The 72089-nt window shown below is 36.4% G+C and overlaps 2 protein-coding genes and 1 long non-coding RNA gene across 3 annotated transcripts; all 3 read right to left on the bottom strand.

Moving 5' to 3' along the window:
* Positions 1-31112: 31112 nt before the first annotated feature.
* LOC140963596 (uncharacterized) lies at positions 31113-32775 on the bottom strand. The gene is made up of 3 exons (XM_073422976.1): positions 32639-32775; positions 32391-32543; positions 31113-31571 (listed from the first exon to the last, which is right to left on the bottom strand). Exons 2-3 carry the CDS (start codon positions 32527-32529, stop codon positions 31363-31365), a joined length of 348 nt encoding a protein of 115 aa, XP_073279077.1. The 5' UTR covers positions 32530-32543; positions 32639-32775; the 3' UTR covers positions 31113-31362.
* A 26426-nt stretch (positions 32776-59201) lies between these two features.
* On the bottom strand, positions 59202-65309 carry LOC140962467 (uncharacterized). Its single transcript, XR_012172549.1, has 3 exons — positions 65223-65309; positions 63471-64154; positions 59202-59338 (listed from the first exon to the last, which is right to left on the bottom strand). It is a non-coding gene; the product is annotated as an uncharacterized lncRNA (long non-coding RNA).
* LOC140962466 (uncharacterized) lies at positions 61163-63455 on the bottom strand. Its single transcript, XM_073421388.1, has 2 exons — positions 61405-63455; positions 61163-61282 (listed from the first exon to the last, which is right to left on the bottom strand). Exon 1 carries the CDS (start codon positions 63424-63426, stop codon positions 62044-62046), a length of 1383 nt encoding a protein of 460 aa, XP_073277489.1. The 5' UTR covers positions 63427-63455; the 3' UTR covers positions 61163-61282; positions 61405-62043.
* Positions 65310-72089: the final 6780 nt, after the last annotated feature.

The following is a 72089-nucleotide window of genomic DNA, read 5'->3' as shown; positions in this document are numbered from 1 at the left end:
CTGGACACCAGGTTGCAATAAAATTCGAGGATTGGTTTCCTTGCGCAGGGCAAGACAGAGTTAACTGTCGCACTTAACCTTCGAGTTTAAAGGAATTTAATCAAGTTGTACTTCCCATAAGCTTCAAAGTCAATATTTCGTTCTTCAATGAACTCTCGATGAGCATAAAGGGACCATTGGGAGTTTTCTTTGCAGCTTTTTCTTTTCTTTAACTGTTGAGAAATTCTGCCAAGGATTCCTCATCTTCTGAAGAAAAACTAGACTCGCCTGGGCCTTCCTGTGGTTTAGTTACAGTCGGTGGTGTTGTGGAGGAGGAGGGACGAGTAGAATTCTTAGATGCAGTAGAGGGACCTGGTCTTGCGACCAGTTCGAAATCTTCATCATCCCTAGACGAGAAGTCAGGATCAAAAATAAAAGAAGCCGATCGGGGTTTCTTTGCTGGTTCAAATTCTGGGTCAAACCCCCTTTGCCTTTTGGAGCGACTCATCACAGGTTGAGGTTGTGGGGGAAATGCCCTCAAATAAGCCTCTCGGTCCGGTGGGTTGTCGATAATGTACGACGCATCACCAGGAGCTACTTTCTCTAGTGGAACGGGCTCTGGATCAGCAACCACAAACTGTAAGGGATTTTCGATAGGGTTCTCTGCTGGTGGTGTTGCAGATGGTGTTTTTGCAGAGGGAGGAACACCACGACTCACAGCCATCTCACTAAGGATATCCAAAGGAGCAAACTGATTCTCAGCCATTTGTATCTGTAGAAGAACGATTGCAATCAATTCAAAGATTTAGTGTGAAGGATTTGCACAGAGAGTTCGATTGTGAAAGAGATTTGAAGAGTTGGATGTGGAATGATAAAGTAATCTTAGAGTAAATGCTTTCAACTTAAATAGATAATGTACGGTAAAAAAAATAATTGTCGTATTCCGGTAACAAACACTCCCAACGCCAACTGTAACATTTCTGAAAATCACCTGAACCTGCAATCGCAATTATGCCCCTAAGGCAAACGGTCACATTGATTCAATCCTGTGTTTACAGCATTTCACGAGGTTTATCGAAATAAAACCCACACTGATTGTAACACATTGACACAAGCAATTAGTTAAATTCAAAAATTTGAGTGATTAGGGTTTTCATCAACTGTTATAGGTCAAATGCTGATATGTCACTGTCCATGATTAATTCACAAGACAAAAATCAATATGCATGTCCAAAATATGCCTCATATATGATTAATTATTGAAATGTCAGGCAGTATATAAATTGTGTTGTGTCTGATCTCGGTGTTGGCAACACCTCCTGGCAACACTACTGAGTTTTAGTCAAACTTAAAAAAAAAACAATTTCTTTTGATTCAGAATTGGTAGCTCGCACACTAGAAGAACGGTTTTCGTTGGGCTCCCCTAGGTAGCTTTTTCCAATACAGTTTTTACTTAGAAGTGGTAGCTCCCACACTAGAAGAACGGTCTTCAATGGACTCCTCTAGGTAGATTTTTCCATTTTCTTCTATATTTTTTTTATTTATCTATTTACCTCTTTTCTGTTTTTTTCCTCATGCTCACATTTTCCAAGTCACTTTTTCACATTGGATAAAATCACGATTTCTGCGAACATCCTCAACTACTCGATGGCTTGGATTGAACATAATTTTCTCCTCAATTTTTTGATTGGAAGTATGAACACTCAGAGGTACCTTTTAGAAATTGCCTTCACTGTTCAGATTTTACACAGATAAATAAGATGGTTATGTTTGTGCAGTATGCCTAGCATCCTAAAAATAGACATGCAAAAATGGTGTTGTCACCGGTGTTGGCAACCAGTGACAACATGTGTGTGTCATTATTGTACGCACATGCTGAGAGACTTCCGAAGATTGGAAAATATCTCAAAATCCAACAGTTTTGTGAATATATGTGGGAACCCGGACGCTAATCCATGTCTTAATCATTATGAACGTCAAATAACAACTAAGAAAAATAACAATTAAGAAAAGTGGGACTAAAAATTTTTCTTAAACTGCAATGCGGAAACGTAATGTACATATAAATCTAAAAGTAAAAGTCCTGTACTAAATACATTTACTAGGTTCAACGACATATCAGTGCTGAATCCTAATCTACTTCTGAGCCCGGATCTCCACGCTAACTAGTCCTGACTCGTTCTCTTCTTGATCCCGATCCTGTCCCACCTGTTGTCATGCACACATATAAACAAGACAACAGCCGAATAAATCTGGTGAGAATTACATTCCCAGTATAAACCATGTATACATGCAATCATACAGACAATATAAAAGCATATAACAGGCATTCATAACATGTATCAAAATCAGAAACATGAATCCAATATTCATCGCATGTATCAAAATCCGAAACATGAATCAATATCAATAATAAATCATATTCTACAGATGTACCATAATCAGGAACATAATTCAATATCAAGCAATGAATCACTCTCCGTGAATCTCAGACTCAGACTCGACTCAGTCCTAATCTAGGGATCCCGATCTGAATAAGAACATACACCCACCTACACTCCCGATCGGGGTGGTGTTACGTTCTTATTCACAGACTTTGGCCCTTTCCATATCGAACATCAGTAATAGAAGCAACTCAAATTCTATCCACTTCGATAAGACCAAACGTCCGATATCCTGACCTATCCGTCAAAGACTATGGCACTTCCGCCATACACTATCCTGTGACAAAGTGCAATGGGCCAATGACGATTCCTCGCTATCCGGCCCTTCTGTCACAAGACCAATCATTTAATACCTGCTTTCTATAAATCAATAGAACAAGCATATCAATTCATTCATTAATTGCAAATATCAATGCAATAAAATAAAGCATGTGATTTAGGAAAACTCGAGTCAAACATCACTCGAGTTGTGCAATCCCAACTCAACATTAATTTATACCTTTATCTTCTCCGTTTGACGAAGTCGAAGTCTCGAATTCAACTCTGTCCATACCCAATCTGGCAATGACAATCGAATAGGTACAATATCAATACATAACTCTGCTATCGAATCTCAATCAAATCAACTCCGAAAATCATAACAATTACATACACAATCTGTTCTTCGATATGACTTCAATTATACGATGTCTACTATGTCAAGAACACTATATATCAATCACATCTGATTCTGGCAATGTCATAATTTCAAATCATGTCTAAATGTAACACAACTTACGTCCAGTTGTAGCCTGCGTTTGTAGGAACACAGTACTGAAGTCGGATTCAAAATCGGACGGGCGAATTTCTCGCAAATCACAAATCTAATCAAAAGAAAAGGTGTAAGGATATCTTCAAAGCTTCTCGGTGCTTCTTTTCTGAAGGAACAATCGATTTGTACATATATATCTATATATATACATCCGGTTGCATGCAATTGAAACGTGGTACAATTTCACCAAACTTAGGTGGCGCTCGAGCGGTTATGAGTCACCGCTCGGGCGCGGACCACTCTGCCCGAAAATCAAGTTGTTCAACACTGACGTGGACCACTCTGCCCGAAAATCAAGTTGTTCAACACTGGCGCTCGGGCGGCCATAATTTACCGCTCGGGCGCGGAACCTTCTGCCCGAGTGTTCAACTTGTTCTACTCTAGCGCTCGGGCGGTAACCTTCAGCCGCTCGGGCGCCAGACGTTCTGTCTGAAATCTTCTTTTGTGATGCATTGGCGCTCGGGCGGTCATCTTATACCGCTCGGGCGCCATATGTTCTGTCCAACATCTTGGTTTGTATTGCACCGACGCCCGACTTCTCCACTTGAGCTTCTACAGTCTCAATATTGCTAATTAATCCACTTTTGATTACAGTAATTAAATCTCGGGCATTACAATATATCAGCCAATTGATCCTCAGTTCTAAAAAATTCCAGTTGAATTATACATTTTTCAATCGAATCTCGAATAAAGTGATGTCTTGTTCGAGAGTGTTGAACAGGATTCTTAGAAATGTCTATAGCACTGGAGTTGTCACAATATACCATCATTATGTCACTGTGAAAACCATAATGCTCAATCATTTGGTTCATCCAGACAAGTTGTGATCAACAACTAGCAGCCTCTACATATTCAAACTCAGCTGTGGACAGGGATACACAATTTTGTTTTTTACTGTACCAAGACACAAGGTTGTTCCCTAAGTAAAAACACCCACCTGATGTGCTCTTCCTAACATCTTGGTCTCCAGCCCAGTCAGCATATGAAAATCCTACCAAGTTTGTGTTTGTTTCTTGTGTGTACCACAATCCTAACTCTAGTGTACCTGCAATGTATCTAAGTATACGTTTCACAGCTTTTAGGTGTTAGATTTTTGGATTTGCTTGGTACCTAGCACACAAAAATACACTGAACATAATATCGGGACGTGTAGCAGCTAAGTACAAAAGACCGCTGATGATGCTGCGATACATGGTGTTGTCAACACCGTCGGCAACATCATCTTTAGACAATTTTTCACTTGACCCCATGGGAGATTTCATATGCTTAGAACTATTATTTGAAAACTTTTTAATCAGATTTTTTGCATATTTGGATTGACACAGAAATATACCATCATGCAATTGTTTAACTGGCAATCCAAGGAAGAAATTCAACTCTCCTACCATACTCATTTCAAATTGTGGTGACATACATTCAACAAAGTTATAAACAAGCTTCTGTGATGAAACACCAAAGATAATGTCATCCACATAGATTTGACAAATCAGAGTATCATGCTTCAATGTTTGAATAAAAAGGGTTCTATCAACCTCACCTCGTTTAAAGCCCAAGTTGATCAAGTAATCAGCCAATCTACCATACCACGCTCATGGAGCTTGTTTCAATCCATATAGAGCCTTCTTCAGCTTGTTGACGTGGTCCATGTGATGAGAATCTTCAAATCCTTTAGGTTGGCTAACTTATGCTTCCTCATTCAAAATTCCATTCAAAAAGACACTTTTTACCTCCATTTGATACAATTTGATACGCATATGGCGTGCAACAGCAAGCAACAGTCGGACTGACTCAATTCAAGCTACAGGAGTGAAGGCTTCATCAAAATCCACCCTCTCAACCTGCGTGTACCCTTGAGCTACCAACCGAGCCTTGTTTCGAACAATGTTACTACCAGATTCATCTGTTTTATTTTTGAAAATCTATTTTGTTCCAATAACATTAGTATTCGATGGTTTAGGAAACAAATCTCATACATCATTGCGCACAGTAATGTTCTTGGGTTCAATTCGAGGCACGAAACAAAAGTGACTAACCTGTGAAAATGTGGAACTCATACAGACCAATCCAATAATTTTGCAGTATTCTAGTTTTTCTTTCTTCCTTGTCTGAACGTCATCATGTACCTCACCAATGATCTGTGATGATTGATGAATTTTTCTGAATCTTGCTGGGTATGTCCTTCCCTTAATTATTAACTCCATCATCATTGTTTTCATCTTCTAGTGTTTCTGTTGGTGTTTTGCATGGTGTTGCCTCGCTGGTCTCAACACCAGACCCAACACCGCTTCTGGTTAGTGACTCACTTACATCTAGCATTCCTTCAATATTATCCTCCTTGGTTTTTCCTGTTAGATCAGCAAAATCATTAAACACAACATTAATTTATTCAGTAGTTGTCCTAGTTATCAAGTTTTCCGAGAAATAAGCACTTATCACTTTTGCAATCAAATTTAACAAGATGATCTCGATCATTTAAAACAAAGCAAATGCAGCCGAAGATATGAAAGTATTTTAGATTAGGTTTCTTCCCTATGATGATTCATAGGAGGTCATAAGTGATACACTCCTTAAAAATACACGATTGGAAATGTGACATGCTGTATTTAAGACTTCGGCCTAAAAACGTTTTGACACATTCTTTGAATTCAGCATAACCCGAGCCACAAACATAAGCATCACCAGAACTTAAATTTGGCATACCTCTCACAACATCAAAATTACACAGATTCTTCAAGGTCTTGAAGCTCACACGTCCCATTTTTTTATGTCAGAGATCTAGATCACTTACTTTGGCACTGTGGCAGTTATCACTTTCTCCTAGTTGGTAGAAATTTTCAGCAGATCGACCACTTGACATTAAACAAACATTGGCATCATTATAAACTTCACAATTTTTTTTGTTGAATCTAACATGTAAGTCATCATCATGGAGTTGACTTATGCTTATTAGGTTTGTGTTAAGTCCTTCAACATGTAAAACATTGTGGAGTTTAGGAAGCCCATCAACATTCAGGGTTCTTTTGCCTACAATTCTTCCTTTGGCACCACCACTATAGGTTACACGCCCACTTTTTACTTCAACATAATCCGTTAGTTGTTCTTTAAATCCGGTCATGTGGCTTGAGCACCCACTTTCAAAGTACCATGCATCTGCAATGTTAGTTTTCAAATAAGTATAAATGACATTGCATCGAATAACAGTTTTGGGTACCAATTTTTTCCTTGTGGAAGATTTCTTGACTGCGGTGCTGTGCTTGGTGTTGTGCAACACCTTTTGCAACACCCAATTTCATTGCCAATTCAGGTAGTCATCTTTGAGTTTGTAGCAGAAGGGTCTGATGGGTCTAGACTTATGGCAGTAGTGGCAGATAAAATGTCGCTTTATTTGCTTTGGTTTTGAGGTTGACACTGGTTTTTTGAATTGAGACATCTTCACTGGAGAGTGAACTTTTGAAGGTGAGGAAGAAGAGATGATTTGTTTCGGCTTTTGTTCAGAGGCCGGCTTTCATATTGACAGAGTCTCCATAAGAGTGTTCACTATTAAGGGGACAGTACAGTCTTCACTTCCCTTTACAAACACAGTAGATTTTGATTTCAACATATCCAAGGTCAATTCTGCCGTCCTTTCCCATAGTTAGCATTGAGTTAAGTTTTGATGAACTTGAGTTGAATTTAGCAAGAGTCTTTGAAGCCTTCTCAAGATCAACCTTGACTTTGCATAATTCGAGGTACTTCCTACTCAACAAGACTTCAAGATGAGACAAACTTCTCTTTAATTCAATGTTTTATTTTGAAAGTATAGATTTTGTCTCATTTCTTTTGAGCCAATTATCATAAAGTTATTCGTACATCATCTGGACAATCTCTATAGTAAGCTCTTCTTGTTCAGATCCCTAGAGATCGTCAAGTTCGGGGTTTCCAAGAGATTTTGCAATTATAAATAGTGTTTTTGAAGTGGTGTTGCGGGCTGGTGTTGCAACACCTGTGGCAACACCAAGTGGATTGAATTGCAGTTGCATGCACTCTTCAAAATAGCAGACAGAGAGGTAAACTTATCTCATTTACTGGATTCAATTTCTTCATCAGAATCTTTATCACTCAAGGAAATTGCCATGCTTTTATTTTTACAAATTCGATTAGCACACTCATTTGCATAATGCCCATATCCGGAACACTCCCTGCATTGTACGAAATCCAATCTTTTAGTTTCTGATCAAGCCATCACTTCATTTCTTTGCTAAAAATTCCCTTGAGTAGGGGTTGACACTTTATTCCTCTCAAAAGGGACAAAAGAGGCTTTCGGTGTTGACACGCTTTTCTTCTTGTCTCTCATTCTCTCCAAGTAATCACTGAACTTCTTGGTGATCAATGAGATTGGCTCCTCACCGAGATCAGATTCATTTGCTTCTTGAATGAGATTATTGACAGAGTAATCAGTAGCTTGTAATGCAACAGATTTTCCTTTATCTCGCTTCTAAATATCCAAGTTCATCTCAAAAGTTCTGAGAGAGCTCATCAATTCTTCCAGATTTAGAGTACACATGTCCTTTGATTCGTCAATGGCACAAATCTTAATGTTAAAGTGCTCAGGAAGAGATTTTAGTACCTTACTAACAAGTCTTACATTAGACATGGGATCACCGAGGCTAAAAGATTCATTGGCAATATCTCGGAGTCTCCGATCATATTCAACAATCGTCTCATTGTCCTCCATCCTCAGACTCACAAATTTTGAGGTTAGCATTCTTAGTTTGGTTCTGCGAACAGTTTCAGATCATTCGTGCAGTGCTTTTGGAGAATGTCCAATTCTTCTTTAGCAGATATGCAGTTTTTGATGAGGCCGAACATGTTGACATCAACCGAAGTAAAGATGACATTTAGTGCCTTAGAGTTGAAGTTCAAGGTTTGAACTTCATCATTTGTCCAAGAATTCTCAGGCTTGACTCGGTTGTCACCATCAGCATCAACAATTGTAGGAGGTGACCATTCATCTAGAACCTGTTGCCAAGCTCTTTCCTCGATGGATTTTATGAACATCCTCATCTTGACATTCCAAAACGCATAATTCGATCCATCCAAAACCGGTTGTCAAAGGCAGCACTAGAATTCAATGGATCCATCAAGATATTAGTATAATTCATGTAAAAGCAACAGAAGACCAGAATCAATCACTTATTGTATCAAGCGTTGGCTCTGATACCACTTGAAGGAACAGTTGCTTATAAACGTACATGAAATAAGTAAAATGTTTGTATCAGAATTTAGTGTTGTGCTCGGGTGTTATCAACACCGGCACACAACATGCAGCGGAAATTAATTATTACCACAAAAATATAGCTTTAATAAATAAACACCAGATTTAAATTTTACACAAGTACTAATACTTGTGTGATGGCTCATGGCAAAAAGTTCACTAGAAAATTATGTAAATCGTTTACACAAAACAATACTATTGAAAATACCAAAACTAAATTCCTTGATACTCCAAGGAATTAAAATATGCATCAACAACACAAATCAAATCTAGAAGCATAAAAAAAAACACGTATTTCTTAAGACCCAAAAAACCACTCTTCGATCAACTCTCTGCGTCAGTGTTGTTCAATAGGAATAAAATATTCCTTCCATGGTTAAACTACGCTTGTAATGTCCAAAAACTAGTACACGTAAACCCGATGCATATTTAAAATTATATTTAAAAGATTTTTAAATTTAAGCATTTAAGGATTAAATTTAATTTATTAGGTTAAATAAAGACATTAAGTATTTTAATTAGCAAAATTCGAAAATAAGAGATTTAAATACGTCAACTCGAAATACAATATTTTAATAATTATTTTTTATGACTTAATTAATTATATTAGTTAGTATTTAATTATGGGTAGAATTTAGGATTCGTAGAACTCTTAATTTGGTAAATTTTAAAAGTTGGAGCAATTAATTAGTAATTTAAAAACTTGATTAATTAACCTAATTACCTACCTATTATTTTATTTAAATAAGAGGTAGAGTCCTACCCAAACTCCATTCAAAACCCACGCTACACACAAACACACACACTTGGCCGAGAAATTCATGAATGCTAGGGCTTCTGTTTTTCAATTTTCTCCTAGCAGCAACATAGGGCGATCATCACACAATGTTTCTTGAAAACTTTAGTCTCTTTTCAAATCATAAAACGCAACAAACCGTCTCTGTTCGGTCTCCATTCTACCTCGTGTTCATTTTTCGATATTTCGTGCGTTTTAACGCAAAGACATGTCTACATCTTTCTACTATGCATCGATCATGTTATATGTTGTATTTTGATACAAATTATGCATGAAAACATATTGGTTTAATTACATGTATGTTAAAACGTTATTAAATGTCGTTTTGATATAATATGCATGAACTTCTTCGTTTTCTCGAGTTTTTAATCACCGTGTAATGCCCGAAAATCAGTCCAAGTAGACCGCATGCATGAAAATTATTAAATTGCTAAAATATTTTAATTAAATGATTTTGGATGCATGAATGATATATTTTGAGTGACTAAATGATTAATTGTGTAATTTTGCTCGACTGCGTAATTTAAATATTTTCAAGCGAATATCGATGGTTGGCTGGGAACGGAGGACCGTAGACGATTAATGTAGAGCCCAAAATCAGTACACGTAAAACCCATGAATTTATTTAATTGTTAAATTATTTAATCAAGTTTAAAATGATTTATAGCGATGCATAATCTATTTAATTGCATAATTTTAAATTATTTATGTTCATGTGATGTACGTTAAAATATTTTCTTGAGTTTCATGTTTCAGGCGATTATTCGATGCGGGATCGAGGAAAAGAGACCGGAGACGATTTTGGTGATTTTTAAAATGTGGTATTTTATTTTAAGTTAGGATTGGGGCATTTTAAATGATTTATTAAGTTTCTAGCATTTTTAAAGCATAATTTAATTATTAGGTGGATTTATGATTTTTAAATTTTTAAAGGTTTGCCACTTGTACATTTTTATTTTTAATTAAGAGATTTTATTAAAGTTAAAAGTGGATTAACATTTTCATTAATATTTTTAATTATTAATTAAACACTTTTCCCCCTAATTACCCTCTAATTACACGCACACACCCACATTTACACACACATATACACGATACATACCAACTCATGTTGCATTTGGCTTGTTTTATTTTTTTTTTGAGAGCAAAACCTATGGTTCTATAAGCAAGAGCAGCCACCTCCTCCCTCTCCAATTTTCCAGCAAATTTTCGTTGGGTTTCTTCAAGAAAATCGAGCAACAAATCTTTTCGGATCAATCTTCGCATCGTCCCCGCTTCGGTGTCGTCGTTTCGATAACGTTAATTATCAAAAGGCATGTATAATCTTTCCTTTATGCATCGATCTCGTCATAGTATTTGTTTTTATGTTTATTATGCGTAAAAATATATGTATGTTGTAAAAAGTTTGAGCAAAAAATTTGTTGGATCGTTTTTGAAACGATTTTAGAACTTTTGGATACCTTCGATTTGACAGTAAATTCGAAATATTTGGATAATAAATGAGTGAGTTATGACTGTTTTCGTGGGACTGCTCAAACTGAGTTTTATGAAAATGCGTTCTTGTGTGTTCTTGAAGTTTTATTGTTGCAGACTTCGTTGGGGATCGACGGGTGATCATTGCTGCGTTTAAGTACATCAAGAATGATGTTGGGATGATTGTTGGTGTTACGTTTCGTGTCGTTAGGCACTTGGTTGAATTAGAAGTCGTAGGAATTTATTTGGTGTCAAATGTCATGTTCACGGATTGGGTTGCGTCGTTTGTGATGCGTAGTTGTTTTGGGTTGTTTGTTGGAGTTTTATTAAGTGCCATAGCATCCTAGGATGGGTTCTATGTCGTGGTTTAGTGTGATGTTTAAACGAGGTCAAGTCCCGAGTGATTTAGAATGTCATAAGCTATTTATTTACTTCGGTGGTGAGCACGAGTACCTACGTCTAAGATATGAAAGATATGTGTTTGAACACATGTTAGTATGTGCAGCAGTGGCCCCAAGCGAGATCCAACAAATCCCTCAACGCCAAGTAAGTATGTTCGACGTGCAAAAAGAAAATACTTTTAAGTTTTTGAGGTATGTTAAATGTCTTGTGACCAAATTATAAATGGGTTTGGAAGTCGGTGAACGTGGCCGAGGACCAGTCCACCCCGGTAAAGCATGACCGAGTTTAGATCAGGATTGTAAAGCGGTAAAGCATGACCAGGGACCAATCTACCCGTTAAAGCATGAACGAGGATCTCATGTATGTGGTAGTGGACTTTCCCTGCCAGCCCAGTACTGTGGTTTAGTTTGATCAGGCACTTTTATGTATGGGTCACTTGTTTTGAAACATATCTCCACGCAAAATGATGTTATGTATGCTCAAGTATGTAAGATGTAAGTATGTTTAATAAAAGTTTTATGATGATGGCACGTCTACGTTTATGCTACTATGTTCAAGTTTCAAGTATGTTTATGTTATTATGTTCAAGTTTCAAGTATGTACGCTCTACTTTAAAGATGCATGTGGTTTTATTACGTATTACTTGTTATTTTGAGTTTATACATGTTGAGTCTTTAGACTCACTAGACTTGATCGATGCAGGTGAGGACGAATATGAGGAGACGAGGGGTGGGGATTAGTGAGCCGGCTTAAACTGTGCGGGAGGCTAAACCCGAGGACCGCCAATGTTTGAAGATTTTATGCATGACGATTTTAATAATCTGATTTTCATGAAGAGATTTATGATGTTTAAACGATTATTACTTTTGGCAAACTTGGTTGTGGTTGTTTTTATTGCAAATGTTTTTAGACGAGCCAGTTATTTTAATGCAAATTTGAATGTTTATTTTGTATTTAAGAAAATTTTTATTTTTCTGTAAATTTTAAAATAGTTAAAAGTATGGTACGTTACAATTGTTATCAGAGTGGTGTTCTTGTAAAGGGTTATGCCTACTGCCAGTTGCGAGAAGCTCACGAAGCCACACCTCAAGTCTGTAAGTTTTAAAGTTTTAAATTCATTCATGTAATATGTATCCAGTCATGATTTGAACATGTGCATGTTTGAGTCAAATTACGTACATCTTATGATATTAGTATTATGTTCATGCATGTTAGGTTTACGTGTTGGGTAAATGTTGTGATAATATGCCTCCCAGACGTAGGGTTGTGCGAAGAGCAGACGATGAGGATAGAAAGCCTCAGTATGGGGAGAGGGTCACTCCTCCTCGTCCACCCCCAGATATGTAGGCTCAGATGCTTGCAGGGATGACTCAGTTCTTCGCGCAATTTGCGGGAAACCAAGCTGCAGTGGACACAGGGGCAAGGCCCAGGCCAGAAGCAGTTTATGAGAGGTTCAAGAGGATGGCCGAAAGGAGTTCTCTGGGACTACTGACCCGATGATAGCGAAAGGATTAATTAAGTCCATTGAGGTGATCTTTGCGTTTATGGAGCTGCAGGATGCAGACAGGGTCAGGTGTGCCACGTTTCTTTTGTCAAGGGACGCCAGACTGTGGTGGGAGAACGCATCAGTGTCAGTGAACTTGCGAACACTGACTTGGGATGGGTTCAAGGAGGTTTTCTACTCCAAGTACTTCACTGAGGAAGTACGCTCCCACCTGACCAGGGAGTTCATGACGTTGTGTCAGGGAGACAGCAGTGTAGCTGAGTTCGTGAGAAAGTTCGAGAGGGTGTGTCACTTTGTACCCCTGATTGCGAATGATGCCTGGGAGAAGCTGAGGCATTTGATTGATGGGTTGCGGCCGATCTTGCGCCGTGACGTGAGGGTTGCTGGTCCTACTACTTATGCAATTGTTGTGTCGAGAGCTTTGACGGCAGAGCAGGACCAGAGGGACATTGAGGTCGATAGGCAGGGCAAGAGGCCCTATTAGACACCTTGTCTTGAGGAATCATTGTAAGTCATTAAGAAACTTAGGATTAAGGGATATGAGTACTGGAATTAGGTTATAGACTACTTGGGTTGTGTAAGTTTTAATTTCAAGTTTATGAAAGAGGTGTTCATATGGGGATATTGGGTGAAATAAAAACAAAAGGGAATTAGTTGTATTCAACATAGGTTACCAATGGACGAATATTAAGATTTTTTTATCGAGTAAGAAATTTAAAATCTTTATATGAGGATTCTAGAATTCTATCAGTTATAAGTGAAGTTGATTTATTAGGGTTAGTCCATCATTAACAGTGCGAAACTTATTAAGTTTTATACGTTAGAATGAATTAAGTTTTGAGGATACGTCAAAGTGTGACATTCTTTCCAATGAGGAAGGTCCAAGTATCCTTGGCCTCAACTATAATGTAATTGGGAAGGAAATAGTTTAAGCATGTGTTTGATGCTAGGAAGGTTTTATTATTTAAGCAGAATATCGATATTGTATATTTTGGGGTTTTATGGATTAGTGTTAATCGAAATTTAAGATTAGCAACAATTTTATATTTGGGATGTACTTTTAAATAGCTAATTTACGTAAGTTTGGTGTCATAAGGTAAAGTTTCAATTCAAATATCGTAAGTCAATATTATTATGGGGTTAAGATAAGGTTTAACTTTTGCGTGTAGTATCAAGGATTGAAGTTGATCAGTAACTTTTGGTGCTAAGATTTCTTAGGTTGAACTGCCTAAATGCTAATGTAATAGATCGATGAACATTGCGGGTATAGTATAAAGAAAGTAAGATACCATAAGTTTGAACCACCTTTTCTAATATTGGGAATTGTGAGAAAGTTAGAATTCTAATATTGGGAATTGTGAGAAAGTTAGAATTTGATGTCATAGTAAAGTAAAACTAAGACAGCCTTCAGAACCAGGTATGGGCACTACGAGTTCTTAGTAATGCGGTTTGGATTGACGAATGCTCCAGCAATTTTATGGACTTGATGAATCGAGTATTCCAGCCCTACTTAGATCAGTTCGTCATAGTGTTCATTGACGACATTCTCATCTACTCGAAGAGCCATGAGGAGCACAGTCAGCATTTGGGTACAGTTTTGCAGGTCTTGCATAGTCGCAAGTTGTTTGCAAAATTTAGTAAGTGTGAATTTTGGTTGGAGAAAATAGCATTTTTTGGTTATATAATATCTAGCAGTGGTATCGAGGTGGATCCAGCTTAGGTAGTAGCAGTTAATAAATGGATTGAACCGAAGAATGCTTCAGAGATCCGCTGTTTCCTAGGCCTAGCAGGCTACTACAGGAAATTATTCAGGGATTTTATTCAATAGCAGTACCACTCACTTCATTGACTAAGAAGAATGGTAAATTATTATGGAGTGGAGAATGCCAAAAGAGCTTTGATACTCTGAAGCAAGCTCTTATTTCAGCGCTAGTGTTAGCCATGCCAGCAGGACAAGGCGATTTTGTACTATACACCGATGCTTCTAAGCTTGGTTTAGGCCCAGTTTTGATGCAACATGGTCGAGTTATAGCTTATGCCTCCAGACAGTTGAAGGTGCATGAGAAGAACTACCCGACGCATGATCTCGAGTTAGCAGCCGTTGTCTTTGCGTTAAAGACATGGAGACATAATTTGTACGACGAGAACTGCCAGATATTTACCGATCACAAGAGTCTCAAATATTTTTTCATGCAGAAAGAACTGAATTTGAGACAAAGACGGTGGTTGGAGTTGGTAAAAGACTACGATTGCGAGATTAGCTACCATCGAGGAAAAGCTAATGTTTTGGCAGATGCCTTGAGCCGAAAAGTTGCAGTCGTAGCACAATTGTCAGTGTAGAGATCTCTTCAGTCAGAGATTCAGAGATTTGGGTTAGAGTTTTTCCTAAGGGCAGAGCTCCTAAGCTGTCTAATCTGACAGTCCAGTCTTCGTTGTTAGATCGAATCAGTGCAGGTCAGTCTTCAGATGAGCAGTTACAGAAATGGAGACTAAAGGATGAGGCCAAGGGCAGTGTACTCTACACAGTGTCTGATGGTATTGTGAGATACGGAGGTAGAATGTGGGTGCCTAGTGTTGATTCGATTAGAGATGATATTCTGACAGAGGCATATGCATCTCCGTATTCCATTCATCCAGGAGGTACAACGATGTACAAGGATTTGTTGACTTTGTGTTGGTGGTCTAGGATGAAGCGAGATATCCGTCGATTTGTGTCTGAATGTCTCACCTGTTAGCAGGTGAAGGCAGAGCATCAGAGGCCAACAGGGATGCTTAAACCACTCCCTATCCCTGAGTGGAAGTGGGAGAATATCACCATGGACTTCGTTGTTGGTTTTCCGAGTTCAGTCAGAGGATCCAATTCTATTTGGGTTAAAGTGGATCGACTTACTAAATCGGCACACTTCATACAAGGGAAGACGAATTTCTCCATGACGCAGTATGCGGAGCTCTATATCAGGGAGATAGTTCGATTGAACGGGATCTCAGTTTCGATTCTATCCGATAGGGACCCGAGGTTTACATCGTCCTTTTGGAAGAGTTTACATGCAGCCATGAGGACGAAGTTGCTATTCAGTACCGCTTTTCACCCTCAGACAGATGGCTAGTCTGAGCGAGTAATTTAGATTTTGGATGATTTACTGATAGATTGTGTGATCAATTTCCACGGGACTTGGGAATCGAAGCTACCTCTAGTAGAATTTACCTACAACAACAGCTTTCAATCGTCTATAGGTATGTCTCCTTACGAGGCACTGTATAGAAGGAAGTGCAGATCGCCGATTCATTGGGATGAAGTCGGTGACCGATCAGAACTTGGTCCAGAGATTGTTCAGCAGACTGCAGATGTGGTGGTCAAGATCCGAGACAGGATGAAGACCGCCCAGAGTCGTCAAAAGAGTTATGCTGAGAAGAGGAGGAGAGATCTAGCGTTTGCCGTAGGTGATTACGTTTTCGTAAAGATAGCACCTTTGAAGGGTGTTATGAGATTTAGGAAGAGAAACAAGGTTAGTCCGAGATTCATTGGACCGTTCGAGATTCTTGACAGGGTTGGGACACTAGCTTATCGTGTAGCCCTACCGCCGAATCTGGCTTGTGTAGACAATGTGTTCCACGTCTTGATGCTGAGGAAGTACCTAGAGAATCCTTCTCATGTGTTGAGTTATGAGCCGTTGCAACTTGCTCCAGATCTGTCGTATGAGAAAAGACGTGTCCAAATCCTAGACAGACAAGAGCGGAGACTTCGGAACAAAGTAACCAAATTGTTCAAAGTCCAGTGGCTGAATCAATTAGTGGAGGAAGCTACTTGGGGGACCGAGGCAGTTATGAGAAACCGTTAACCAGAATTGTTTGGTAAGACATAATTTTGAGGACATAATTTATTTAAGTGGGGGACGATTAATGTAGATCCTTAAATCAGTACACGTTAAACCCATACATTTATTTAATTGTTAAATTATTTGATCAAGTTTAAAATGATTTATAGCGATGCATGATCTATTTAATTGCATCATTTTAAATTATTTATGTTCATGTGATGCACGTTAAAATTTTTTCTTGAGTTTCATGTTTCAGGCGATTATTCGATGCAGGATCGAGGAAAAGAGACCGGCAACGATTTTGGTGATTTTTAAAATGTGGTATTTTATTTTAAGTTAGGATTGGGGCATTTTAAATGATTTATTAAGTTTCTAGCTTTTTTAAAGCCTAATTTAATTATTAGGTGGATTTATTAGGGATGACAATTTCCTCCGAATCCGTTGGAGGATCCGATACCTGACCCGAATAGAAGAGGGTATGGAGGGATTTTTAGACCCGATTAAATAGATGGGTAATCGGGTATGGGTATTTTCGGGTTCGAGTATGGAGGAAGGTTTGATATAATCCGACCCACACCCGACCCGAATACTTGTTTTGTAAGGCTTGAGATTTATTCGTATTCATTGACATGATACTCGAAGATATGAGAATGCATGAATTGATGCAAATATTGACGACAGCAGAAACAATTTTGCGATTTGAATTGGATTGCAAACGATGGTGGTGAAACAGCCAAGACAGTGCACCTGCAGTCCAGGAGAGAGTGCACCCGCGCTGGTATTGCCTCTGAAATGGTGAAAAATTACAGAAGCCACACCGCACCTGTGCTGAGCAATGCACCGCACCCGCGGTAGATGGACAGTAGGTTGTGAAATTTGGGCCGAAGCATGAGCACACCCGCGGTCCCTAAGCCACCGCACCCGCGGTCGTGCGTGTTACACAAAGAAATGGCCATGTGTTACTCAACATGCAAGATAGATATATATGTGTAACCTTCATTTTGCTGGCATTTCAGACTACCGAGAAAACCACTTAGCATCTTCAAGTTTCTTCAAGGCTTTGAAGTAAGATTTCTCAAGATCTAGTTATCCAAATTCTAATTCAAGTAGAGATTATTGATCCTTGCATCATTGGCTACAAGAAGATGTAAGTTTCTTTTCATTTCAGCATGGTTTAAAGTTAAGTGTTGGGAAAAATCGGATATGGTGGTTATTATGTATTCTTGATATGTTGAGCATAGTATAATTGCAATCGGATCGATTTTCGGATACTGCATGAGATGGGTTCGATGTTCCAGCATGTAGTATGGGGAAATTATACAGATTTCAGAGTATATATTTGCGTTTTGATGGGATTATGAGTTGATTGTGATTGATTATGTTGAGTTGATGTTATCGGTATTGAGAACTACGCAGTTATGCTGTCGCATTATACCGAGAATGATTATTGACTTGTTCAAGACTTGATGTGAGTTATATATTGATAAACTACTGCTATATATTGTCATTTCAGATTTGATTGACAGATTTGATCTTCGACTTCAATATCTTGATCAATTCCTACCACACGAAAGGTATAATTCATGTTGATTCGGGAAGATATAACTCGAATTAGATCTGATTTGAGTTTCCCAAAATTACATACTAGATTGTTACCTTTTTATATGTTGATGCTTTGTTTATAGATTTATATTCAAGCATTTAAGATAAGAGAGTCATTGGCAGACTTGCCAAGCTAGACGTTCGGTTATATCGACGCATAGGCGCAGATTTCCTCCGATTGTAGACACTCGATACAGACAGGACCGAGGTCTAGGAATAAGACGTACCGCCACCACGATTGGGGGAGTAGGTGGGAGACTTGTTACGTCTTATTCACACCGGGATCCCTAGACGTAGATATGAGTCTAGTCAAAGAATAAGAGTCAAAGAGTTTTATCTGTTTTCACTAATGTGTTATACACATTGATTTATGTTTTATTATGTTGTGTTTAATCGCATGACATGCATGTATATATGTTTTATACTGGTATTTGTTCTCACCGGAGTATCCGGCTGTTGTTGTGTCTGTATGTGTGCATAACAACAGGTGGGACAGGATTAGGGTCACGCAGAGGATGAGAGATCGAGATAGCGTGGAGATTACGGGCGTAGAAGATTACTAGTGGTTTCTTACTAGACATGTACTGAATTCATAAACACTAGTATGTTAATTGTAGACGAACACGTGAATGTTATTTAGAGTTGAATAAGATGACAGTATATTATATAATGTTTTGGGCTTGTATATATACATTTGAATAAATGGTAAAAGCAAAATTTTGACCCACATTTTCTAGCAAAGATCCAATTAATCCCAAAGATAATCGAGTTAGAGCCCGGGTCCCCACACGTTTAAATTAATATATTTAAATATATATATGTATATATATAGTAATTATATATATTTATATTAAAGATTCATCAGTCAATCCATCGATTTTCGGAGTTTTCAATACATATAATCATTCAATTCTATATGATAATTGGGTATTTGGGTAGGGTATGGGTATCCGATAATCTGATGGATATGGGGATGGGAATGAAATTCAATACCCGATGGTATGGGGATGGGTATTGTGATGAATTTAATAAATGAGTATGGGGATGGAGGTATGAAATCTGACCCATACCCTACCCATTGCCATCCCTCGGATTTATGATTTTTAAATTTTTAAAGGTTTGCCACTTGTACATTTTTATTTTTAATTAAGAGATTTTATTAAAGTTAAAAGTGGGTTAACATTTTCATTAACATTTTTAATTATTAATTAAAAACTTTTCCCTCTAATTACCCTCTAATTACATGCACACACCCACATTTACACACACATATACAGGATACACACCAACTCATATTCCATTTGGCTTGTTTTCTTTTTTTTGAGAGCAAAACCTATGGTTCTATAAGCAAGAGCAGCCACCCCCTCCCTCTCCAATTTTCCAGAAAATTTTCGCTGGGTTTCTTCAAGACAATCGAGCCACAAATCGTTCCGGATCAACCTTCGCATCTTCCCCGCTACGGTGTTGTCGTTTCGGTAACGTTAAATATCAAAAGGCACGTATATTCTTTCGTTTATGTATAGATCTCGTCATAGTATTTGTTTTTATGTTTAATATGCGTAAAAATATATGTATGTTGTAAAAATTTTGAGCAAAAAATTTGTTAGATCGGTTTTGAAACGATTTTAGATCCGAAAAGTCGAAATTTGCTGTCATTTTAAATACTGCGACTTTTCGGTTGATTTTATGGAAAAACTTTCAAAATATAAAACCTATAACTTTTGAATACCTTAGATTTGACAGTAAATTCGAAATATTTCGATAAGAAATGAGTGAGTTATGATTGTTTTCGTGGGACTGTTCAAACTGCATTTTTCTGAAAATGCGTTCTTGATGTGTTCTTGAAGTTTTATTGTTGCAGGCTTCGTTGGGGATTGACGGGTGACCGTTGTTGCATTTAAGTACATCGAGAATGATGTTGGGATGATTTTTGGTGTTTCGTTTCATTAGGCACTGAATTGAATTAGAAGTCGTAGGAATTGATTTGGTGTCAAATGTCGTGTTCACGAATTGGGTTGCGTCGTTTTGATGCATAGTTGTTTTGGGGTGTTTGTTGGAGTTTTAATAAGTGCTATAGCATCCTAGGATGGGTCTCGGGGCATTGGTTCATGGTCCGCACGATCGAGTTAGGAAGAATAAGCCTTAGGTAGATTGATTTCTCGTTAGTTCGCGTTTCCAGCACCTACACGGACCCGTATCCGGACCCTGGCACGGGATCCGTGCACTTTTTCCTTCCAAATGTGAATTTCCAGCACCTACACGGACCCCGACATAGACCCTTACACGGGGTCCGTGTCCCATTCATAAAAAAATTTTATTTTTTTAATTTTTTTATATGAATATAAAATATAGGATGTGTTTTATGGTTATGAATATAAAGTATAAGATTTGTTTTGTGGTTATGAATATAAAATATAGGATTTGTTTTGAGGTTCTATGTTATGGCTTAGTACGATGATTAAACGAGGTCAAGTCCCGAGTGATTTAGAATGTCATAAGCTATTTATTTACTTCGGTGGTGAGCACGAGTACCTACGTCTATGATATGAAAGATAAGCATTTGAACTCATGTTAGTATGTGCAGCAGTGGCCCCAAGCGAGATCCAACGAATTCCTCAACGCTAAGTAAGTATGTTCGACGTGCAAAAAGAAAATACTTTTAAGTTTTTGAGTTATGCTAAATGTCTTGTGATCAAATTATCAATGTGTTTGGAAGTCGGTGAACGTGGTCGAGGATCTCATGTATGTGTTTTGGAAGTCGGTGAACGTGGAAGGCGGTAAAGCATGACCACGGAACGAGAATCTCATGTATGTGGTAGTGGACTTTCTCTGCCAGCCCAGTACTGTGGTTTAGTCTGATCAGGCACGTTTATGTATGGGTAACTTGCTTTGAAACATATCTCTACGCAAAATGATGTTATGTATGCTCAAGTATGTAAGATGCAAGTATGTTTAAGAAAAGTTTTATGATGATGGCACGTCTACGTTTATGCTACTATGTTCAAGTTTCAAGTATGTTTATGTTATTATGTTCAAGTTTCAAGTATGTACGCTCTACTTTAAAGATGCATGTGGTTTTATTACGTATTACTTGTTATTTCGAGTTTATAATGTTGAGTCTTTAGTCTCACTAGACTTGATCGATACAGGTGAGGAAGAATATGAGGAGACGAGGGGTGGGGACTAGTGATCCGGCTTGGACTGTGCGGGAGGCTAAACCCGAGGACCGCCAATGTTTTAAGATTTTATGCATGACGATTTTAATACGCTAATTTTCATGAAGAGATTTATGATGTTTAAACGATTATTACTTTTGGCAAACTTGGTTGTGGTTCTTTTTATTGCAAATGTTTTTAAACGAGCTAGTTATTTTAATGCAAATTTAAAAGTTTATTTTGTATTTAGGAAAATTTTTATTTTTCCGCAAATTTTAAAATAGTTAAAAGTACGGTACTTTACAATTAAGGTGTTAAAGATTTAAAAGCTAAATTTTTATTTTAAGTTAAAAAAATATTTATTTTAAATAATTTAGTAATTAAGGCATTTTAAGGTCAAATTTAAATTAATTAGTGGAAGCAAGAAAATTATGTATTTTATAAGAGATTTTTTTGGAAATAGATATTTTTAAATCTTTTAAATTTGATGCCTAATAATTTTATTAATCGTAATGGACCTAATTTATTAATTAAAAACTAAGATTAATTAAGCTCAATAATTAAATACTTAGAAAGCCTTTATTTTTTTAAATAATTAAACCCTAAACCTAAAAACACTCACACCTCGAAACACACACACAATCACATAAGAATTAAAGGAATAGGGCCGATTCCTCTATGCAAGCCAAGGAAGCTTTGAATTTTTTTCTACTTCGTTCTTCGATTTTCTTCCTCGTTTTTGCTTCTAATAACGATCATCCGACTCCCTTGCATCACAAGGTGGGTGTTCAGTGGGGTTTTGAAGAGAGAAAATGGTATAAATCGTCCTCCATTTTAAACGCAAATGCACGTTCTAGACCTTTCTTTTTGCATCATTCAAAAAATATTTTGATGTTTATGATATTTTGAATGAAAACATGATGACCAAATTTTATTAACGTTTTTAAGGATTTATTTTAAAGTTTCAAAGTTTTTAATGCACGTTTTAGTCACGTTATGATTCCTAGGGACTCGCTGCAATTAATGGGAAGGGGTATGACGTTTAGAAGTTCTAAAGGGAGTTCTATGTAGGATAGAAAAGTGCATGAATGAGAGGGGAAATCACCGAGCCTCGTTTAAGATTATTGCATGTGTTGAGTTCGGTTTAGGAACTTGCGAGGGAAGGCTGCGTGGAGGCTATCCAGCCGTGATCAAGGCCATGTGTTGGGTCGATTCATGGTCCTATAGAGTCCTAGCATGGCTGGAAACAAGGGTAGAACAATAAGGAAGGGTTGAGGGCTCAGTTTTTGGTCTAGGGTTCACGGTTTGGAAAAAAAGGAAAGACGGCACATGGGCGCTGTGCACGAGAGCTGGTGCTTGATGGGTCCAGTAGGGTCCTAGGAGGGTGTCTATGGGGCTGGAGTTGGTTTGGCTAGTTGCTGGTCGAAGGTGGCTCGGGTAAAGTTGGGTCGCGACGCAAAGCGGGATTGAGGTAGACCCAGCGAAAGTTGCAGCAGTCAGAGATTGGGTTGTGCCGCAGAATGCATCAGAGATCCGTAGTTTCCTTGGGCTAGCAGGATATTTATCGAAAGTTTATTCAGGGATTCTCTTCCATCGCAGCTCCACTCACATCATTGACAAAGAAGAACGTTAAATTTGTGTGGAGCGATGAGTGTCAGAAGAGCTTCGATACTTTGAAGCAAGCTCTTATCTCAGCACCAGTATTGGCCATGCCGTCAGGGTTAGGCGAGTTTGTATTGTATACTGATGCTTCGAAGCTCGGTCTAGGCGAAGTATTGATGCAGCATAGGAAGGTGATAGCGTATGCTTCTCGACAGTTGAAAACCCATGAGAAGAACTACCCTACCCACGATCTAGAGTTGGCAGCCGTAGTTTTTGCCTTAAATATTTGGAGGCATTATTTGTACGGGGAGAAGTGCCAGATCTTTACGGACCATAAGAGCCTCAAGTACTTATTTACGCAGAAAGAACTGAATATGCGTCAGAGGCATTGGTTGGAGCTAGTGAAGGACTACGACTGTGACATTAGCTACCACCCTGGTAAAGCTAATGTAGTTGCGGATGCATTGAGCAGGAAAGTCGCAATGATGGCTCATTTGAAGATTCAGAGACCTCTTCAGTTTGAGATGCAGAGGTTTGATCTAGGTACATATCCTCGAGGTAGAGGTCCCCGTCTATCTACTTTGACGATTCAGTCTTCTCTTCTAGATCGTATTCGCAGTGGGCCGTCATCAGATGAGCAGTTGGCAATGTGGAAGCAGAAAGATGAGGCCAAGGGCAGTATCTTGTATACAGTTAGCGACGCTGTTGTGAGATATCGAGACAAAATGAGGGTTCCTAGCAGTGGTTCTATTCGAGCAGATATTTTATCACAGGCCCACATGTCGCCTTACTCTATTCACCCTAGGAGTACGAAGATGTACAAAGATCTGCAGTTGTTGTATTGGTGGCCCGGCATAAAGAAGGATATCAGACGTTTTGTATCCGAGTTCCTGACATGTCAGCTTGTAAAAGCGGAGCATCAGAGACCAGCAGATATGCTCAAGCCTCTTCCTATTCCTGAGTGGAAGTGGGAGAATGTTACCATGGACTTCGTGACAGGTTTGCCGAAGTCAGCCAGAGGATCAAATTCTATCTGGGTGATTGTTGATCGTCTTACCAAATCGGCGCACTTCTTGCCTATTAAGACGAATTTCACCATGATTCAGTATGCAGAGTTGTATATCCGGGAGGTAGTCCGACTTCACGGTATTCCCGTTTCGATCGTGTCTGACCGAGATCCTAGATTCACTTACTCATTTTGGAAGAGTTTGCATTCGACTATGGGTACGAAGTTGTTGTTTAGCACAGCTTTCCACCCTCAGACAGATGGGCAGTCAGAGAGAGTTATCCAAATTTTAGAGGTCTTCTCCGTGCATGTGTCATTGATTTCTTAGGGAGTTGGGAGTCGAATTTGCCATTGGTAGAGTTCACCTATAACAACAGTTTTCAGTCGTCTATAGGTATGGCTCCGTATGAAGCACTGTATGGTCGCAAGTGCAGGTCGCCTATTCACTGGGATGAAGTAGGGGAGAGATCAGAATTGGGTCCGGAGATCATTCAGCAGACCGCCGATGTAGTAGTCAAGATCTGTGATAGGATGAGGACTGCTCAGAGTCGACAGAAGAGTTATGCAGATCAGCGGAGGAGAGATCTAGAGTTTGCCGTCGGCGACCATGTTTTCTTGAAGGTAGCACCTATGAAGGTTGTCATGCGGTTCGGCAAGAAAGGAAAGCTTAGTCCGAGATTCATCGGACCATTTGAGATCCTCGACAGGGTTGGGACGCTAGCTTATCGTGTTGCTCTTCCGTCGAATCTGTCCGGAGTACACAATGTGTTCCACGTCTCTATGCTGAGGAAGTATATGGCAAATCCTTCGCATATCTTGAACTTCGAACCGTTGTAGTTTACTCCGAACCTGTCTTATGAAGAAAGACCCGTGCAGATCTTAGACAGACAGGAGAAAAAGCTTCGGAACAAACTGGTGAAGCTAGTGAAAGTCAAATGGCTTAACCATTCGGAGGAGGAAGCTACGTGGGAGTCTGAGCCAGAGATGAGGAGTCGTTACCCCGAGTTATTCGGTAAGTTTTAATTTCGAGGACGAAATTTCTTTTAAGGGGGGGAGAGTTGTGGAACCCGTTAAATCAGACTACGTATAAGCCATGCATAATTTCTAGTATTTTAAATTAAAAATGATTTCTTTATTATTTTAGGCATTTTAAAGTTGTTTGGTCAAGATTATTCATTTTTAATCGCATAAGTTTAATTTTAACTTTTCAATTAAATTAGCGAGGCCGGACCGGAGTTGGAGTTTTAAGATAAAATTTAATGATAAGAAAACATTCCTAGAATTTATTTAAGATAAATAATAATTTATTTTAATGTAAAAGAAAGTTTAAGAATTTAATTAATTAATTAGAGATAAGTAGTAAATAAATTCTTTTATCTCCAATAAACTAATTAAAAGCCTAAGATAAAATATGTGACCAATTGAGATAAGTTAATCCAAGCTTATTTTATTTAAGAAATTATAACTTATCATGTTAGTAATTTAATTTAAAAGAATTAGCCATGCATGCAAGATAATTACCATCCTAAACTAATTTATTTAATTCACTAAAATACCTAATGGGTAGATAAAAACTTTAAAGATTTAAAATTCATAATTTAAGCAATATTTCACCTCATTTATTTAAAATAATTCGGTCACCCCACTTTAAAAGATTTAAATTTTTAACAACTCATTTCCTTTGATTCTTTTCCTTATCCATTCTTGGTAGATAATATCTTCATTTTTAATCACCAATAATTATTAAATTAAGCAATATCCCACCTCATTTTAATATTAGATTTCGGCCACCTCCTTGATAGGATTTAAAATATTTGGCAACTCTCAATCTTTAATTCATTTCCTTATTTTTCTTGCGAGATAATTCCGTCACACTTAATCTTCAAAAATTATTAATTAAGCACTTTTCTACCTTATTTTGAAAGGAGAAAATCCACCCCTTCAATCAAATCAAATCACTCCTCATTCCTTATCTATCAAACACTAGTATAGAAAGATTGGTTGGCCATTTCAAATCCCATTTATCTTGCAATCATTCCCTTCATTTCCTACCCTTCTCTCCCTCACCATTTCCACCAAAATTCAGTAGCAAAACCTGTCAAAAAAACGTGAGAAGCAAGAGGGAAAAAAAGAGAGAAAACAATAAAGCAAAGCAACTCCGTCTCCTCCGCGCCGTATCATTGTATTAATTCGTTTTCTTTTCAAACGATTTCCAGGCATGTTTATACCATTCTTTTACTCTTCAATCAAGTCATATTATTATTTTAAAACATTTCATGTGCATAATTTAAAAGGCAAAAACCAAAATTATGCAAGCCATTTTCGAAAATGTAGTGCAGAATTTTTCGGCTTCACCCTATGCCCTCACGGTTTGGTTGTTTTTGTTGATTTGCAGGCTGGTTCGACTCCTAGGCTCCCAAGGCTGCTTTTAGACATGAACTAGGATGTGATAGGGAGGTGCTGGTCCATTGGTTTGAGTCCCTTCGACACAAGCAAGACGAAATGGACAGCAACTCCCATAGTGCAGTTTTTGGTTTCGATTTCTTGTTTTTCTTGCCTAAGGTGTGAGTTATGATTTTTGCTTCCATAGGGGCTGTAGCCATGGTTAGAATCCCTCCTTGGTATTTCTAGGACGTGACCAAGATGCCCTTTCATGGCTTGGTTCATGGTCCCATCGGATTTTAAAAGAAACAACACAAGTGTCCCTTCGGTTTTAAAATTCTGGTTTTGTTGAGTGTGTTGAGTTTCGGTTTTTGGGTGTTAGGTGGGTTGTGGTTGTGGTTGGCTTCTAGCCCTTAGCCATGACTCATACAACACCTTAGAATGTCTAGCATGGACCATGATTAACCTCATAACCATTAGATCCTTCATTTGACAGCAAAACAAGTAACACCCCCACGCGTGCCATGTGTGTTCTCGGGTGAAGCTTGGGATTGTCTTGGGTGTTTGCTTGGATTGTAACTGGCCTAGGGCCCTTAGCCATGGTTCAAGCCACACCTTAGGATGTTGGTAAGAGGCTCTGGTTGGTGGTTCAAGCCCCAATGGCCAATAGTCTCGAAAACGAAGCAAGGAAGCGCAACAGCTACTGCTGTAATTTTCTGGACAGCAACTGTGCCTTCGGTTCAGAGGTGTGTTTTGAGTTCTTGGGTTGCTTTTAGCCTATGGCCTTGGACTGGACAGAACCTTACTGAGTTAGGAAGGTCATGTTTTTGGCCGTTTGTGATTTGGTTAAATTTAGAGGTCGTACGAGAATTTACGGTGCAATGTGCCAAAGTGACTCTCGAAAGAGCGTTTCTTGATTTTGGCCTCCATTCACTATTTTCGTGTATTACAGCCCTATGGTCATGTTTTCCAGTATTTTAAGAGTATTTTAATTATGGCTAAATGATGGTTTGATGTTGGTTCGGGTTGATACGAAGCCATGATTGAATACTAAGTTCGTTGGGCGTAATTGTCCCGGTTTTGGGTTCAATTACGAGGTTGTGGTCAAGTTAAGTTTATTTGCATGTTCTCATGTTAGGATTAGGATGCAACGAGCTTGGGAATGATCCAACCCATTCGGTAAATTAAAACAGGATATTTAATTATATTACGTGTATAAAATATAAAAGTTTATTTTTGAGATATATGCGATATTGCTTGTGGCCGCTTCACGTTCATGGGATTGCAGCTTATGGGATTATTACTTCACCCGGTGACCTACGACCGGTTCATGTTCATGTATGGATACGGATATCCAGTCCAAGGGCTGTGATGATATCTACCGCCCAATATATTGTGGTTTATTCTGATCAGATGATTCATGTTATGTTATGTTATGTTACGTTACGTATGGGCCACTCGCGTAGATCATATTCTCAACAGAAAATTATGATATGCTATTTTATGACAGAGCTCTATCGAGAAAACATTTTACGTACGATTTTCAGTTATGCACGTATTTATAATTAATCATGACACGATTTCCATGTTTACGTTACGAAACGATATTTTTAAGTTGCATGCGATTTTATTATATATTTACTTGTTATTTCACAATATATGCATGGTGAGTCTTTAGACTCACTAGACTTAATTGTTGTAGGTACTGACGAGGTCGGGACCGATGGTGGGGACCAGTGAGCTAGCTTGGGTCGGCAGTAGTAGGAACCCGAAGACCTCATTTTCAACACTTACTATTTTTATTCCAAACTCAGTTTTTATTTTGTCAAATTATTTTAAGTTGTTATTCTGAAAACATTATTTACTTCCACTGCTAATTTAAACATTGGATCTTTTTATCAGTATATTTTATGAATGAGGCATTTTATTTATTTAAAGAGAAAATTTTTAAATTTTTCCGCAAAATTTTCAAGTACGAAATACGGGCTTCTACAGGGCAGGCCCTGAAGATGAGCCTCTTTAGCCGGAGAAAGAAAGCTCTTCACCTGTCGGACCCCAGCTGAAGCAACCCCGTCCAGGAAAAGGTTTCCCCAAGTTGCTGGAGGGCTGGGTTGGAAAGATTCGGCCAGAAGGTGTGCCAATGAAGAAGGAATAGTATAGGCTGCCTGGGAATGGCTTTGATCCTTCTCCTCCGCATCACTAAGCAACACCAACTCGGGAGAAGATGTAGCCTTTCATTTCCTCCGGATGAGGGGAATGTGATCTGTGGAATCCCCGGGAAAGTCAAGTTTTTCAGCTTTTCCACTTCAACCGCCTTCACCCCGGCATCAGCAGTTTTTGGCCATCGGAGGAATTGTCTTCAGTAGCAGCCCGGTCTTCCAGGACCGTTACCCGGGCAGTTTTCTTTTTCTCAGCAGCTGCCTTACGGGTAGCCTTCTTTTTTTCCTCAGCTGCCCATCTTCTTGCGAAGACTTTCTGCATTTTCAAATTACCTACACAAAAGGAAAGATGGGTAAAAAAATTGAACGATAATGTGGAGAAAGTTACCAGGTTGAGCACCCGAGCCAGCCACTTCATCAATCACCCTGTCCATAGGGTCCTCGGCCATGGTACTGAACCCTTAAGCAACTAAATTTTCCTCAGTAAGCAGAAAAGAAGAAGAAAACTTTATAGCCATGAGGAAGCTCGGGCTGGATAGAAAGGCTGGGTAGGAAGTCGGTCACACATTTAGGATGGGAAGGAAGGGTGATATAAAATAACTTACCTTTCCGCCCCTTCAAGGAGGAAGGGATGTCATCAAGGAACCAACTCTTTAGCCGAGCACACAGGGAGAAGGCATTATCACAAAAGCGGTAGGTGAAGAAGTAATATAGAACAAGGGGGTTAATGAGAAGATTGTGCATTTTAAAGAGGATATAAGATGAGGCCATGATTCGGAAGGAATTCGGGTGAAATTAGTTTATGGGAACCTCGAGAAAATGAGCAACGTCAACATAAAAAGAGGGAATGGGAAATCTAACGCCACTACACACTTGGTCTTTGAAGAAAGTAAATAGGCAGTCCGGGGGCTGATCAGCCCAATCAGAGGGACCGGAGAGTCGGATTTTGAGGGAGGAAGGAATAGGTCCTAAGGCTCTAAGATCTTTCTCGGCCCCAAGGCGAAGAGTGCTTCCCATGGTGGAAAACTAGGGGGCACTCGAGACATCAGAGTGAGGTGAGTTAGAAGCTTGAGATTTTCCTTTCTCCTTCTTGGAAGCCTGGGAAGGGCCAGAGGGCGGAAGTTTGGTTTTTTGCTTTTTCATTTTTTTGGAAAGGCGGGAAAGACTAGGTTTTTCCACATAAGGGGAAGGCGAATCGGAGTGTGTCGCTGCATTCCATTCGACCCAGAAGTAGATGAGGTGGAGTTGGACATTTTTTTTTGAAAGAAAAATAAGGGAAAAAAGGACTTATAGGTTATGGGAACTGGCCGTAAGAGATAGCGATCACCGGAGGGGAAGCACAGCATGTCGGAAACACGAGAAAAGAGGTAGAAAATGTGTGAGAGTGTAAAGTGGAAAAGAAGGAGAGTCTGATGTTTTATATAGGTGGATGAAGTTTGATCTAAACCATGGATCTAGAGACAAAGGGACGGCCACGATACTTCATGGAAATTGTGCGAGGAATACAGACAAGCAGACGCGAAATCCGAAGCGACATCCGACTTTTCAACTCCTAGGGCTTACCTCACACTCACGTCAGCCATATGTCCCATAAGTTTCCCGCCCAGACGCACTTCTTACTACTTGGGACAACGAGAAGGACTCTAACCCGACTATTTGAGGGAGTGTGTTGTTATACCCCGAGAAATATCCCATACTTTCCCCCGTCATCACCGGTTTGGAACTCTAGAAAACGAGAGACCAAGAGGGCTTGCTGTGTGTCAAGCAGGTCCCGAGTTTATTTAAGATCCCAGGAGATTGGAGCCTAGGCGGCCAGAAGACTGGAGTAGCGTGGGCAAAGCCCATCTGTAAGCCCGGAAGGGTAGATGCCCGGGCAATCCGATACAAGTGTCATGACTTAGATTGTAGGCATGGGACACCATGACTTGGTCATCATTAGGAGATCTTTTGGCATGTGAAAGAGTGATGTGACTCGTTTAGACTAGGCATGGGTTGTCAGATTCAACAATAACAGTAAGCAGGGTATGGGCAATTATCCATCATGAGTAATAGATAGGCACTGAAAACCAAGTCCTCCCTGATTTCCTCCTATTAATACCAGGTTTGCTTAGCATTTAAGGATTCATTCACTTATATATTTCCTACAACATTTACCACAAGATTCTCTCAAAAAAAGCACTTCATTGACGTTCTTTTTTCCTTAAGATTGCAGGTCCAGGTGCCCGGGCAATCATCTCCAGCTCATCGATCCGACCCAATGCAATCTCCCACCAAGTTCTTACCCGATTGGCCATGTCATCATCAAACAAGTTCATGTGTTCGATTTTTGATCAGTTGCTTGTACTCGAGATCATATCTTGGAACCATTGGGTGCAATTCTTCGATCGGTTCTTGGTTTGTATTATTAAACCAAATGATGGTTCGGCATAGACATTAGCCGAAGTGGTGAGGTCCGGGGCAGCTTGAGAGCTATTGAGAAAAGGTTGGATGGGTAGAGAAATATCAACAAGGAGAATGAGATGATTTACAAAATTCGATTAGGAAACTAATTAGATAATCTACATAAATAAATAAACTAGTTGATGTGTTTTCTCTGATAAGAGGAAATTAGTATGTGGAAATTATTTACTGCCTAAGAATGGTCAGATATTCAAAAGGGAAAATTATAAATAAAATAAAAAAAATAAAAAAAAATCAACTAGGAAAAACACAAGTTCTATGTACAAGTTTGTTTTTGCATACAAACTAAAATTTCAATTTAAAATATCTTGTTACATTATAATAAATATAAAAACTACTTAAACCTAAATATGTATACATACACATTAGCAAAGTATACAGGATCAGCAACCAAGTATTGCCTTCTAATATTTCCTATTCTCTATGTGTACATATATGAAATGATACGAGTAGATGCATAAAATAATTTATTGGTCCTCTTCATACATAAAATTAATTTATTTTCAAAAAGCTAGCTAGTTAATGCCCCTAAGATTCTTATGTTCTAGGATCCCTTTGTACATAACTTGCCAATTCAACGGCATCGCCTCTAAATTTTCATCGTTTTTTTCACTGGTTGGAATCGACGACAAAAGCACATCGTCGTACCCTTTCTCAGTCGCGGAGTACTCCACCATGTCGTTGGAGAACCTCACCTTCTTCTTCCCTGCATCTTTTGCTTCACCTAATAAGTCCATGAAAATTAATTATTAACTACAAAATTGCTCTCCACATATTTGGGGCACACCCAACATTACAAGATACGTGTAGTCATAATATAAAGGGATAATTTTATGTTTCAACAAATTTGAAACCTTTTCGCATGATGCCGGGAACTGGCACAGACAAGTAATAAATCTTCCTACGAGAAATAGTTCTCATATGTCATAAAATAAGGCATGAGCCCTTCAAGGGGGCCTACGATCTACGTTGAACCGAGCGAAAATCACTTCCTAGTACAAGGGAGAGGATCAGATGCTACACTCGTTGGTTGGGAAAATTTTACTACAGTTGAGGATGGACCTTACCACAAAACACTTAAGGTTCAACAGATCTAATGGCTAGCTAATATTTACACCGGAGATGAGATCGCATAGTCAAATCTTAGGAGGAAATATGATTATCTTTTCTAGAGGTGAGAATCGGAATTTCGTGAGGGACAGAAAACAAAAATTGAAAAATTCAGGGCCAAAATATTAATTTTAAGTATCTGTATCTATACTAAATCTAAACTATATTATTGATCAGTAGTAGAACCTCTTACGCTCACCAAAAATTTTAATTTCATAAAAAATCCTTAGCTTCCTCACGAGATTTTTTTTTCAAATATAAACGTAAGTATGGATCTTAGTTGTTATTCTTTACTCAATCAGTCTTGGTATCTAAATTTAATTTTTAACAGAATTCGTTTTAGGTATTTTATTTATATTTATTTATTTAATTTAAACTTTAAAAGATAGATCTAATAGGATAAATTGATTTAAGCAAGAGAATTAATTAATACCTAATGGATGCTTGATTTCGAATTCCATCTTCTTCAAGAAATCTGAGAGGAGGCGCTTGTGTGCTTTGATGGCTAAGAAAACCACGCTGCTCGAAACTGCGAAAACCGCCATGAAACCTGTTCCCAGAGAATTCTCCATCTTTTCCTCCAGCCCTTCAATTAAATTTTATTTTTATAATTATATAAATGTGTCTTCAAAGACAAGAGGGTTGATATACTTGGGCGAGAAGTTACAAGGAAAAACGAACCATTTTCTTGGTTGACGAAGACGAAAGAGGTTGCTTCATTTGACGAGGGATTCGATGAATAGTGTGAAAAGGGATGAATAAAAATTTAATGTCGCAGTTGACGAAGGAGAAACGATCTTCATTGGAAGGATTTGACAGTTTCGTTAACGTTCAAATGCCACCAATGGATCAAAAAGGAGTTGTTATACGGAAATTGGTGAAAAATTTTCAATCAAAATATTTTTTTGGATTCTATTCCTACTCACAAAATTGTGGTACTATGTCATATAAAATGTGGTACACTTTATGTGAAAATGTGGTATATTTCATGTGGAAATGTGGTACTAAAAAAGTACCCAGGGACTGAACACAAAAAAAATCGACGGCTGGGGACTGAAGACCAATTTCCCGTTGGTTATAATTGATTATTTCAAACCTTTAATTAAATTGTATTTTCAAGGTGTTAAACTTAAATTTAGCCGAAATTCTAATTTTTTTTATAGGTTTAGTCGTATGTGTTATCGAATGTCCAATGTATATATATTTTTTTTCCATTTTGCAGAGGTGACCTTGAATGACACTGACGTGGTGTTTACTTGTGTATTAATGCATATAACATTCCGGAAGAAAAATGATGAAAGTTATCAATTATTGAAATTTACGGGTCTCGGAAATACGATGTAGTGGATAAAAATTACAAAGAAATTGACATACATTACGAAAATCATAATTTCTCTTTAAGTAAAACCTTGGTTAAATTTGGATTCTTATATTTTAAAGTTGAGAATGAAATGGAAGACATTATTAACGTAGATTAAGGGGTCGAAATCCCTTGATCCAACCGGTGTTTTATCTTATAATAATATGCTGTTAATCATTAACATTGTGTGAACATAAATTATTTAGTAGCACCCACTTCCCTCAAAATCAGGCCCACAAACTAATTTATACAAATAAGTGAGATTGATTGATTGATTTTATATATTGAAATTGAAAAAATATATAAAAATCACGACAAACAACATCATCAATTTTCATTTTTTTTTCTTTTTAAACAGAACGAAGATATGCACCTAAGAAGCAAATTAATAATTAGAAAATAAAATGGAGCAGAGAATTTCACCTCGTGTTAAATTATTAATGAGACAAAAATTTATGCGAGACGGTCTCACGGGTCATATTTTGTTTGGCGGATATCTTATTTGGATCATTCATGAAAAAATATTACTTTTTATGCTAAAAGTATTACTTTTTATTGTGAATATCGGTAGGGTTGACCCGTCTCACAGATAAAGATTCGTGAGACCGTCTCACAAGAGACTTACTCAATTAATAAACAACCCAATATATAAAACATTTTAATTGTTTTAAAGTTTTTGAAAAGTAAATAAGATATGATACTTGTCGTGAACTATAAATGAATTAAAATAGATTTATGTGATATTTTTAATTAAATAAAAATAGAGAAATTTTGTAATTTGAGATGTGTATTTTCGATAGCTCAAAAAACACATCATGACAAGAAAGTGATAATTTAGACTCGCAACAACAGCAATTACATACTAGTATTCGGGTGCACGCATTGCGCGTATGTGCAGATTGTTTTTTGTGACCAAAAGCAAAGAAATCAAAAAACATAAATGGTAAAAATAAAAATACAAAAGTGACTATTTTGTAAATAAATATCCTCTATAAGAAAAAAAATGTAAAGTTTTCGTAAATAAATAATCATCTAATGACAAACAAAAGGAAGAAGTTGTGGTATTTCTTCAATTAAATAGTAAACAAATGGTAAAAAAAAAAAAGAAGAAGAAGAAGAAGTAGTGCTTGAAATTATCAATTAGCCTAACAAGTTTAATTGTAATTAGAATTAAATTAGGATAAATTCGTAATTGAAAAATAGTTTTTGAAGTTCTAATATTCAAAGGACACACACAATAGTCATAATTTTCAATGCGTGGAAAAGTATGCCCCATAAAATAAAGGTATTAAGTTAGAGGATAATTAATTGTTTTCTCCGCGTTTACTTTGGTGTATCACCTAAATCATGGAAGTGTTGGATCTCGATTTTCTAATGCCCAAATGCAGCGGAAGTTTAAAATTTTTATTTTATTTTGACAATCAAAATATATTTGTTTTAGGCACTCGTACGGTTTTACAATCAAAACATTCATAGGGCGTTTAGAATTTATACATTTGGTGAATTAATCACACGTCTCCAACTAATCCGGGGTTAGCGGATATAGCTTTTGATAAAATCCCTACGAACTTTCTTCAATGACTTCTTTCTTCTAATCCGGTCCACGACTAGATAGTTTGATCGTATTCTAATTTGCACTAGAAAAGTAGAAGAGATTTTGCGTTGGAGATCAAAGTATGAGAGACGGCTCAACCTTTTCTTCAAAAAGAAATAGCCGAAATTTTGGAGAAAAAAACTTGTGATTTTCGAAAATTGTGAAGGTGGAGGCCTAGGTTATAGCTTGATCACTCCTATTTATAATTAAGCCAAAATCTAATACACATAATTAACATTAATGGGCTTGATTAATTAATTGAGCCAGTCCAACTAGTTTAATTAATTAATCAAAGTCCATTAAGAACTTTAATTATTTAGTATGTTGGACTTGTACTCCTACAAACCCATTAAACATATTTTCCACTATATTTAATTTAATATTTACTAAACTCAACCTTTGAGCTTAATAAATTAAATACATTATAAATTAAACATTTGAATTTAATATTTAAATTATTAATTCAACTCCTTGAATTTTATCACTTCCAAAATTTAATGTTTAATAAACCCAACTTTTGAGTTTAATAAATTAAATTATCAAATTTTATAAATTCAACTCCTTGAATTTATTCTCTCAAAATTTCATAAATTTAACTTCTTGAATTTACTATCTCATAAATTCAACTTCTTGAATTTATTTTCTCAAAATTTAATTATCATAAATTCAACTCTTTGAATTTACTATATCATAATATAAATTAAATTCCTTGAATTTATTCTCTCAACGGGAAAAAATGATCCAGTGCTTGTATGACCCTCAATGGTTCAGGGATACAACTAGCCGTGGGTTCACAACTATTTGTGATTAAGAATAACATTTATTCTTATTCGGGCTTACCCTAGTTAGCCCCATTCTTTTTATCAACACCTTGATCAAGAATTTCAGAACTCATTTCTGATTGCACCCATCGGATCATGGTAAGAGCGTCCGGTAGCATCGCCCCATGATCCCCTAGGTATCACTGATAGTGCCTGCAAGAACCAGTCGATTATGATTAACGTACAGTACGGTCCCTTCATCTCATATATCCCGATCGAATCTGCAACCATTGGTTCATCGAGGGTTGCATATTAATTCGATAACTATTTGACACATATAATAGTGGCATCGCGAGTACTATTTGGAAAACTCCTTCTCCAACGTACATCTCATGCTCTGGCCAAAGATTCATTGGACTATTATACTTCAGATCACATAGGATATCCACACCCGTAGGTGAGCCGTGAATCCACGACTACAATGCACTGGCTCCTATATGTGTCGCAAGTATACCCAACCTCGCCACCTAATGACTTTCCTAGAGTCGGTAGACGAGTCAAAGCACAGCCCTAGTGTGGAGACCCGGACGCTAATCATCTTCTTAATCGTCATTGGGATAATTGGAACAAATTAATTAATCTGGGTCTAAATTTTTTTTTATACAGTGCGGAACGTAATGGAATTCATCTAATATACATATCAGTATAACAGTACGAGTCTTGTACAACATACAACCATTTAAAACTCAGGTTCCACAACTAATTAACAAGTGTTCAAACCCTATTTACATCAATGTCCGTAGTCTCCACTCTAATCATAATCTCTCCTCATCTCCTCGACCCTGATCCTCTCCCACCTGTTGCCATGCACAAAGACAAACACGACAACAGCCGGATAATTCCGGTGAGAAATACATCCCAGTATAAATCAACAAAACATGCAATCATATAATCGATAGAAACGCATGAAATAGATATCAAGAACATGTATCAAATCTGAACACATGAATCAATATAAACCTGTAAATAAACTCGTGACTCCACATCTCAGACTAAACTCATTCCTAGTCTAGGGATCTCGGTTTTCCAGACGTTGGCAAACTATATCGAATCTCAGCAATAGAAGTAACTCCACTCCTAAACAAACATCGATATAAACCAAACATCCAGTGTCTTGACCTATCCGTCAAAGACTTTGGCACATCCGCCAATTACTCCTCTGTGACAATGTGCAATGGGCCAGTGACTACTCTATCACAATCTGGCACCTCTGCCACAAGACCAATCGTCTAAATCATGCGTTCTATAAATCAATAGAACAAGCATATCAATGCAATAAATTCAAATAACTGAAAACAATAGCAAATAAGTATGTGGTTTAGGGAAACTCAAGTTCTAACTCACTTGAGTCATTCTTCCAGGTTTAACATTGATTTATACATTTCTTTTCGTACTACTTCTCTTTCTTCTATCGGTTCTGAAGCTTTCAATACCAATCTAGAATAATATTCCAGAACCCCAATATCAACAAATAACTCAAGCAATACTGACTCTGATCACTACGAAATTTCGGTACATGTCGACGGCATAACGGTACAATCTCGGTATACCCTCGGCAAGTCCATATCAATCAACAATCTCAACAACTCACAATCTCAACAAATATAATCATAATTCAAATTTGCTCAATATTATTCCATGTAATCTAAAAATGATAACAATTGCATGTTCTATATGTTCTTTGGTCTGTTTCAAATATACGATTACTGATATCTCCAGAACACATAATATATATCAAATCATAATTCCTCTAATACATGAATTTCAAATCATGTTAGAAATCGATGAAACTTACATCCTTGTGTAGCCCTTGACAAGAGGAGCACGGAACTATGTTCAGATCAAAATTCTGATAACCGGATACTGCACAATAAAATTTTGAAACCAAAATGAAGCTAGAGGGATTTTAGCTATGAACTCTCGGTCTTCTCTCTTGCTGGAGATCTGAAGGAAATACATTATATACATGGTTCCATGCATGGCAAGACAAGTATCCCACTCAACTTCATGAAATTGCACTTTAGCCCCTGAAATCTTTACTATTTGCAATTTGGTCCTCACAACTCTTTTTAATTAAATTTCAATCCTAAGGAATTATAAAACCATGGAATATGACTCAACATTCCAAAATTCATAAATTAAATAATTTCGGATTAACATGATAAAATCTCGGGCCTTACAATTCTCCCCCTCGGAGACATGATTTCGTCCTCGAAATCGCAGACAATCAAACCATATAAGATAAGAAGATATAACAGAAGCTAAAATAAAAAACTTACATCATCGAAATAATTATGGGAACTCCTGTCTCATGTCTGATTCAGTCTCCCAGGTAGCTTCTTCCATGCCATGATGAGTCCATTGAACTTTCACAAGTGGAATAGTCCTTGTTCTGAGCTGCTTTTCTTTACGATCGATAATCTGAATCGGCTTCTCGATATAACTCAATGTCTCATCCAGCTCGGCTTCATTTGGCTGCATAATATGGGAATCATCAGGGAGATACTTCCGCAGCATCGATACATGAAAGACATCATGTATTCCAGATAGAGAAGGCGGTAATGCGAGTCGATAGGCACGATCTCCTATCTTCTCGAGAATCTCATACGGCCCAATATATCGTGGAGACAGCTTCTTTTTCTTGCCAAATCTGACATGTCCTCTGAAAGGTGAAATCTTCAGGAATAATCTGTCTCCTGCTTCAAATACCAGCTGTCTTCGTCGAACATTGGCATATTTGGCCTGTCTGTCTTGAGCTGACTTCATTCTCTTCTGAATCAGTTTCACTTTCTCAGTCATATCTCTGATCATATCAGGTCCAATCTCAGGTACCTCAGAGACATCGTCCCAATACAAAGGGGATCTGCATTTCTTGCCGTACAATGCTTCAAACGGTACCATCTCAATACTCGTCTGATAGCTGTTGTTGTATGAAAACTCACAAAATGGCAATGCCTCTTGCCATCCAGTGCTAAAATCAAGCACTACAGCTCTTAGAATATCCTCCAATGTCTGGATAGTCCGCTCTGACTGTCCATCAGTCTGTTGATGATATGCGATACTCAGATGTAACTTCTTACCTAGAGCCTGCTGCAAACTCTGCCAAAAGTGCGAAGTAAGCCGAGGATCACGGTCTGATACAATCGACTTCGGCACTACGTGCAATCTGACCACTTCTCTGACATAAATTTCTGTCATCTTGTCATATCTGTACGTCATCTGATACGGAATAAAGCATGCTGATTTGGTCAATCACTACCCAAATCGCATCACATCCTCGGGAGGATCTCGGTAACTGCGTCACAAAATCCATGGAAATGTGATCTCATTTCCATTCAGGAATAGACAAACTCTGTAGTAGACCTCCTGGTTTCTTTCTTTCTGCTTTCACCTGCTGGCAATTCAGACATCTGGATGCAAACTCTGCAATATCAGCTTTCATTTGTTTCCACCAGAACTGTCTTTCCAAGTCATTATACATCTTTCTGCCACAAGGATGAATACTGAATCGACTGCTATGCGCTACTGACAATATCTGTTGTCTCAACTCTGAAACATCTGGCACAACCAATCGATTATTCACATACAGTACATCCTCACGTACCTGATATTCTGATTGATGCCCTGCTTTGACCATCGATATCGAGTTCTGTACATTCTGATCAACTTTCTGAGCCGCTTTAATCTTCAAAATCAGCTCTGGTTCGGCTTGAACAACATATAATCTCAATGGTCTACTATCTGTCTCAAATACCAATCCAGACAAACAGCAATCTTCTATGAAATTCGAAACATCAATCGTCGATAAGGATAAAGAACATACCTTTCGACTTAGGGCATCAGCCGCTGCATTGGACTTTCTCGGATAATATTTGATTTCACAATCAAAGTCTTTCAGCAAATCAAGCCATCTTCTCTGTCTCATATTCAATTCTGACTGCGAAAACAGATATTTCAAACTTTTGTAATCAGAATAAATCTCAAACTTCTCACCATAGAGGTAGTGTCGCCATATCTTCAGTGCAAATACAATAGCTGCCAATTCAAGATCATGAATTGGATAGCGAGTTTCATGTCGCTTCAACTGTCTCGAAGCATAGGCAATGACATGTCCCCGCTGCATCAGAACACATCCCAATCCTCTGTGAGAAGCATCACAATAAATGACAAAATCACCAGTACCTGATGGAATAGTAGTCAAGCTCGGAGCACTGGTCAGTCTTTTCTTCAACTCAAGAAAACTGGACTCACAGTCTTCAGACAATACAAATGGAGCGTTCTTCTGAGTCAATGGCATAATCGGTTTAGCAATACTTGAGAAATCTTTAATGAATCGTCAATAATACCCTGCCAAACCCATAAAACTACGAATCTCTGGTACTGATGTCAGTCTCGGCCAACTGATCATAGCCTCAACCATGCTAGGATCAACAGAAATCCCATCTCCGGATATGATGTGACCCAGAAATACAACTTGTCTCAACCAGAATTCACATTTCGACAGTTTTGCATACAATTTCTCAGTTCTCAAATGTTCAGCATAGTCAATCATATTCTTCGAATATATCAGAATATCATCAATGAAAATAATCACGAAATCATCGAGATACTTCTGAAACACACGGTTCATCAGGCCCATAAAAACAGCTGGAGCATTCGTCAAACCAAACGGCTTGACAATAAACTCATAATGTCCATACCTTGTTCTGACGCTGTCTTCGAGATATCAGAATCTCTGACTCTCAACTGATGGTATCCAGATCTCAGATCGATCTTGGAATAAACAGAAGAACATTGCAACTGATCAAATAAATCATCAATACGAGGCAAAGGATATTTATTCTTTATCGTAGCCTTGTTCAGTTGCCGATAGTCAATGCAAAGTCTCATTGACCCATCTTCTTCCTCAAAAATAGCACTGGAGCACCCCAAGGAGAAACACTCGGTCTAATGTATCCCTTGGCCAGTAAATCTTCTAACTGCTCCTTCAACTCTATCAATTCAATATGTGCCATTCTGTACGGAGCTCTAGAAATCAGAACTGTACCTGGTACCAATTCAATGCTGAAATCTATCTCTCGTATCGGAGGCAATCCCGGAATCTCATCTGGAAAGACGTCAGCAAACTCACACACCACTGACAAGTCAGCCAATGATGGGCTTGATTTCAGTACGTCAACTGAATAGACAAGGAATCCCTCTGCTTCTTTCTGTAACAATCGAGTCATAGATAATGCAGATATCAAAGGAATTCTAGCTCTAGAACCCTTACCGTAGAATTTCCACTCATCAGCCATGTCAGGTCTGAATCTCACAATCTTATGGAAACAATCAACGGTAGCTCTGTACTTGGTTAGCATATCAATACCGATAATGCAATCAAAATCAGACAAACCAAGTACAATGCAATCTAACTCAATCTCATGCTCATCATACCGCTGTATACAAGATCTAACAAATGTCACTGATATAAGACCTCTCCCTAAAGGTGAAGAGACAGATACTACAGGAGATAATGACTCAACAAGCAAGAAATGCATCAATGCAAATCGCTCAGATATGAATGTATGAGATGCACCAGTATCTATCAATACATAAGCAACATAACCAGAAATAAAACAGTTACCTGCAACAACATCGTCTGGTGCTTCCTGAGCCTGCTCCTCTGTCAAAGCAAATACTCTGGCCTGCTGTCTAGGAGGCTGGCTAACTGTCTGGCTTCCTCATGACCTCTGCTGTGACTGGGTGGATGGTGGTGGCTGGAAAGAATGTACAGCTGATGATCGTCTATCAGTCTGAGCCACTGATCCAACTAATTCTGATCCCTGGGATCCTTGGGAACCTCTCTGTGGACAAACTTTGGCAAAGTGTCCCTGCTGTCTGCAGATACGGCAACTACCAATCACTCCTTGGCATTGCTCAGTGGGATGTCTCCCTCCGCAAGTTCTGCAGTAAACTCCGGTATAACTCTGGCTCTGTCTGGAACCACTTGAGCTAGAAGAACTGCTGCCCGACTTCTTAAACTGTTTTCCTCGGGCTTTCAGAAAATCTTTCTTTCCACTACCGCTGCTACCACTCTCAAATCTGGGAGGAGGTTGCTGTGGTCTCGGTGCTGAAGGAACATACGAAGCTCCTTTCTGTCTAATAAGACCAGCTTCAGCTCCCTTTGCTCTGTTCAGGGCATCAGCAAAATTGTTCGGTCGTCCTGTGTTCACCATTGTAAAAATCTCAGGATTCAGGCCATTAATGAACTGATTAGCAACAGCTTCGTCATTCTCAGCAACATGTGGAGCAAAACGCAACAAAATAGAGAATTTGGCCACATACTCTTCAATGTTCAGCTGACCCTGTCTCAGATTTGCAAACTCTGCCCCCTTGTCTTTCCTGTACGACACTAGGAAAAATCTCTGATAGAACTCAGTCTTAAAAACATTCCAAGTGATATTCGTACCTCGATGCTCCAACGCTCTCTTTGTCTTGATCCACCAGTTCTTTGCAACATCATGCAACTGGTGCCCAATAAGTTTCACTCTCCGCTCATCAGTGTAATCCAACGAATCAAACAACATCTCAATGTCATCTAACCTACACTCACAGTCAACAGAAGTCTCTGTTCCTTTCAGGGTTGGCGGTTTGAACGACTGAAATCTCTTTAGTAGCGTTTCCATCGGTGTTGCTGTCACATCCATCGGATTAGCCAAAGTACTGCCCTGTTCTGGTACTCTTCGGGGAGGCATATCTTATTAGCAAAAGGATTAGTAACCTAATACAACAAATCTGTTTCAATTCAGTCCCCCCTCCTATCATCTTACTGCTGATCAAAAATCGGTTCTGATTCATTCTCAATTAATACAGTTTACCAATCAAATCAGATAATCAGGTAAACATGCAATAATAAAAGCAGTAATCAAGCTAGCAATCAAAAGCAGGAAAGAAAACTCAATCTACCCCGCTCACTAGCTTCTATCTCTGTCTCCAGGAACCTGCAGTTCTAGACCTACTGCTCTGATCTAGTTCAATCTCAGGAACCTACTGCTCTGATACCACCTGTTGTGGGGACCCGGACGCTAATCATCTTCTTATTCGTCATTGGGATAATTGGATCAAATTAATTAATTTGGGTCTAAATTATTTTTTTTATACAGTGCGGAACGTAATGGAATTCATCTAATATACATATCAGTATAACAGTACAAGTCTTGAACAACATACAACCATTTAAAACTCAGGTTCAACAACTAATTATGAAGTGTTCAAACCCTATTTACATAAATATCCGTAGTCTCCACTCTAATCAAGATCTCTCCTCATCTCCTTGACCACGATCCTGTCCCACATGTTGTCATGCACACATACAAACACGACAACGACCGGATAATTTCGGTGAGAAATACATCCCAGTATAAATCAACAAAACATTCAATCATATAATCGATAGAAACGCGTGAAATAGATATCAAGAACATGTATCAAATCTGAACACATGAATCAATATAAACCTGTAAATAAACTCGTGACTCCAAATCTCAGACTAGACTCATTCCTAGTCTAGGGATCTCGGTTTTCCAGACGTTGGCATACTATATCGAATCTCAGCAATAGAAGTAACTCCACTCCTAAGCAAACATCGATATAAACCAAACATCCAGTGTCTTGACCTATCCGTCAAAGACTTTGGCACGTCCGTCAATTACTCCTCTGTGACAATGTGCAATGGGCCAGTGACTACTCTATCACAATCTGGCACCTCTGTCACAAGACCAATCGTCTAAATCATGCGTTCTATAATTCAATAGAACAAGCATATCAATACAATAAATTCAAATAATTGAAAACAATAGCAAATAATTATGTGGTTTAGGGAAAATCAAGTTCTAACTCACTTGAGTCATTCTTCCCGGTTTAACATTGATTTATACATTTCTTTTCGTACTACTGCTATTTCTTCTATCGGTTCTGAAGCTTTCAATACCAATCTGGAATAATATTCAAGAACCCCAATATCAACAAATAACTCAAGCCATACTGACTCTGATCACTACGAAATTTCGGTACATGTCGACGGCATAACGGTACAATCTTGGTATACCCTCGGCAAGTCCATATCAATCAACAATCTCAACAACTCACAATCTCAACAAATATAATCATAATTCAAATCTGCTCAATATTATTCCATGTAAACTAAAAATGATAACTATTGCATGTTCTATCTGTTCTTTGGTCTGTTTTCAAATATACGATTACAGATATCTCCAGAACACATAATATATATCAAATCATAATTCCTCTAATACATGAATTTCAAATCATGTTAGAAATCGATGAAACTTACATCCTTGTGTAGCCCTTGACAAGAGGAGCACGGAACTATGTTCAGATCAAAATTATGATAACCGGATACTGCACAATCAAATTTTGAAACCAAAATGAAGCTTGAGGGATTTTAGCTATGAACTCTCGGTCTTCTTTCTTGCTGGAAATCTGAAGGAAATCCATTATATACCTGGTTCCATGCATTGCAAGACCAATGTCCCACTCAACTTCATTAAATTGCACTTTAGCCCCTGAAATCTCCCCTATTTGCAATTTGGTCCTCACAATTTTTTTTAATTCAATTTCAATGCTAAGGAATTATAAAACCATGGAATATGACTCAACATTCCAAAATTCATAAATTAAATAATCTCGGATTAACATGATAAAATCTCGGGCCTTACACCTAGCATATAGAGCCTCAGTGTTGTTCCGGGTCGTAAGGACTAATGGTGTACAATCATAACCACGGAATTATCCTCTCGATGAATGATAACCACTTGGAAAGTCCGAGGGAGGGTTGCTCGGTATAATCATCATATGACTACCCATCTGCATGTTTGGACATCTCCATGCCCTTACCAAGAAACACAGTACACAACATCACAGATGCTAGTCTCGAGCTCAAGCGACCTTTATCCCTGTTTAGGCGGCTGAATCGACTAGGAACGAATTTAGAATATGCAGTGTTTACAAATGAATTTCAACATCTAATTACGATTCATTTGTATTAAAGTATAATCAAGGACTCTATCTATGCTGCTTGCATGGGTATACAGATAAAGTATAACGAAACCATTAAAAGGTAAATTATATTAAAATAAAGATTTTTTATTACACTTGAGTCAATAAATTCTCAGCCAACAGTTGACTTGCATGACATCTACTTTAACAGGAAGTACGTATGAGCCATGAGGATCCATTGGGGTTATATATATTTGTAGTATTTTTTAAAATAATTTTCCGAAATATATTTCTCGAAATTAAATCAAAAAAGGGAAAATATCTTTTGTCATTCCTTAATTTATATTTACCTCTTTTTTATTTGGGTGCACGATAATACCAAAATTGAATCTCGATCCTTTATTTTTTTATTTTTGGATAAAAAATCAAAATCACTAAAAGACAAGCAAAAATAGTCAAAATTACACTTTTCCCATCAGAAAATAGATGCCTATATTTTATTTTTATTTTTAAAAAAACCATTTGGTTACATTTTCAAAATAAGATATATATGTTTAGCGTGGATCATGCCAAATATGCTTGATTGTTAAATTCAAACATAAAATGAATATTTAAAAATAAAATAAAATATCAAAATTCATGAACCGTAATTATGTACGCTAATATTATTCTTTGCACCAAAGGTGGGTCAAAGGTGGAGTCAGTCGCTATCATTTTTCCTGCATGTACATTTAATAAAGAAAGTAATAAAGTAAATGAAATGGAAAAAACGTGAATATATCCCAATGAGAGACGTGCCAATAAATTTTGTCAACGGAACACAAACAAATGTTCAAAAATTTTCTAATCAAATTAACAAGAAACGTTTTGAAATTGGATTTTTTCAAAACTAAACTTAAATGCTATCAATTAGACGATTAGTAGATTTCATAATCTCATATAATTTAAAAAACTGATTTATTATAAATTATGCTTCTAAAATGTGAATTTACTGCAATAATTAAGATGTTGGAAATAAAATAAATGGATACAGTTCATTGCCCTCCATTGATTGCATGCATGAGTTAAGTCCTTATGGTAGAATTGTAAGATGAAATTCATAGATTTCGATTATAGTTTTATTGTTTAATATAGATTAAATATTAAATCTATATTTTACTTATTTACACATTATGTAATGTCACGAAAATTTGAAGGTATACGTGAACCACATGCATGCAAGTTATCAAACTTCTTTTGTATTTTATTAAATTATTTTAATGTATTAAATGCATGTTTATTGCATAAATATGTGTTTTAATTCATGGGTTATTAAAGTTTCATGCATATGTGCTTTTAATAGTTTCTGCTCTCGAACGAAGAGTGGAGACCGGGGATAATTAAGAAAAAATGTTTTTTTAAATAATTATTTTAATTATTTAATATATAATGTAATTGAGTATTATTTTTGAAAATGAGCCTTGGTTGGGTATTTTTACCCGTCGAGTTATATTTTTAACCGGTACACGAATTTTAGCGAGTCGGAGAACTTTTTGAGGGTTCGGGCAATATTTTCTAAAACGTATCTAAACGAAATATTTTTGGGAGTGTTATTGAAACGTCCACTACTCATAATCTTAAAACGTGCTAGAAATTTTTTTTTTCTCCTTAATCTCCATAATTTGAAATATACATATATGTAAATACTTTGAGATCATTTTGAAAATAAACCAACCAACTAACATTTAAAAAACAAAAGGAGAATAGTTTAAGGCATCATCAAATCATCCAACATTTTACCAAACCTAAAAACATTATTTGAAAAGTATAGCACATACTATAACCTCTCAAACCTCTCATAACATAAATGAAAAGTCATAAAATATCTTTAACATAACTTAAAAATCATAAACTAGTGCGGAAAACTAGCGTCGGTCATCGGGTTATGTGCACTTTCACTCCAGCAAAGTCAACCATCAAGACCTCCATTAACATTATTATCACCTGCATCAATCGCACCTAGTGAGTCTAAAGAGTCAACACACCATAATCTTGACAATAAGTAATACGTATACAGATCACATACAACTGTGAAAATATTTGTACTTAAAATATTGTTTTCATGAAGATGCATAAACTTTAAGCGTAACATTTTCGTAAATATTTTCATGATGCATAAACTTTAAATAAAAATATTTTCATAATGATGCATCGACTTTAAACATAAACTTTTCAATAAACATTTTCATAAACAAGTTCATATCAACATAAACATATTCATATTCATCGTATTCGTATTCGTATTCGTATTCATATTCATATCCATATCCATATGCATATCAACATATTCACAGTCATATTCATCGTATTCGTATTCATGCCCATATGCATATCCATATCCATATCAACATATTCATATTCATAATCATATTCGTTTTCGTTGAATTCAGATCGTTAATTGTGACTTTCGTGTTCGTCTACATATTGGGCGATAGATCAATCTACATGAAACCACAATATTGCGCGACGGGGATATCAGTGACACTCTCACCCTTCAACTGAGCCTTGGCCTATCATATCATAATATGGAAATACGATCGTCGGGCTCTCTATGGGGCATTCTCCCATAGATAGGCTCCCTCTGGGACATTCTCTCACGAATGGGGACCATCTGGGACCTTTTCCCTCACGATATCCCCATTCATATCTTCATATCATTGTATCATCGTATTCGTATCAATGGAAATACGATCGACGGGCTCCCACTGGGACCTTCACCCTCACGATAACTCCAACATATCATCGTATTAGTCATTATTACTTCACTTCCTTCAACGTTTCATATTCTCATCACTTTATAAAATTTAAACATTCATATAACATTTTTCATTTAAATCAAGCATGCAACATATCTTTTAATGTTATCGTTTAATCTTAAAACCCATAAACATTTAAAATGATAAATCATAACATATAAAATCATAAAATCCATAAATGTTTAAAATAAACATTTTAACATATTAAATCATAACATTTAAAATAAACATTTTAACATATTAAATCATAAACATTTAAAATAATCATTTTAACATATAAAAATTCATCAACATTTAAAATAATCATATTAGCATATAAAACAGCATTCAGCACACTGCCGTGACGTTTACTAATTTTCGGTATAAAATTACCGTTTTACCCCTAGACGTAAAATTTCACGAATTTGACTTTTTCTTAATTCCATTGATTTAACATATCTCAAATAATTATTTAAGCTTACACGAATTTTCTCATATTTTTATTTAGCTTAAATCGAGTACTTTTAAATAAATCTTTGAATATAACGTATTAATGCGTTTTAATCCCGAATTAAACCAAACCTTAATATAAAATTCTCAAATTAAAAATTAGACTTTTAATAATTAATTGAGCTTGAATATAATTTTTCATAATTTTATTAGGCTTAAATCTGGGGTTTTTTAAAAAAATATTATATTTTTAAAACTTATGTATTAAAATATTGCAGAATTGGAAAGTTTGTAAAAGTATTACAATCCGGAATTTCAAACCCCGGATTCATTTTTTTTTAAAAAATAAAAATAAAAATTTGTTTGTCCCGGATTCATTTGAATCCGTGACGCGGTCCTAGAATACGGAACAGATTGTCCCGGATTCAGACCGGTACAGCGTCACGGATTCAAATGAATCCGGGACAAACACTACCACTACCCTCTTCGCTTATTTAAATGAAATGAATTCCCTTCATTTTCTCACCAAGTTTCCTTTCTTCTTTCGATCCCCGAGGACATTTTTTTCCAACACCGATTTTCAGATTTTTTTTTTCTCAATATTAAGAGGTAATGTTATTATTTTTGTTTTATGATATTTATTATTGTTAGTTGATTTATTGAACTAAATTTGATTGACTGAATTTTATTTTTGAATCAATAAATATTATGAAAATTAGCTTAATGTAATAAAAATAACATATTTTTATCGTCTTTTATATTTATTATTGTTCGACATCCTTAAAATACGTTTTTTTAAAAAAATTACATTAGTTCTATTAATGATAATAATTTAAATTTTTATATTTGCGCTGATTAACTTTAAATAATAATGATAATAATAGTCACAAATGTGTTGTTAAAACTAAGTATGACAGTAGCAATAATAGTCACAATGCGTAGTCAGAATAATAGTCACGGAGATAACAACAATAATAATAATAATAACTATAATAATTTTGATTATATTATTTTTAAGTAATAACAATAATTATAATATTAATTATAATATTTTTAAGTAATAACAATAGTAATAATAATAATTATAATAATTTTAAACTATAATAATTATAATAATAACTAAAATAATTTCGTCCAGCAATAATTTTAAACTATAACAGTAGCAATAATAGTTACAATAGCAATATAAGTAATAGTTATAATATTTTAAAATAATAACAATAATAATAATAATAACTATAATAATTTTGTTGAAAACCAAATTCTGGATTCTGGAGTTTGACAAACTGATTAACCAACTGATACGCTCAAGTACATTCAACAACTGGACTTAATAACTGAAATCAGCTAACTGATCAGTTGGAAACTGATTTATGCTAAAGCACCCTTCAACTGAACATGTCTCGGGAAAGAACGCTCAACCGACAAAGAGACATAGAAGATTGCAACACCGCACTTAAATCAATACAGCTTAGAACAACGCATTTCGGCGAAAGCAGTTAATACGCCGCATCACAATAAATGAAGGAAACAATATCCAAGGAATAATCAAGTAAAAAATCAACGGATACAAAGATTCAAATTCATCTCAAGTTACCGTTGGAAAGGAATCATATAAATAAGTGAACAAAGCAGCCGAGAAGAAGAACCATCAACGCATTATTGAAGCTTGCTTTACGCTGCTAAAATCACAATTCACAGCTCACGTATATCAGACATATCAGTAGCATCTAAAGCTACACTTTGAGCATGTTAGCACTTTGTAATTCATTCAAGAATATATCAGTTGTGCTAAGATCAGTCACGAACTGATAAAAAGCTGTTGTATGATAAGAGTTTCAGTTTTGGCAGTGTTAAGTCCAAACTGAAGTGGGTCAGTACAAGTCTTGTATTCGATCAAAGTCTTTTAGTGGAAATCCTATCCTTGAGATAGAAGGGGTGACGTAGGAGTGATTGAAATCTCCGAACATCCAGAAATAATCCTTGCGTACTTTATTTCAGTTTTGTATTCTATCTTTCAGTCAGTTATTTTCCGCAACTACTCTTAGTTTATCTGATTGTCATTGACCAACAAGATTCCGAGAATCAAGAAGAGCTAAATCAGTTCACTCATAACAATGGTCAGCTGGAACCGAAGAAAACTGATGAAGCTCTTGCTGATCCTAACTGGGTAAATGCAATGCAAGAAGAGCTAAATCAGTTCATTCATAACAATGTCTGGAACTTAGTTCCAAGACCAATTTCAAAAACTATTATAGGTACAAAATGGGTGTACAGGAACAAACTGAATGAAGACGGCTCGGTTGTACGCAACAAAGCAAGACTTGTGGCACAAGGATATAGGCAAGAAGAAGGAATTGACTATGATGAAACTTATGCACCAGTTGCAACACTGGAGGCAATAAGAATCTTTCTTCCTTATGCATCACACAAGAACTTCAAAGTATACCAGATGGATGTGAAGAGTGCTTTCTTAAATGGTCAGCTGCAGGAAGAAGTATATGTTGAACAACCTCCAGGTTTTGTAAATCATAGTTTATCTGATTATGTTTATCATTTGAACAAAGCCCTGTATGGTCTTAAACAAGCTCCCAGAGCTTGGTATGAAACCCTTTCAAAATTTATAACTGATCATGATTTTTCCGTAGGATCAGTTGATAAGACTTTGTTTAAATTTTCTAAAAATAATCATATCTTACTTGTTTAAATTTATGTTGATGACATTATATTGGGGTCAACTAAACCCAAATTGTGCGAAAAGTTTGCTAAGTTAATGCAGGACAATTTTGAAATGAGCATAATGGGTGAACTGACATTCTTTCTTGGAATGCAAGTGAAGCATTTGGAGACTGGTATATTCATCAGTCAGACTAAATATACAAAGGAATTGCTAAAGAAATTTGGAATGGAATCATGTTCAGCTGCAACCACTCCCATGAGCTCATCAGTTAAAATGGACACTGATCAAGGGGGAATATCAGTTGAGGCGACGCTGTACCGAGGTTTAATAGGTTCATTATTATACCTAGCTGCTAGTCGTCCTGATATTGTTTTTGCAGTTTGTATGTGTGCCATATTTCAAGCAAATCCTAAGCAATCACATTTCTCAGCTGCCAAAAGAATTTTGAAATATCTTAAGAGCACACAAAATGTCGGATTATTGTATCCTAAAGATTCTTCTTTCAATTTAGTTGGATATTCAGATGCAGATTATGCAGGATGTTAGCTAGATCGTAAAAGCACAAGTGGATCATGTCAGTTTCTTGGAGACCGACTGATTTCTTGGTTCAGCAAGAAGCAGACATCTATAGCTACCTCAACAACTGAAGCAGAATATCTAGCTGCTGGTAGTTGCTGTGCACAACTGATCTGGATCCAGCAACAACTGAGAGATTATGGAGTAATTACTAATGAATCGCCCATATTTTGTGACAATACGAGCACAATTGCCATTACCTAAAATCCAGTTCTTCACTCAAGGACAAAGCATATAGATGTCAGACATCACTTCATTAGAGATCATGCTTTGAAGAAGGACATTCGACTGGAGTATATATCAACTGAGCAACAAGCAGCTGACATCTTCACCAAACCATTACCCGAGACTAAGTTTTCTTACTTTTGCAATAATCTTGGTTTAATTGATTTATCATTAAAAAATTGTTAATGCTACTTTACTAATGAAATTGTTTGCAGAAAATAAAGACACAACAATAAACTGAAAATGATATGTTATTAAGAATAAAAACGATTCCATCTTACAGTAGACAATTCAGAACCAACTGAATCCTGCCATTCTGTAATAAAATTTTTCAATTCATAAATTCGGATTCTAGAAAATGATTTAATTATAGAAATCTTCTTAATCACATGCCACTCCTTCCACAGCATTGCTTGTAATAGAACCTTGTAATCGACAAGCTCTGTAACATGTCTGACTTCGAATCGTTCCAAGTATCTTCTGGCTGTTGCTGCTTGAACTCGAGAAAGAATCGCACCACTACTACTTATTCTCTGCAACTCATGAATTTTGAACCATGTTGACATCACCTTTTTCAAGACATATTCTTCCATCTTCTTCTTCAACTCTTCTAAATAAGCACTTGTTTCTTCAGTAACGTGAACATGCGTACTACTACAAGAATCGGAAATATCTGAATCTGCCATGTTTAAATGATATTATCTCACAACTCACTGCTATTATCCTATTTATAGACAGATGACATTTAATGTCAAAGAAGTTGAAGAGTCTCAAGCCAACAAAGCTTTTTCTCAATTACCCAGGCTTCTTATCTATCAGTTGATTATTTGATATCAGTTTGTTAATTACCAGTTGATTCATTTTTTCAACTGATATCAGTCTGGTTTTAAAATCTTAACTGATTTCAGTTTACAGTCAACTAATATTAGTTCTTTAACAGTTCATTTGTTCAATTAGTAATACATTTACAACAACTAATGAAACTGCCAATTTGCACGAAAGAAAAAGACAAAATTAACTCAGATAAATATTTTATTCAGGCATAAAAATTAGCTCGCATTACAGCATAATATTTTTCCTCTACATCAATTATCCACATCTTCAACCAAGTGGATAAAGGTGGAGTAGACGTCTTGGCAAAGCTGTGTGAATAAGCTATGCGCATCAGGATCTTCAATTCCTTTCGGAGCATCAGCTGATGACTATGACCATCCTTAAAGACGTCAATCCACTCAGCTATGTGCAAGTGCTCCCGCACCTTCCTCAGCTCTGCCACCCATTCAGGAGTGGTAGCCTATCCAGTGTTATACAAGAACTCAAGTTCTTGTAACTTCGCCCAGTACTGAAGATTCTCATAGAAGACTTCATCTTCTATCTCAGCCTCTCTGGCCTCCAGAGAAAACGGCGAAGCACTCGAGCTACTCGCACCAGCCATTTCTTTTATCTTAAATATTTCACTAATATGACTGAAACTAACTGTGTTACTTCTATTTATAGCCGAGAGTTATGGAAGCTGAAGGGCCGTGCACGTTCCAGCAAACAATAAATTCCTTAAACTTTATATTTATTTTTATCATCATTTTTAATTATTTTGCACACCCATTAAGGGAGAATATTAGTTTTTAAGAGGTTAACTGAGAAGACAATTGTTTGTAAATTCTCAACTGAAACGGATCAGTTTCACAACTGATCGTTCAGTTGGTTATTTTACAAATCTTCTCACATACGTTAACTAATTAAGAATGATTTTATCCTAAATCAAAGTGATGTGACTGATATTATAACAAATAGAATTTTACTACGTGGACCCACTTGGGCAATTAAACTTATATACACGACTTTTGCACACGTACACACGTTTTTACTTTAAAAAAAATGGGCTGACACGTGTCCAAAAATTTGAACAGTCACACACATGTGTATTTCTCCGCGCCTCGATTCAGTTCTCTCTTTTACACGCACAAAGATTTTCTCAGAGCAAATACCTTCTCAAATCTTATTTCTTGAAAATTACAGGTTTCTTCATTATCTGAAATGGCAAACCAAATCCCCGAACACGTTCTAAATGCTATGGCCATTGATTTCGATTCAGTTTTATCAGTAACTGAGGTTGAGGTGAAGAATGTTTTTCTGAAACTAGAATCAGCTGGGCTGAAGACGTTTCTAGGACAATCTTCACAAACCATCTATCCAAAGGAAATCAATGATTTCTATACAAAGGGTTTTGTTACTATTGATGGAAATATCTCTATTACTATCAATAATCAGCTAATGATCATATCTGAAGAAATTTTCGGGGAAATCTTCTCTCTACCAACTGAAGGAATTATCAGCTTCTCTGAGGTACAAACTGCTTATATTGAAGAAATGCAATCTCTGTTATCTGCTGATGGACTGAAAATCAAAGTCTCCGATCCTAAGAAAGAACTGAAGCCAGAGATTCAATTGCTGGCTGATATTGTTGCCAAGGGCATTCTGGCTAAGGGTGTTCATTTGCAGCCCTTACTCTTGAAAAATTTCAAGCCATGACCGTGATAATGGCAGAGAAGAAAATGAACTGGAGGCATATTATTTTCAGTATTTTGCGAAATATGCTTCAATCTACCAAGCAGTCCAGAGGTTATGCAGTTCAAATCAGTTATCTACTGAAAACAAAAGGCTTAGTGGCTGACAATGCTGAAAATCTATCCAAGTTTAAGGTATTCTCTGCCAAGAACATATTGCCACCAAAAACCAAACTGGAACTGTCACTTGATCAATTCGTGAAGATCAAGAAAGAGATTGGGACGCAGCAGGTTGCTCCCAAATCAGTTAAAAAGGCTAGGTCTCAGGCCCAACTGAAATCTACCAAGAGGAAACTGATTGTCAGTGGATCAGATTCTGAGGAAACACCTTTTCAGTTGATCACCAAGAAGCAAAGGACTCAGAAAACAAAGCCAGTGGCTTCGCTGACAGCTGTTCCTGAGAGACCAAAGGCATCAGATACTCAACAGCTTATTCAGGCTGTTCCCTTGACAGCTATTCCTGCTGATAAGGAGAAAAAATCAGCAAAAGCTTAAGCTCCCTTGACTCAAATCAAACGACCTTCAATTCTTGCTCCTGCTCGATCTAAGGGAATTGTTATTCAGGAAAGAGTGGACTCTACTCACTCTGGACTAAACATTCCACATATTCTTATTGATGAGAAAGGAAAGGGCAAGATGATCAAAGAACCAAGGCCGTCAAATGCTATTCAAACTCATATTGACCTCATATGGGAACAGGTCAATGCCTTTGCTGCATAAAAAATGAACATTTTTGAAGCTTGGACGAAGTTTAGAACACATACATTTGCCAAGCAGCTGAAGAAGAAGTCCAAGCTGAACACATTTATCAAATTGGAGACAACTGTTCTGAGAGTGGTCAAGGCTGCAATAATAACTCAGGCCTTGGAGCGCAAGAACTACTTATTTGATCAAGTCCGAGCTAAAAAGTTGGACCAACTGATCGAAAAATTGAAAGCCAACTATATTCCCACAAGTCCAACTGCATACAATGATCGAGCTGTGATCACTCAGCTAGAAACTGATCTATTAACTCTGCAATCCCAAATAAAATTGTGGGAGACGGATCAGGAACTTGTTATTCATGAAGGCACTTCAGAAGATGAAGAAGCTAATTCACCTTCTCGGCACCGTGAACCATCTCCTGAACAAGCTGCTACAACTGACGAGCCAGTTCAGAATGTGCCTCAACCTACTGCTGCTGATCATCAAATATATTCAGAAGCTGACTTGACACTTGCAAATGTTGTTGAGATCATTCAGCTAGTAGTGAAAGAACTCCCAACCAATGCAGCTTCAACAGAATCAGTTGATATCTCAACTGATCAAGCACTTGTTACATCTCCACTCTTTGTATCTGCTGAACAAGAGGTTCGAACTGATGTGCTCATTCAATCACACGATGAGCGGACTGAAGTCAATGATGTCACTGAGGAAACTCAGTTGCCTGATTATCCGTAGAAAGACTCAGTAAACCAACAGCCAGAACAATCAGTCACTGATCCATCGATTGAAACACAACAGACTCAGCCATATAGCCCTTCTACTGCTCTTATTCTACCTTCTTCCCTTCAAGTCCAACAAGAAGTACAAATGGAGGATGCGCCTGAGCTTACACAAGAGGTTCCAGAGGTATCTGAAAGAACTTTGGTGATATTTGATCAACTCTCCAGAGAATAAGAACCAGGGACGTCTGAACAAGCCTCTCCTCCTCCTTCCTCCGACATGGATTTAGTCCTTGAAGAAATTCAGAACATGCAGCACAATATGCAGCAGATGATTACCGAAATAAAGAAAATTCAATCCACACAATTATCTCATACTGTCAAATTGGATTCTTCAACTCAATTTGATTCAGCAAAACTGAAAGCTATTCATGCAAACATGGAGTCTCTTACTCGAACTGTGCTTGAGTTGAAGAATAACAAAAGTCTAGCTCAAAGTCTCTACACAACTCAGGATGTCATCAGTCAAAGAGTTGAGCGACTAGAATATTCTGTTTCAAATAAACTAGATTTGATGCAGACTCTTTTCCAATCTACTGCCTCAAGTATCTCCTCAGATGTCAAAATTCTTTTCATTGACGTTCGAAGACTATCTGAGAAGGTGGCTCTGTTTGACAAAAAACGGGAAGAAATCAAAGAAATGCAAGAACAGCAGAAGAAATCCTCTTTTCAGAAGTAGCCATTTCTGTACTCATGAAGTACATGATTCAGTTGATCAATCTCCTATTTTATCTACATACATGATTCAGTTGATCAATCTCTTATTTTATCTACATATATGATTCAGATGATCAATCTCTTATTTTATCTATAAAAGAATTCAGTTATTATTATTTGCTGAGTTTTCTCAAACACCATAAAGGGGGAAATTGTTGAAAACCAAATTCTGGATTCTGGAGTTTGACAAACTGATCAACCAACTGATACGCGCAAGTACATTCAACAACTGGACTTAATAACTGAAATCAGCTAACTGATCAGTTGGAAACTGATTTATGCTAAAGCACCCTTCAACTGAACATGTCTCGGGAAAGAACGATCAACCGACAAAGAGACATAGAAGATTGCAACGCCGCACTTAAATCAATACAGCTTAGAACAACGCATTTCAGCGAAAGCAGTTAAGACGCCGCATCACAATAAATGAAGGAAACAATATCCAAGGAATAATCAAGTAAAAAATCAACGGATACAAAGATTCAAATTCATCTCAAGTTACCGTTGGAAAGGAAGCATATAAATAAGTGAACAAAGCAGCTGAGAAGAAGAACCATCAACGCATTATTGAAGCTTGCTGTTACGCTGCTAAAATCACAATTCACAGCTCACGTATATCAGACATATCAGTAGCATCTAAAGCTACACTTTGAGCGTGTTAGCACTTTGTAATTCATTCAAGAATATATCAGTTGTGCTAAGATCAGTCACGAACTGATAAAAGCTGTTGTATGCTAAGAGTTTCAGTTTTGGCAGTGTTAAGTCCAAACTGAAGTGGGTCAGTACAAGTCTTGTATTCGATCAAAGTCTTTTAGTGGAAATTCTATCCTTGAGATAGAAGGGGTGACGTAGGAGTGATTGAAATCTCCGAACATCCAGAAACAATCCTTGCGTACTTTATTTCAGTTTTGTATTCTATCTTTCAGTCAGTTATTTTCCGCAACTACTCTTAGTTTAACTGATTGTCATTGACCAACAAGATTCCGAGAATAAGTTTGTCACCAAACTGAATTCAAAATTCGAAAAGATTAATTTTAATTGTGAGTGTTTATTCAATCCCCCCTTCTAAACACTCTTGATACGTTAATCGATCATATCAAATTTTAATAATAGTATTTTTAAGTAATAACAATAGTAATAACAATAGTTATAATATTGGAATTATAATACTATAATTTAGAATTTTTGCATCACCTAGCACTTCATCAACGCATCACACTTACTAGTTTTTAGTAAAAACAACAGTAATAATAGTAATTATAATATTTTAATTACAATAATTATAATTTTAATTGTATTATTGGAATTAGTATAAGTATAGTTAGTTATAATTACTATTGTATTTATTATAATTATATGTTATTATTATAAGTAAAGATAATATAATTATTTACGTATTATGAAGTATTACTTATTTGTAAAAGAAATTAGTTTATTTACAGTAATTAGTTTTATTACCAATTTATCATCAACATATACGTTTTAATTTTTAAAGCCAAAAACTGCAAGTAAATTTCGTTTAATATGTAATTGAATCAGCGAACGATTTTTAATATCTGCAATTTTAAATAATAACAATAGTTATAATATTAATTGTATTATTGGAATTATAATACTATAATCTAGAATTTTTGCATCACCGAGCACTTTATGAACGATAGTAGTTTTAAGTAATAATAATAACTATACTTAATTTGATTACAATAATTATAATATTGTTTGTATTATTGGAATTAGTTAAAATATTAATTGTATAATAATAACTATATAATTATAATATTGGAATAATTATAATATTAATTGTATAATATTAATTGTATAATTGTATAATAATGAACGCATCACGTAATAATTTTAGTAGTAATTTTATTATCGGAATAATTATAATAATATTTCTGTAATAATAACTATACTTAATTTAATTATAATAAATGTATACGTTTTGTATTATTGGAATAATTATAATATTGATTGTATAATAATAACTATATAATTATAATATTGGAATAATTATAATATTATTTTTACAATTGTATAATGATGAACGCATCACGTAATAATTATAATAGTAATTGTATTATTAGAATAATTAAAATATTAATTGTATAATAATAACTAAACTTAATTTAATTACAATAAATGTATACGTTTTATAACTATTACTAATGTATTTATTATAATAAATAACTATTACTAATGTATATGTTTTATAACTATTACTATACTTAATAATTACATGTTATAATAAATAACTATTACTAATGTATACGTTTTATAACTATTACTATACTTAATAATAACTATTAATAATGTATGTATTATAATTACATGTTACGTTTTATGATGTATTATTGTTTTTTAAAAGAAATTATTTTATTTATAGTAATTAGTTTTATTATCAATTTGTCATCAACATATACGTTTTATTTTTTCGAGCCGGAAATTGCAAATAAATTTTGTTTACTATAAAATATGTAGTTAAATTTTGTTGATATAAAATATAATATTTGTTAACTAATGATTTTTTGTTTGCAAGATGGCTGAAAATACGGAAAATGTGTTGTATTTGCGGGGTAGACACATATCAAATTATATCAATGCTGAAAACATGGATACACTAATTCCGCCACGCCGGTCTGACAAATGTCTTTGGAGATTGCTTAATGCTGGGATTCACCTCTATGTCCGCCTATGTCTTGCACGCATGGGCTTCTATGGTGTCATTCAGTGTGGTCCAATTAAATATTATGATAATCATTTGCTTACAGCCATTGTTGAGAGATGGCGTCGTGAGACACACACATTTCACCTTACAGTGGGCGAGGCAACAATCACCCTACATGACGTTGCCCTTATTTGGGGGTTGAATATTGATGGCATGCCCAGAACTGGTGTAGATACCGCGTACAACAAAAATACTTTACAACAACGCTGCGCTACTTGGTTGGGTTTTACGCCTACATCTTCGCAGATTAAAGGTGCACATCTTTATCTCACCACTTTGCTAGACCATTGCCTAAATAATATGATTGATGATCAAAGCACTGAAGAGGACGTAGCACAATATTCCCGTTGTGTTGTATTAATGATCATTGGTGGATGTATGTTTCCGGACTCGGAAGGTGCTGCTGTGAAACTTATGTATTTGCAGTTTCTTGAGGACATAGAAATAGTAAATACGTTTAGCTGGGGTTCTGCTGATTTGGCATATCTTTATAGAGAGTTGTGCGACACATCAATGAGATTAAAGGTTTATTTGTGTGGCCCTGTTCAGATATTGCAGGTAATTTTACACTTCTACTGTCATTATATTTGTTGTCATTAATTTTTCTTATGATTTGATTATTTCTGTTGTATGTTATTGCAGATTTGGGTGTGGTCTATAATTACTCTTCTTTGCCATGATAGAGCGCAACAAGTATCTATGTCAGCAGAGCAGGCTGGCGATGTGCTTCAGGGTCTACCATTCCCACCATACGACGCACGGTACTAATAAGAAATAATTAACATCTATTATTATTATTTTGTTATTTAGTTTTAATGAAACTATTGTGTATTTTTATAAATTGCGGGTGGAGACGCGGATTCTCTTGGACACACACGGCCCATCATTCGGTCCGTATAATCAAAGATATGCTTGATAGGATGGTAGAAGGGCAGGTAGATAAATATATTAGTTGTTTAGAGTTTGAATTTTTTACAAATTCAGTCTGAATTATATATTATCGACTTGATAATGTTTTTTTCATTTTATTTGCTTCAGTTTCTATGGACAATTTATGATATGGAGTCCTCGGAGGTTGGCAGAATTCTTGATGGAAATAGAATTCATCTATGTCGGTCGGCATGCGCATTGATCAATTTTCATATAGTTGAGATGCATAGACCAGAGTGGTGTCTCGGACAGTTTGGAATGCATCAGGGTATTCCGCCACCTGCTACTAACTTCGACAGTTTCCATAAACTGACGCGACAAGGCCGGAACAACTTTGATTGGGCGACATATCACAAAGATTTTGTAGAAATGTGGAATGACAGATATAATTTTGTGATTGGTGGGGATTATGTCATACCTGGTGCACCCGCCATCACAGTGGACTATGTTGGTTGGTATCATCGCATTTCACAAATAGTGCTCTCGCCGCCAGTGGTATCTTCAAACATTATGGACTACCATCCTGTTGATGCAAACTACCGACAATTTATCGTAAGACATGTTCAATATATCTACATATGTACGTAAATATAATTTATTGTATTAAATATATGTTACATAACGTATGCATCTATGTGACAGACACGCTCAGCTCATGTGCAATATCCACCGATGTGGACAGGAAATGAGTTTGAACCCGGACCATCATCTTCAAATATGGCATACGCTACTCCGCCAGTGGTTTCAAGCTTTCCATCGTATGACGCTGGTTACTACACTCTATTTGTTGGTAGTTTTACACAATTTTTACAAAGTGACTTTCGACCGGGTATGAGTGAGATTCTCCCTACATTTAACACGTCGCCCATACAATTTGAACAATATTCTGATACAGAAGGGTATGAGGTTGGTGGGAACATTGCCGATATCATTACATCTGCAGCCCAAACAAGTACGCATGGAGATGATGAACAGATGCTAGGTCATGGACGTAGAGTAATCAGAAGACCACCGTGTGGCACTGGGGGGCATCGTTACCATCGACATTAACTATTTATTTAGATATGCACAATTACTTACATCGTATTGTTGTATATTTTTCAATTTTTTATTTTAATTACAAGTAGTTGCTGCAACATATTTTTTCAACATTCGTATACAATTTTTGTATTATTGACGTTTTAAAATTTTGGAATGTATTGATTGTGATTTATTATTCTTTTACGAATAAATTTACATATAAAGTTATAGTAATGAAAAAACATAAGTATACTTGCTAAATCAAGTCAAATTAGTCAAATATTAAAAAAATCTTCATAACAATACAACATTGAATTGTCATAACAATACAATATTAAATTGTAAAATCTACGTCACAAACATAATTATTTGGCATCATAACTCGATATTCTCACATGCACCTACCTGCAATGAACAAGAATTATTAATAAATACAAAATTTTAATACACAATTTTGTATTTACATTAATAACTTCACATGTTATGATTTAAACATAAGGTACAATACGTTATTGTAGATCTTTTACCTCCCACGTTGTCTCTCCCTCGATGATGGCTGATCCATCTCGTTTCTTATGCGTGTCGTGCGATCTCTACCAGCCTGCCTCCTTTGTCGACGAACACTATTGTGTTGTAATTGGAAAGTAGGTTCATCCCAATATTGTCCATCATGAATAGGGTAGAATCTTCCATCGTATGTGTTCACGTATTCGCTCAATGTAAACCATGGTTGTAAAAGCTGTGCGGGATTCAAACCAAACCATTTCGCTGCACATATAACATGTGAACAAGGAATTCCAAATATTGTGAATTTACCACATGTGCAATCACGCGTAGAAATGTTCACAGCTTGTACGTGATGTTGACGACCTGGTCTTCCTCCTGTCGCGACGGATGCTGTTTTATCCCTTTGGTCAAATCTTACTACTCGATGTTCAATTGATTTTTTTGACCACATATCAAATTTTGAGTATGCATAATCGGTCCATGGTTGATTTTTTTCCAGCATCTTTTCACTTCGCGCTCGCCGTTGAATGAAATAGTGCACGCTACGTTGTAATGTCATCTCCACTATTGCAGTTATTGGAAGACGTCGTACTCCTTTCAACACACCATTAGTACACTCAGACATGTTCGTCGTCATTATCCCTCGTCTCCATCCACCATCATGAGGCAATGACCATTTTTTTTTTTGGAATGTTTGACAAATACGTGAAAGCTGCCGCATTGTTTGTTCTAATTGCCTCCATTGTCGCATTAAATTTTGCTACTTGGTGTTGTATCCCTGCTTCCCAATATAAGTCTTTTAAATGAATGTTTTTGAACTTACTGTTGAAATTAGAGCAAACATGCCTCAAACAGAAACGATGAACACCACGAGGAGGCTTGAAGTCAGGGAGATCTTGCACTACACTTGTTATACCCGCATGTCTATCATATATAAGGCACACACCACTACACCCTCTAGTAACATGTCGTGCAACATTATCGAGGAACCAATGCCAAGACTCATAATTTTCTTCATCAACGAGCGCAAATGCTAGCGGCAAATCCTGGTTATTGGCATCCAATGTTACTGCTATGAGTAGTTTGTGCTTATATTTAGTGTACATATGGGTACCGTCTACACTGATTACGTTGCGACACTGTCGAAAACCATCTATACATGGTCTGAATGCCCAAAACACAAAGTTCAAAACTGTATGTGGATGGTCATACGGTCGAAGATGCTTCCATTCTACAACAGTGCCTGGATTGTACTTCGACAAAGCTCCCATATATTTAGGAAGCAAAGTTACAGAGGTTTCCCATGTGCCATAGACTACCTCCACTGCGCGTTTCAAACTCTGCCATGCCTTAGCATACGATATTTCATACCCATATTTTTCTTTAATACTTTCTCGCACATATTTGATTTCGTATGCAGGATCACAACGCACGATTCCCAAAAGTATACTGGCTATCATGTTTACGTCAAGGTTGTGGTGATCTATGCCGACTTGGGTAGACATGCATGCGTGATCATCACCATATTTTGTGATCATGAAGTAGCCTAAATTTTTTTTGAACGATGCTCGAAGTCCCCACCCACAATTGCCACCTTCAGACCAGTTCTTGCATTTGACCTTCCAAATTGTCGGAGAACTTTGGACTACGATATATTCACGTCTTAAAACCCGAACAGAATAATCCTTCACTGAAGCTATTAAATCATTTTTGCTCTTAAAAACCATTTTCACACCGAGCTCTGGCCTCTCAGGATTGTAAAAGTATGTTCGTGATGCAGAAGGAATACCAAATGAATCTGGAATTTGTTCTTCGTAGATTTCATTGAAAAATTGGGGAATTTCACGTAAATGTTGCTCTGGTGCAATAGGAATGTTCTCTGTCAATGATGCTCCAGACATTAACACACGCGTCGATGTCCCTTCATATGCATTGTCAACGTAATGATCATCTTCTCCGTCACTTGATGTAGCATACAAATCATCATCGCTATTCATGACATGATGCGAACTGTCCCCAAATAAATCATCTTGCTCAGGCATGTGTTCTGTAATTGGTGTGGAAATATTTGCAACCATAGTAGAACTATCAAAATGTCTAACATTTGTGGTATTTTTCTCATCAGCCCATGAATTTAAATCCAATTGGCTTGTTCTACTAGAACCCCATGCGACACCAACTCCAGATGGACCCGTGATATGATGATCCCAACCCCCTGAAGTATAATCCCATTCTCCTGTTGTATTCATCCCCCATGCATAGTCTTCTTCAGTATGAGTCGTGATATGGTGATCCCAAGGACTAGTGTCAATCTCAGAGTATGTCTGAGCTGACTGTTCATCGACGTGATACATAGAAGGTCCCGCTTCATTTAAACCAACTGTTCCCAAACCTTGCGTTATTACCGGCATGACTGCATCAAAATGGTAATCACTTACGTTCTGTAACAATGGCGATGAATTAACATACAAGTACATGCAATCCAGTGTAGGCAACTCAAACATAAATTGTAGACTATCATCATCTGTGATATAGACATGTTCTTCAATGTAACGAGACAACGAGCTATAACAATATTTCGTTGACAATTTGATGCAGAATTTTGATGGGTCGATCTCCAGCTTGCGATGCGCATAATTCACCAGTTGGGAAAATGTAGTAGAGCGAGGGATTTTAATGGGCATGGTCGCGGGGATACTATATCCAATCCTACCATCTTCAATAATGACATAGCCACCTACGTAAAGTAAGGCTCTGACAGTATCCATGTCTGCAACAAAAAACTACGACATAATTTATACAATCATAACAAAATTTAATTATGAGTTTCTTACACATATATTAAAAATATGACATAATGTATAAAATCATAATAAAATTTCAAGAATCACTAAAAAGTTTTGTATTATTATTATTAAAATTTATATTGTTTTAATTAAAATTTATATTTAATAATACCAATGTTTGTTTTAATAATAATAAAAAAAATTGTTATGACTTATATTAAAAATTTAAAGTTTTAAACATGTGTAATTATAATTTCCAAATATATCAATTTCTTATATTAACATTTTTAACAATTAATAGTATCAATAAATTTAAAAAGAAAAATAAACATAATAAACATAAACAAATGAAAAATTTACAAGATAAACTTAGATTTGTCAAAATTGTGTTTCTAAAAAATTTTATTCCCGTGATAAATAATTTTTTTCCTTAAAACTTAATTTAGTTACTAAAATAAAATTTTAAATTAAATTAATTCTAATTATATCATTGAATAAAAATATATTATTATTATTATTATTATTATTATTATTATTATTATTATTATTATTATTAATTTAATACATGTACTGTCGAGACGTGCAACTTTGAAATAATTATAAAGAGTCATTTATATTTTTATTTCTTTAAAAAAATGGTAAATACATGTAACGCTTGGTAAGTAGGCGTGATTACATTATTTCAAAGCGTTACATGTAATTATTATTATTTTACAATTAGTTTATTTCTAAATTTATTTTATTTCATTATTGTAATTAATACACTAAACAATAACAAAACCGTTAACATTAACTCATTCTCATACTTAAATAATATAATATAATTTCATTTAAAATACGAAATTTGAAATTTTTTTTCCAAATTGAAAAAATTTATATTTATTATTAATTTATTATTAGTATTCGTATTAGTAATTTTAAAATTTAATAATATTAAAAATAAAAAATATAACAAAATTATACATAACATTAAAATGCAACCGAAAAAAATTATAATTACATTAATAAAACATAAATAATACAACTAAAATATAAAAAATTATCGAAATTACCTTTTCAAATGTGGTTGTACGGAATTTGTAAATGAATCAGCGAACGATGTTTAATATATGCAATAAATTACAAACATTATCAGAAATATTATACAAAAAATAAAAATCAATACAAAAATAAATAATAGAGATTCGACTGAGACTCGGCGCAATTCTCCCAAATTCTGATACTCAACACAATTCTCCCAAATCAACTTCTGAATTACTGAGATTCGACGTAAATCTCTAAAATTCTGATATTCAGGATCGACATAATTTATAAAGAGAAGAGAGTTACGGATTCTAAAAATTATAACTACCAAAAAAAACGACGGAGCGAAGAAAAAAAAATTTGCGTAGGCGATTGTGGAATATTTGCGCGGAAGGATTTTTATGAAATCATATTTGCGCAGAAGATCGATGAAACAATATCGAATACTCGGTGCAATTTATAGGGAGGAAAAGAGGGTGAGGTCCCGGATTCACAGTCTGTCCCGGATTCTGAATCCGGGACACAATTTATTTTTTTTAAAGGGTGGGGGTCCCGGATTTAATGAATCCAAGACAGTGTCACAAATTCAAAGGACAAATTCCTTTGAATCCGTGACACACAATTTATTTTTTTTTAAAAAAAAATTCTGAATCAAGGGGTTCAAAGTCCGGATTGTAATATTTTTATAAATCTCCCAAATCTGCAATATTTTAATAAATAAGTTTTAAAAATATATTATTTTTTAAAAAAAGCCCTTAAATCTAGGCGTTTCAATTAATTCTTTAATCAACGTTTCGTGAGACGATTAAATCTCGGATAAATCCAAAACTCATTATTTTGAACCCAAATTTTAAACATTACAATTTTATTATTTATTCTACTCTTGTGAGCCATGAACCACACCTGTAGACCCATGGTTCCAATTTTTGTTCATTAATTTTCGTTTTTGACCCTTAACCGATCAACCCGAGCCATCTCTTGATTTACACGAGCCACGCCTGAGCCACCTCAAGCCAAACCCTAGCCAATTCATTTAGAAAACCTACTGACCAAGCCCAAGCCCCTGACTAGCCCCTTAGACCCTCGAAAAGCCCACTGCCCTTGACCCCTTTTTGTGCGTGTGTGTGGTTTAGTTGCCTTAGGACTCCTAGTTGCCTTAGGACTCATCAAGCAATCTAACCACTGACCACCCATGACCTTTACTGACCCTAGACCAGCCCTATACCCAAGCCACCCCCAGCCCAAGCCCCAAAGCCATGCAGCAAGACCCTACGCAAGCAATCTCCTAGCCGCAGCACTCCCCTTAGGTGCTTTATGAGTTTTGCCATGCTAGGACTCCTCCATCCTCTAGACCCCAACTCCCTCAACCTAGCTGTCCATGCACCACCCTCTAGACCTTCCTGCACCACGCTTGGACCCACGCACCAGCCTTGGGGCTTGCACCAGCCACGCGCCACTTTCTTCTTCAAGCGGGTCTCGCGCGTTCCCTTCCTCCCTACGTGCAGCAGAGCCCAACCGCCCTAGGACTCCTCCTAGCCTCTCAGCACGACCTTAGCCAAGCCCCTACCATCCCTGGCCGAGCCCCCAAGCCCCAAGCAAACAATCGAGTCCCTTGAACCCCCACATGTACACAAACTCTTCAAAAACCTCACGGCTCCTTCTTCCCTTACCAACGATTGTTCCAGCTTTGATCTATCATGTTGTGAAGCATATTGGTTGTGTTCTAGACCCTTAAACATGTGTAAAACAATTCCATATTAGCACCCTATCCATGGGAGCCCCTTAAACAACATAAAAACATGATTTTGGAACCAACAATCAAGAGTTTAGAACATGCATGTGTATAGTTACGAAAATAACAATTTGTGTGCCTTGTTTTCATTCAAAACATGATCAAATAATTAATATGGTGTGATATATGTTTAAGGAAATAATATGGCGTGCCTTTGCACTTTTAACGCACGAAAACCCCTTGACGACGCGAAGAACGGCAATACAAGAACGTTGGCCGAATTTTTTCCTAAGAACCGATGCTTTTCCCTTCACAATATGTGTGTGCCGTGTGTTGCTAAGCTGATGGGGAGAGTTTTGATTTGTTGGGGGAGGTGGGTGTGGGGTTTGAAGGGTTATGGGGTAGTTTAGTATATTATATACTTAATTAATCTACTAACAAGGCTTAGGCCCATTAACACACTTAATTAGGTCCATTTAGCCCATTAGTGTTTAATTAAATATTTTGTTTAGAAAAGTTTGTGAATTTATTAGCCGGGTTGCCAAAACATTCGTATTTTTTTTGAAAATCCAACATCGATAAAAATTACGTCCGGCGTATAAAATCACTTCAAAACTCTTTTTTAAAAAATAAGGAAAAGCATCACTCTTATTTTAAATAATTAAAAACAACTATTTAATACAAATATTTTCTATTTTTCAGCCCTCGGTCTCCGTTTTTTGATCGCAACTCGAATAACTTATAAAAATATATTTTAATGCAACCATGTAAAAAAATATATTTTAAACATGCAAATATGCACATCATAATTAATTTATGAAATTAAAACAATTAATTGAAATACACAAGGAATTTAATAACTTGTATGCATGTGGTTCGGATGGACCTTCAAATTTTCGGGGCGTTACAATCTTCCTCTCTTAAATTAAATTTCGTCCCTGAAATATGCTTATCCTCGATAATCAAAAGTTTAGACTTAAATCTAGTATCCCAAAAATACACTCTTCCGCTGCACTACTCTGATAAAACTTAAGTTCTAGAATGTCCTTATGTCTCCTTGATCCCAATCGATTTTTACCGTCTAAATCCTTGTTTTGCAAATCGCAACTTAAAACGACCCATAACGACTTAGTTTTGTGCTATTATATCCTCGAATTTCAACTTTTCTTACCATTTCCAATATTAAAATATGGATGATCATACTTATCGTATATTACTTTCCCTATATTTTACCCAAAATGTTCATCAACTTATCATATTTCGATATTAAAATCTCAAACGCATCCGCTAACGCTTAGATTTTTCAAGCCTAATATTGTTTTATCCTTAAAAACCCTTGAATAACATTCCTTATAACATTGTAACCAAGATATTTCAAGGTTCTAAATATTCTTGAAAGACTAAATCTTCAAGAATTCTTATCATTTAACCCATTCAATTCTCACTTATTGTTAAACTAGTCCCCAAATTCCTTAACAATTGCAAAATCAATTCTTAATTTCCTAAAAAATTATCCAATTGGTCCTAAATTTCGAAAATCCTACGATCAACTCATAAGTTCTTGGCATCCTTAATTCCCTTCTACGGGTTTCCCATAACATAAATTTCGATAATTTTTAACTTATTTACCATCAATTCCTATAACCAATCTTACCTTTCATCAAAACTTAAAATCCCAATTTATACATTTTTATACTCCCAAAATCGTTGCAAATCCTCAAATCATTATTTCTTAGGTGAAATCCCCAAAATTAAGTCAATTAGTACCCACGAGTTCATTAGTATTTTCTTAGAAAAATCTACGTGTCCCAAAAGCATTCATAATATTCACGATTAACTTATGACCCAAAAAGTATAACGTCAATACTAAAACCCAAAAATCAACATAGTCCATTTCCACCACAAAGCTAACATACGTTGAAATCATATAATTTCTTATTTCATATCGTATCACGTATAAAAACTCTAGAGCATATAAATCATATATCCTCATAAAGCTATTAAACATGTGGCGTAAACGTATAATTCATTTAACCATGCAGGTAACAACATATAGATCACATAAAGCATGTAAACTTACAAAATTGAGGCTTGACGACTGAGCTTTCCGGCACTGATGATGGCACAACCCTTTACAGAACCATTGCTCTGATACCAACTGAAACGTCCACTACTCATATTCTTAAAACGTGCTAGAAAATTTTTTTTTCCCCTTAATTTCCATAATTCAATATATATATATATGTAAATACTTTAAAATATCTTGATTCCATTTTGAAAATAAACCAACCAATTAACATTTAAATATCCAAAAGAGAATAGTTTAAGGCATCAAATAATCCAACATTTTACCAAACCTAAAAACATTTTTTGAAAAGTGTAACCCATACTATAACCTCTCAAACCTCTCATAACATAAATAAAAAGTCATAAAATATCTTTAACATAACTTAGAATCATAAATCACAAACTAGTGCGGAAAACTAGCGTCGGTCCTCGGGTTATGTGCACCTTAAGTCCAGCAAAGTCAACCATCAAGACCTTCATTAACAAAATTATCACCTGAATCAATCACACCTAGTGAGTTTAAAGACTCAACACACCATAATTTTGACAACAAGTAATACGTATACAGATCTAACGGATCGTGTGCTCGTCACCTTAGGGGTGCTTCAACACAATAAATCAATGAGCTTCAATAGCTTGTGTTCTAAGAATGTATACATCGATGAATTAGATCAAGTTTGGTATTAAACCAAGCGGAAAACACTTGAAATAATCCTTCGTTAAGAAAACTGATATGTTTTATATTGTAACGTACCGTACTTTTATACTATTTAAAATTTGAGGAAAAATTTAAAATTTTCTTAATTACGAAAATGAACCATCAATTCGGTTAACCACTCATTGTTCAATCAAACTATTTGAAGTAAAAGATCACCAATAAAAAGTTTGCTAAGATAAACGCTTGTTCAAAACATCCTAACCAGAACATCAAATTAAAGTATTTTAAGCATTACATGAAAACTTCAAAACATGGCGGTCCTCGGGTTTAGCCTCCCGCTCAGTCCAAGCTTGCTCCTTGGTCACCACCCCTAGTCTCCTTGAAATCATCCTCACATGCATCGATCAAGTCTAGTGAGTCTAAAGACTCAACACGTATAAACTGGAAGTAACGAATAATACCGAATAAAACCACATGCAACTTTAAAATAAGGAGTACATACATGAAACTTGAACTTGCATAACAAACCTTGAACATACGTATATACATACATAGACGTGCCATCAACATAAAAATTTTCTTAAAACATGCTTGCGTACTTGAACATAATTGAACGTACATAACTTCATCATTTTGCATAGAGGCATGTTTCAAAGCAAGTGACTCATACATAATAAATGCCTGATCAGACAAACCACAATACTGGGCTGAGAGGGACGCATCCACTGCCACATACATGAGATCCTCGTTCATGATTTAACGGGTGGATTGGTCCCCGTTCATGCTTTAACGCTTTCCAATCCTGATCTAAACCCGTTCATGCTTTAACGGGGTGGAGAGGTCCTCGGCCACGTTCACCGACTTCCAAACCCATTCATAATTTGGTCACAAGACATTTAGCATACCTCAAAATCTTAAAATATTTTTTTTTGAACGTCAACATACTTACTTGGCGTTGAGGGATTCGTTGGATCTCGCTTGGGCCACTGCTGCATACTAACATGAGTTCAAACACTTATCTTTCATAGCTTAGACGTAGGTACTTGTGCTCGCCACCGAAGTAAATAAATAGCTTATGACATTCTAAATCACTCGGGACTTGACCTCGTTTAATCATCATACTAAACCATGAAATAGAACCCCAAAACAAATCCTATATTTTATATTCATAACCACAAAACACTTCATATACTTTATATTCAAATTTTAAAAATTTAAAAAAAAAATTTAATTTTTTTTTTTAAAGAGAGCTACACGGACCCCGTGTAGGGGTCTGGGTAGGCTCTGGAAATTCATATTTTTGAAAGAAAAAGGACACGGACTCTGTGTCGGGGTTCGGGAAAGGGTCCGGGTAGCCTCTGGACTTGGACATTCACGAAAATTCGCTATCTTATTCATTCATTCTCTCAATCCAAGCCTAAGGACCATGAACCAACACCTCGAGACTCATCCTAGGATGCTATTACATTGATTCAAACCCGTAAAAACACCCCAAACATCTCCAAGCATTGACAAGCAACTTCAATACAACAATAACCCGTAATCCGATATCGTTTCGCTTCCTACGACTTCTATTATATCCCAAGCCAATCCCGACCCAAACGAACCACAAAATAACATCTAAACTCATCCCATAACATATCTAAATGCAGTAGCACAAGCCCGGCGGTGCCCAACGAAGCCTGCAACTCAAAAACTTCAAAACATGATGAACATCATTTTCATAAGATCGCAGGTTTGAGCAGTCACACAAAAACAATTATAACTCACTCGTTTCTCTTCCAAAAATTACGAAATTTATATCAAATCGAAGGTATCAAAGAGTACTACGTTTTATATGTTGAAAGTTTTTCCAGAACCTCGACCAAAAAATCGCATTTTTTAAAATGACAGCAAAAACGTGATTTGTGATCCAAAAACCCTTTCAAACTTGATCCAAACATCATTGCTCAAACTTCCACACATCACACATGTCTTTTTACGAATAAATAACAACACAACGCATAATATGACAAGATCGATGCATAAACGAAAGAATATACGTGCCTTTTGATAATTAGAAATACCGTGACGACGATACCGAAGCGGGAAGGAAGCGAGGCTTGATCCGGGACGATGGTGGCTCGATTTTCTTTGAAGAAAACACAACAAAACCTTGCTGGAATTTGAGAGAAAAGGGGCGGCTGCTGTATTGATATGAACCCTAGGTTTCTTCTCAAAAAAATATGAATGAATAGATGTGTAAGTGTGTGTATTGTGGGATATATGTGTGTGTGTCGTGTATATTAATATAATAAAGGGGGAATATTGTTTAATTAGAAGTTAATAAGGCTAATTAAAAGTTACTAATCACAATGCAAATAAAATGCTAATAGAAAAATCTTAGTCAAAGACTAACTTCACTAAAATCCCTTAATTAAAAAAATGACATGCATCAGT

The sequence above is a fragment of the Primulina huaijiensis genome, chromosome 17 (assembly GCF_012295235.1).
Source record: "Primulina huaijiensis isolate GDHJ02 chromosome 17, ASM1229523v2, whole genome shotgun sequence".
Taxonomy (NCBI): Eukaryota; Viridiplantae; Streptophyta; class Magnoliopsida; order Lamiales; family Gesneriaceae; genus Primulina; species Primulina huaijiensis.
The sequence above is the reverse complement of the archived record's forward strand: the minus strand, read 5'-3'. Positions and strand labels throughout refer to the sequence as shown.

What these genes read in the sequence shown, in the direction of transcription:
- LOC140963596 (XM_073422976.1), bottom strand. Translation starts at nt 32,529, where the DNA reads ATGGAGAATTCTCTGGGAACAGGTTTCATGGCGGTTTTCGCAGTTTCG. An exon ending in CGAAATCAAGCATCCATTAG is followed by an intron (nt 31,572 to 32,390) that starts GTATTAATTAAT and finishes TGGACTTATTAG; the next exon opens with GTGAAGCAAAAGATGCAGGG.
- LOC140962466 (XM_073421388.1), bottom strand. Translation starts at nt 63,426, where the DNA reads ATGCCTGAGCAAGATGATTTATTTGGGGACAGTTCGCATCATGTCATG.